This window comes from Juglans microcarpa x Juglans regia, chromosome 4D, assembly GCF_004785595.1.
Source record: "Juglans microcarpa x Juglans regia isolate MS1-56 chromosome 4D, Jm3101_v1.0, whole genome shotgun sequence".
In the NCBI taxonomy this organism is placed as follows: Eukaryota; Viridiplantae; Streptophyta; class Magnoliopsida; order Fagales; family Juglandaceae; genus Juglans; species Juglans microcarpa x Juglans regia.
In genome coordinates this window covers 4,599,821-4,671,909 of record NC_054600.1, presented here as the reverse complement: position 1 = coordinate 4,671,909, position 72,089 = coordinate 4,599,821, and the positions used below count along the sequence as shown (strand labels likewise).

At 33.5% G+C, this 72,089-nt stretch overlaps 3 protein-coding genes across 3 annotated transcripts in view; 2 read left to right on the top strand and 1 right to left on the bottom strand.

The window, feature by feature from the left end:
* LOC121259147 (transcription factor bHLH18-like) overlaps positions 1-1,907 on the top strand; it is a 3,090-nt gene extending 1,183 nt beyond the window's left edge. Inside the window, exons 3-5 of the mRNA XM_041160642.1 lie at positions 1-201; positions 675-1,046; positions 1,283-1,907. The exon at positions 1-201 is cut by the window's left edge and continues 408 nt beyond it. Coding sequence (XP_041016576.1) covers positions 1-201; positions 675-1,046; positions 1,283-1,357 — 648 coding nt within the window. The 3' untranslated portion in view covers positions 1,358-1,907. The remainder of the gene's footprint in view (positions 202-674; positions 1,047-1,282) is intronic.
* Positions 1,908-19,030: 17,123 nt separating this feature from the next.
* LOC121259596 (leucine-rich repeat receptor-like serine/threonine-protein kinase BAM1) lies at positions 19,031-22,934 on the top strand. Its single transcript, XM_041161232.1, has 2 exons — positions 19,031-21,742; positions 22,171-22,934. The coding sequence occupies exons 1-2, from the start codon at positions 19,150-19,152 to the stop codon at positions 22,662-22,664; spliced, it is 3,087 nt and encodes a 1,028-aa protein (XP_041017166.1). The 5' UTR covers positions 19,031-19,149; the 3' UTR covers positions 22,665-22,934.
* Positions 22,935-35,027: 12,093 nt separating this feature from the next.
* On the bottom strand, positions 35,028-40,951 carry LOC121259785 (malate dehydrogenase, glyoxysomal). Its single transcript, XM_041161527.1, has 9 exons — positions 40,671-40,951; positions 40,323-40,538; positions 39,678-39,992; positions 38,953-39,042; positions 38,764-38,847; positions 35,837-35,872; positions 35,621-35,710; positions 35,419-35,513; positions 35,028-35,328 (listed from the first exon to the last, which is right to left on the bottom strand). The coding sequence occupies exons 1-9, from the start codon at positions 40,740-40,742 to the stop codon at positions 35,256-35,258; spliced, it is 1,071 nt and encodes a 356-aa protein (XP_041017461.1). The 5' UTR covers positions 40,743-40,951; the 3' UTR covers positions 35,028-35,255.
* Positions 40,952-72,089: the final 31,138 nt, after the last annotated feature.

Sequence of the window (72,089 nt, the reverse complement as noted above, 5' to 3'; positions counted from 1 at the left end):
TTCCCAAATTTGATTTCTGAGAAGCCCACCTCTAAGATGCAAAATTGTTCACCAAAACAAGAGCAGTTCCCCAAGAGGGTTGGTTCAACGACTAGAACTCCATTACATGCCCAAGATCACGTAATAGCGGAGAGAAAGCGCCGAGAAAAGCTCAGCCAGAGGTTCATAGCACTTTCAGCCATTGTTCCTGGCCTAAAGAAGGTACTTACTACCTGTAAATACATTTCTCTCACTGTTTCTTGGAGTGTTCATTTCTTTTACGTACACATTAGATTTCCAATAAATCATTTTTAAGGTATTTCTTGGAGTGTTCATTTCTTGGAGCGAGCGATGAGAATCAGATGATCGCTCTCCTGGATGTTTCCCTAATGAACAAGATTAAAGTACAAATTCTTTTAAACAAAAAACAGGCAATGAAACTGTCTTAAATCAGAGGGGTTATTAATATGTCAAGCGGAAAACCGTACGTAGTTGGAGATGTCCTCACTCCTCAGCATTCATTACTTCTTGTTATTTGGAAAACACGATCCACTGAGCGTGGAGATAGACACTCGGATCATTACCTGCATGAATATCATATTGGCCGTGGAACCTAGTTTATATTCCTGAGTTCACTATGATTTAGGGAAGCTAAAAGGGAAAAGTGTTTAAGCATCCTAATGTTTTGTTTGCAGATGGACAAGGCTTCTGTCCTGGGAGACGCTATTAAGTACTTGAAACAGCTACAAGAACGAGTGGAGATACTCGAAGAGCAGACTGCAAAGAAAACAATGGAAACGGTGGTTTTTGTGAAGAAGACTCGGATCTCGGCCGATGATGACACCTCTACATCTGATGAGAACTCCGACAGCCACTCCGACGAGCCACTCCCTGAAGTTGAAGCTAGACTTTCGGAGAAGAATGTGCTCATTAGAATCTATTGTGAGAAACGCAAAGGATGTACCGCAAAGATACTAAGTGAAATAGAGAAACTTCACCTAACTATCACAACAAGCAGCATCTTGCCATTTGGAAATTCCACAGTTGATATGACTGTTGTCGCTCAGGTAATTAATATCACTTCATTTTGATACTTCCTGTATACTTATCAATAAGAAACGAGCTTTCAAAAGGTGTAGCTGTTACTCAATCGATCGCTTGCCATTTTGGAGAATATGTAGAGATGTTGAACTCGATTGATTCTACAAAACTGTTTTGCATTTGACATCACTAGAAATTTCTAATTTTTGGAAGCCAGACGTACAGATACGTTACAAAAACTTGTTAATACATATTCTTGCAGATGGACGTTGATTTCTGCATGACAGGGAAAGATCTGGTGAGAAACCTACGACAGGCTTTGCTGAAACTCATGTGAAATTGCAGGTTGCAAAACTCGAAGAACTGTCCATGTTTTTTCTTTTCTGTTTTTAGAGTCTTTCACACATCAGAAGCGTGGGATTATCGATGATGAATAAGCTCTACTTGCAGACATGTCTCCTTTTCTTTTTTTCAGTGTCTTTCTAGAACCTCTTAAGAGAAACGAGGGCCTGTAAACTCTCAGTACTGTAGTTATTGTTCCGAAACTCAAATTCGGGAGCAGGTTTTTTCACCTTTTTCTCGTGGCTTTTTGCGTGGTTGAGCCCATATGACCATGTTCAATTACCCCCGCGTTGTAAACGAGACTCGCAGCTTTTTGAGAGGGTTTTTTTTAGAGGTTTTGACTTTTCAACATCGATCACCTCTTTCAAATTTTCAATATCCCTCTTTACGCGAAAAGCATTGTTTTTCTTCTGCATTGAACGACAAGTTAGAGACTTTCTTCCCATAGAGGTTTTCTTATATATTTGTGATCTTGTTGTTTTCGAAAAATTCCTCTGTATCATGATCGATGTATCTACGACTCAATGATTTTCTGACAATTATTTTTGCTGGAATAATTTTGATTAATATATGTTTCTTCATTGTGACTTTTATATACAGTTGCTTTAATTTTATTATTTTTTATTCATTTATTCTTCTCATCCTGATTCCTGATCATCCAACCTTAATGTGTTTTATTTCTTTTATTAATTGGGATGTGACACACCGACCAGTTTTATTGAGTATATGAACAGTTTATTGAGTATATGAACAGTTGAAAATGTTAATATAATATATTGGAGGCACATCAATGGGTCCACGTGGGTTATTATAACCAGATTATACGTACGTAAGTTAATTTGGACCCACAAGAGATTATGTGATCTTTGACTTTGACTCTATCTCCCTTAATACATAGCCATTTTGTTTTACCCTAATTTTAATATCACCATCTTTGCTTGTTAATTGGAGAAAAAGCAGTGGGAGAAGAAGCTGCAGATACAAATTAACTCACCAGATCTCTCACCCAGCTTAAAAATTCAAATTAATGTTTAGTACTTGTATTAAAATAATAAATTCTTTTAATGAAGAAATGTAATATATTAAGATATAAATTAAATAATAAAATTTACTTACTCTTGTCAATATTTTAAATTTTATGAATAAATTATAATTTCACATAATATGAAATTTTAAAAACATGGGCTTGTTTATTTCAATAGACATCATCATTTGGTGGGTTTGAAATAAGAGCATCGATCGTCCAATAACATGAACTAAACTACGACTATTTTATTACTACGTAATAAAATATTATGTTTTTTAAAATTCAAACTCATAAAAATATACGTTGAAAGTACTTCATAATTTCTGTTTTTCAGATGTACAACAAGGAAAAAAAAAAAATGTAGGTGGTAGCCACTTAACCAGTAGTCTTGGTGTCGATTATATCACGTGTTTTCCTTTTGTCGATTTGACTCCCTGTTAAGACTCCGAGAGTTGTTATAGAAGTAAAATATAAAATAAATTTATAAATTGATATGATTTTATTAAATTTATTAGATTTATTTTATAATAAAAATATTTTTTTATAATATAATGTATTATATAAAATTATATTAATTTATGAGTTTATTTTTATATAATGAATTAGAATATTTTTTTAAGAATACTGTAAAAAAAAAAAACGACATATAGAAGAAAAGAATCTCATCTACTTCCGTTTTTTTTTCTTGGTAATGGCAGACACTGCATATTTTTAAGACGAAATATCATTCTCAATAATAATATTTATTCAAGAGTACGTAAAAAAATAAACATTATATATATATATATATGAAAATTCAATATTGATTAAAGCATATGTCTTAAATTAAACTGAAAGTTTCCATAAATTCTTCTTAAAAGAAATGGACAAGATTAGATTTCGAGATCGATGGTGGTCTTCCTTCAAATTACATTAACAAAAACAAATCATAAAACTATCGTACCGTCCAGCATTTTTTGGGAAAAGAAAAAACAAATATTTCTCTACAAGCTCTAGTCTATCTGTCTTAAAGGTGATCTTGTAATTAATATATAATAAAACCAACCAAAATTGGGCGGCAATTATTAAAGGTAACACAAAAATAACACAATATTATTTTTACTTTAAATTTTGTTGCCATCGACCATATTTCATAATATGTCAAATTCTAACGTCATAAATCTACTATTTAAATAAATAAATTCACAAGGAACAATATAATTTTTCTTAAAAAATATATCTATGGAAAAAAAAATGTTAGATGTAATCCACTAATTATTCCATGAAGAAGTACTACACAACAATAAGGCACGGTTTGAGTATACAAAATTTCTCATTTCATCATTACAATCTTTTTAAACTCTCACATAAAATATAATAAATAATTTAATTTTTTAAAATTTTAAATTAAAAATATTATTAAAAATTTATATTTTAATAATATTTTATTTAATTTTTAACAAAATATTTTATTTCGTTTTATTTAAGCTGCATAACCAGACGTAATCTAAATGATCAGGTCGATGTTCAAATTGAAAAAGGAAAACATGTGTTATAATTGGATCGATGCACGTGTTGGGTAGCAGTTTCCCGGACTTCGGCTGGACTTTTGAGTACCCAAATACTCCAATCCAAACAAATGGTCGGTGATGATCTTACTGTTCATCGCCTGCATATTTTTTTCGTCATCGCTGTCTTTTTCTTAAGTTTTCCACCTAATTATAACTCTCACTACACCCCAAAAAAAAAAAAAAAAAGTACATCATGGGATTAATGTTCTCATCACGTTTCCTTTCTTTGACGAGAGAAAAATTAAAAGGAACATGCACATGATTGACATTTGGTACAATAATCTATATTTATGTTTTAGATTTAGAGTTAATCGAGTTCACGTACGGAAGATTACTACACCCTCTCATAATGAAATTATGATGTCAAATAATGAAATTTGTGTTTATTTATTTACTTTTTTAAAAAAAAAACCCTTACATAACATGCACCTAAACACTCTATATACATGTTTTGAATTTATATATTGATCTAATCTTTATAAAGGAAAATGATATTATGTCGTTTGAGTTTGTTCATATAATTTGACCATTTATGCATTTTATTTATTTTTATTTAATTGTTAAGGAAGTCATAATTATTAGTATATTGGTTCTTTTTTTAATTTTTAAAAAATATTTAAAGATGTTTAAAAAACATTTAAAAAAAAAGTTAAAAAAATATAATTTACATTAGAGGGTACACCTAATGATCAAACTTGGACGACATAGTAACGCTATTCTTTTCTTTACCAAAGAATAGGATAAATTTTAATTAGTTGGTAATAATCTAATTGGATTGTTACAAAAAGTTGGTTACTATTGTGTTTCAACTATAATACGTAATTAATTAAAATCCTGACTGTTAGTTAGATGGGTTTTCATATGTTATTATCATATGTCTCGCGAAAAGAGAGATTCTTACCAGTCAAATCATTTGCTTATTTTCATATCCAATTTTCAAAATTGTATTTCTGCATCATTAATTACGTACAAGCAGCTGGTTATTAGAATCTCCTTGACAAATTTCACAATATTTCAAAGAGATTAAGATGTCTGCTTTTAATTAATTGGTGGAGAATTATTAAAATAACTGTTCATCAATCATCTTAATCCACGTGGATGGATGGATGGATGGATGAAAGTTGCCGTGGTAATTTGGAGAATTGTGGCGGTGGGGGTATTTTTCGGGACAATTAAGAGAATTTCAAATGAGCTTTCTCTTCTCATTTTAGACAAGGGACGAATAATGAAGTGGAAGTGAGAGCCTTGATTGTAGGAGTTGGCATTTGCAATCGAACGTGACTAGTTTGGTGGTTATAAACTGGTTGACTTATCGTAGGTGGACGACTTGGTACTTAAAGGATTATTGGAATGAATTGTTAGGTTTGATTCTTTGCCATGCAAGTTGAAGGGCATGTTTCGTTTTAGACAAGATTCACCTTCTAACTATTAGAGCCTAGAATGTTTAGTTTATTTTTAGTTTTATTTTCTATCGTCGTTTGGTATAGATTTAATTGTGATTCAAGATTTTCCTTTGTCATAAGTGAGAGTTCTTTCTAATAAAGTTTGGAGGTATTATTCTTCAAAAAAAGAAAATTCTATCCAATTATATTTTTATTTTTTTTTTAATTTATTTAATGGTTAAAGAAGTATTTTTTAAAAATTTTAATTTTTAGAAAAATATTTAAAATGATTTAAAAAATATTTAAAACAAAATTTACACAATTCAGTACCTAACTTTCGGTAGAAATAGTACCGCTCATTGCAATAATGACAAACAAGCTCGGTCTAGAAGTGGATGGATTCGCGAGTTTTCATTTCGTAATGGATCTATACGGAGGTTTGAGGATGACTCGATCGGTCCATCCTGTCAAAACACATGGGCTTGGGCTTTCAATTTAATTGGGTTGCAAAAGTAGAGAACATCTTGGGTTGTTATGGACCAATCTTTAATCAGCGGATCGCAGAAAATTAGTAGCCTATTTTATTAAGAAGAGAATTGTTCTATTCATCTTAAACTCTTTACTTTATGATGGGTCTGGATAGAGAGTTCAGATGAGATAAGATGAGATATTTTATTAAAATTTGAATAAAATGTTGTTAAATATAATTTTTAAGTATTATTTTTATTTTGAGATTTGAAAAAGTTGAATTGTTTATTATATTTTTGTATAGAAATTTGAAAAGGTTGTAATGATGAAATAGATGAGATGAGCTAGGTTTGTGTATCCAAACCCACCCGGGCTCGTTTGGATAGTGAGTTGAGTTGAGATGAGATGAGATGGTTTTAGATGAGTTGAATAAAATATTGTAGGAATATTATTTTTTAATATTATTATTGTTTTGAGATTTGAAAACTTTAAATTATTTATTATATTTTATGTGAAATTTTTAAAAAAATTTAATAATAAGATGAGATGGTTTCTATATTCAAACGAGCGATTGTTTGATAGGGTACATTTTAAATGATTGTAGATGTAATCAGAACAAACATTCAAAATGCACAACACCAGTAAATGTGATTGGGATGACAAAATTTAGGATAAAAAAAAGTTAACAGTGTTCTCATTTATATATTTTTTTGGAAAGTTCTATGGACTATATCCTTATCAATCCTGCATATTGTTCTATGGATGATGTATATCGCCGCAATTGACTTTTCTCAATGATTTAGGGGTAAATGAAAAGGCTATTTCCGTTGATCTTTTGGACAGATGCGACGGACAAAAATTGCCAGAAATAGTACTCTTTTGCGACAATTTTTATTTATCGCTAAAATTTATCAGAAATGACACTTTAATTTTGTTGAACATGCATTGAATTAAAAATCGCCGAAAATGATCAATTTGAGTGATTATTAGGAATATTTGCGACGATTTTGAACGCTGGAAAAGACATGATTTCTTGTAGTGATATGGTTTGCAGCATTACCCTAGTTTTTTTTTTTTTTATATTGAGCAATAATGCCACTCTTCATCGTTGATTTTATCATCCCATCAAGTTTGCTGCAACGACACATTTTAAGTTTTTTCATTTCTAAATCTCTTAAATGGACAATTACTTAAAATGTATTCCTCTATATGCATTTATCATATAATTAATTGAATTACATTGACAGATATGACACCTGGATTTATATCGAAATGCACTAAATTTTGAACATGGCAAACAGACTTTTTGCGACACTTAGTAAATGACAAATAAGAAGGCAATGGTACTTAACCGCCAACTTAATTCAATATTATCCCATTGATACAAAGCCATTGACCAAGAAAGATCTTCTCGCAGCTGAGATTAGGGTTTATAGTACTAAAGAACTCATCATTCAGACCGAACTTTTGAATAATGCCAGAGCAAGTATCGCCATCTTCTGCACCGTAGACCGAGTTGCATTCTGTAGTAACACTCTCCTGTCCAATCCCACCTTCACCACATACACACAGTCATTATATAGTCAGTACATATATATATATATATATATTGATGATTGACTGTAAGATCAGGATATGTAACCTTCGAACTTACTGCGGAGTTGTCTGCATTCTGTGATGGAGATCGTGAGAAGGACAGCACAATAACCAAGTTAAGAATAGTGCCAGATTTGTTGTCACAGTTAGCCATTCTTTCTGTCGCTGTTTTTCCTTGTAAGTGAGGAGTCGAGGACTGTTTCTTTGGGTAGTGATAAGTAGAGAAAATCACCATGCATGGAGGGTAATTTATAGATGAAAGCCCATCAAAGAAGCCGAAATATGTGGTAGATCAACTTTGTCGCTACTACTCACTAGCTTTGCTTTTAAGAAAAAGGGCCGGCTTGTCTCGAGTACTGCAGAATATTAATAGCCGAATATTGCCGCCATTAATTATAGCTATATGGAGTGCATTTTTTTTTTTATTAGTTTAAGGCCATTGTGAACATGATGGCGGGTTACACAACTTAAACTAGACAGATCATTAATAAGGTAATATTAATTAGTTGTGCTGCGCAGGCCTAGGTGATGAGAGCTGTAATTGGTTTGCTTGCATAGGGTTCTGCATTTGATTAGATAACACCTCTGCATTACCACAGTACAGTTAATTTTTTACTTGAAAAACTCATCTAATTATAATATACATGAGTAGAGTATGGCTAAATATAAAATTCTCATTTTATTATTATATATATTTTTTTAATTTTTATATAAAATATAATAAATAATTTAATTTTTACAAATTCTAATTTAACTTTTTTAAATTTTAAAATAATAATAATTTTAAAATATAATATTTTAAACTTTTAAACAAAATATAATTTCTATCTCACTCTCTAAACTATAGAGATTTATATGGTTCCGCAACAACCATGACATTTACAAGATAATAATTAAACATATAGTGCCTGCTACGTACAAGAATTTAATACAATATAGAGAAAATCCTAATGAGCGGGTCGTGTCAGATTAACAAACCAAAACGGGTCAAGATTTTTTACCACAGGCTTCATCTCCGACTTGGACCTATCAGCCAACGCTCCATTGAAATATCACTAAAAAAATGGCGAGTCATCAAATCGGACTGCCCACAAACACAATCAAGCTCCGTGCATAGAAAACAAATTATGAGGATACCTATATATGTGCGTTTGTTAAATATCTGTATTATTTTAAGTCCATTCCATCGACAAAAGGTCGGAAATTATGTCGCATATATATGGACCGAGAGAAGTATATATATAAATATATAAGCTATTCTTTGGGAGTGATATCATCGGGGGGATGCTTACATTATCTGTTAATTATCCAATTATCCATGCACGCATGAAGCATAGAGAATGGGGTTTTCACTTTCATTCTTTGCCGTTGATTTTGAGGTTTGTTGAGGATTCATGCAGTAGTACTGTCTCTGAAGATAAGTCACAGTCCAGCTGCAAGATTACTCCTTTTCCTCATGATGACAAGGATGTTTCACATATGAGATCATGAACTACTCTCGAATGAAACATATATAGCGCCTAGAATTATATTCCAGATCGAATACTCTTGTTTTATTTACATAATTTACAGTAAGGAGTAGAAATAGCAGAAAAGGACTCGGAAAACTAGCTTCGCCATGGAAACTCTTCACATATGAAGACAAGTATAAAGACAATGCCTCTCAATGAACCCTGAAATCATAACTGGCACAAAATCAGACTTTTGCTCCTTGAAATGGATCTAGCGCATTAGACCTTTCCTTGTCAAGTGCTTTGCTTAAGCGATTAGACGAATAATAATAATCCATTTTGCTAGCCCACATACGGCGCCCATGGTTAATTCCAAGACGTTGATCGATCGATGTGCAAGTTCCATATTGCAGCATCTTGGTCCCCACCGTGCAGCACCAATAACCAAGCTATATATCCTTCACCAAATGCTCATGCATGGACCACCAAGATGGGTTCTGATCAATGTAATCACACTAGCTAGCTCCCTAAGCAGGGCAGCCTTTGATTTCTCGCAAGTATTCATATAGTTGTCGGGCCATTAGATTGAAAGAATTATTTTCTTGAGTTATCCAAAGTATATTTGCTCTAGGAAAGTGATCGATCGATGGTTTGTGCATGGACCTTCAAAATTAGTCAGGGTTTTGTTGCAAATTAACAACAGGTGCAAATAAAAATTTTACAAAAAAAAAAAAAAATAAAGCAGAACTAGTACTACTTTTGAGTACACAAGCTAGCTAGGGAGGCAATTTCGGGTCAGTCATGAATACATGATAAGCCGTGCTCTCCTGCAATGACATCGGATCTGACTCAGTAGTACTGGGTCTGGCTTACAGAGTTTAGGTCACTTCTCCAAAAACAGCCAAACAACTTCGTATACATGCATAGAGAAGTTAGCAATTGAAATTTTACTAGACATGCAATAAGTTCAATCATTCTAGTACAAAATAATTAGTTTCTCCTTCAGAAGGTTCTTGTGTGCAAGAGAATCAAATGACCTAATCACATCATTTTCAATTGGTTTTCTTACACCCTACTCTTCGTACTATAAGAATATCATAAACTACAACATTAATTGCATGTCATTCTATACCTTGTTTGAAGAGTAATTTATACGTACTGATGACCTGGCAGCATTATAATATTTTAAGCTGAACGGCTCAATGTTCATCGATCTTTCTACTAACATAGCACGTTGCATGGGTTGGGAAAAAAGGGCAGGGAAACTACATGATTTGGACCTCCGAAATAACAATATAATGTTATATTTGTTAATTTGCATACTAATTAATTACTAAAACTGTGGATTTTTTTAATCTTAAATGACCAAATTTAATTTTGTAATATTGGGTACTTAATTAAGATTTGATGACTGTTAATATTATTAGAGAAAGATTATATGTATGACACATGCAATCGTAATGGTAAGATCTCTAACATATATATATATATAGGGCGCAAAGCTTCAAATTTGGAAGTTTAAAGTGCAAATTGAAAAAATAGTGACAAAATGGGGGCAGGATGCAAAATGTAATCTTTTAAAAATTACAAAGATCGAGAACTCATAATTAATTAATTCATTATTTTGAGAAAAGGATAAACATAGACTGATCTCATGTTTCGTTATAATTAGGGTTTGATCTCAAGTCAGCAGATCAAGGTGGTCTTTTCTATATGACATTTCCCTTCGGTTATGTTTTTAATTAATTAAGCATCTCATCACTTTTGAAAACACTTTACAGTAAGCATGGAGGAGAAAACCCATGAAAAGAAGAGAAAGAAAATGAATCACTCATTCCGCAAAGCAACCATAACAACAACCGATGTATGTGACAGTAGCAGTAGGATAGAGAGAGAGAGATCAATATCAAGAAGAAGATTAATAATTTAAAAGGGAGAAGGGAAATATATACAAAAATGATCATCCCGTCAGAGGTCTGACATGAAGTAGATTACGCTCCCTTTAATCAAAACAATCTTTGGAAGTTTCAAAAGATATATAAATATATATATATATAAATCAAGGAGACCAAAATGACAAATATTTAAGGTCCTTGGACCTGGATCATGAATATATTACAGCCAAAATTTCTGATGATTATGGTAATATTAAGGACGTTTGAGCACTTCATAGGTTTAAACCTCCATACTTTTCTATACAGTTCTCTCCAGCTGTGGGATAAGCAATATTCTCTTCTGAGAAATGGAATGCATGCAGTAGTATATCTGAGAGAACAGAACGAATCTGCTGGTCCTGCTGATCGTGTAGGAGTAGTAGTAAAAGATACCAAATTATAACCTTTTTACCAAAAAAGAAAGGGAAAAAAAACCATTAAGGATTGTGAACTAATGCCAATCACTTTCAATCACATTAATTACCGTGTGGCCGGGAAAAGTAATTACTCTTTGAGATTTATATTTGTTCGAAATGATAACTACTTTGTAAGTGGGCATTGATGGATGGATACATTTGTGTCCGTTGAAAGACATTTTTGCTATCAAAAAATGCTTTTGTGCCGGTTTACAAATGCATGCATGAGTACGTACTACTAATATTTTACTTTCATATATACTCATGATAGACAAAAGTAAAGGATCATGAGACAGACAAAGGAAATTGGGTTTTTGCAGGCTGTGATTCCTTAGTGCTTGTGCTCATCCTTTCACGTAATTATATATATTCTCTCCACACCCTCATGCAGGCAAGGCAGGCCAGCCAGCCTCATCCCTTTCATGAATTCCGCTTCTCACTAGTGACAGTACATGGTCGATCTTCATGTATTAATGCTGCAATTCCCATTTCAAAAGCCTAGGTGTTGACCCTACTAATAATTATAAATGAAGCATCCGAGACCGCATTTATTTTTATGATTATCAAGATTGTTGGCGTGCTCTAAATAATATTCTGACTGAATATCTATCCTATGTAAATATATTTATACCTCCTTTTTTTAATTTTTTTTGATAATAATATATACCTCCATTTTCATTTGAAAGAAAAAGCATTTTCATTTTTATTTTCTTGTTCACTTATCCTTATTAGAATGTGGTATTACAATTCTCTTCTTATATTTCCGATATCTTTGTGGAGCCAATATGTCGTAAGTGACACGACTCAAGTCTTGTATTTTTTGTTAAAATAAGTTTTGATATCATTCGTAACGTTTCAATAAAAGTTCAAGTTACATGACTTATATCATAAAAGAAATAGTCAATAATACAATTAAAGTCACATTGAAACATTATATAATTAAGAACAAAAAATTTTTATTCTCAAACGTGTGAGATTTCATACACTATCTTACGAGATATCACACGTGGAGAAGGCTAATTCACTGCTTTACAACAGGAGAAGGATCAAAGTGATCCGAATCAGAAAGAGAGGGGACAAAAGGAACACCACCCAAGACAGAAAAATTGTAATACATACAAGTTACAACGTGTTTTCTGGGTTAGGGATAGCTTTGGGCTTGAGGTTCTTCTTAACAGAGCCCGAAGCAAGCCTTTTCTTTTCATTTATTTTTTCCTAGTTTTAAGAGAAATTAATTGGTTTGAAAAATAATTGAGTAGATACAACCAGCGAATCTGTCTCCACCCACTCCTTTCTTCCAAGTTCCAACCCCACTCCCCAACAAAAACAAAACAACAAGAAAATTAAGTGACCCTCCTTCCTCCATCAACCTTCAACCCTCGCTAAAGCTAACCATATCTATTTCCTTCCATCCCAAGAAAGTTATGTCATGCTATTTTTAATAGAAACCCCCCATTATCATGCAATTTTTGGTGCTATCTGCCTAACAACCACAAAAAAATTTGGACCCACGATGCTAAATATAAATAAGGTGAAATTCCACACACACATACGTACATATATATATATATATAGGTTGATGTTGATCCTTGCATTAGGATTTACGGAAGCATGTTGGACACTTCTTTTTAACAAAAAATGGGCACTTCTTTTATCAAAAGAAAAAAAAAATTAATTGTGCCATATAATCCGAGAGCCAACATAAAAACTCATTATTGTGGAGGTTGGACCATGGAGGGACTATTTTATGACTGTTATTAATGAAAATAGTAATGCTACATATAGTCGTGGAGTGCGCAAGTATCGTACAGTCGTTTGAAAAAGAGTGAGATTCACTATTAAAAAATTATTATTTTTTCATATAGGTCTCATATTTATTTAATTTTTTTTCAAAATGATTGTACGGCGCTTATGCACTCACGATTGCAACTATCATTCTTTTTTTTTAATATGAAGGTTTAAATAAAACCAAATACACTTCAAAATTAATAATAAAATTACCCTCTATACTCTCAAACTATAGCCATAGATATTTCAAGAAAAATGTACGTACATTTTATAGTTTATCATCTCCGATCATACTTATTATATTTACTGATGTAGCAAGTTTTTTAAGTATTTTATTTATCAATTATGAGAAATTCTACGTGGAAACCTTACACCATACACCTTCATCTAACCAATATGTCATTTATCATTTTTGTCATTCTATCTCAATATTTAAATAAAACGACAAAAATAACAAATGATATATTGGTTAAGTGGAGGTACATGATGGTATAAGGTTTTCTTGTAGTATTGTCATATTCATATAAAAATCATTTAAAATATATCACAACAATGAATATAATTAACAACAGAACAGTTTAGGATAAATAAAAACATTTCTCATATATCATTCAATCGAATGTAATGGTCACAACAACCGCAATAAAAAACCCGACCGTACCGTTGAAAACATATTCGAGTGAAAGGTTATAATTTTGAGATTGATTTTGATATTTGGTCTGCAATTAAACCTGTTTTTTTAAGAATGGATTGCATATCCACTATTTTAACTTTTTTTTTTTTTTTTTACCATATCCAATAAGATCAAAAGTATCCTTAATTGGGAACAGGCTAAGGTTATTTTGAGTTAACAACAGGGAGTGCCATAAATCAGAGGCTTTTGAGTGATCTTCAACAGGGGCACGTACATACCAAAAGTGGTGCTGATAAAGACCTTTGCTTAGCTGGCTCTGGATTCCTTCTTCTTTCAAAACGACAATAAGATCCCTAGCTTTGTACCACATGACATGAATTGAGGATTGAGGACGAGATGCTCCCGTTACCTCGGGGCTCGGAGGAAAAGACAGTTGCATTATAGCCATGATTAATTTAATTTGCCTATAAATTGAGTTAAAGGGCGTTATAGTCTTTTCACATCGAACGACAACTCCTCCTACGGCTACGACATCGTGTCTTGTCGTGTCGCCTTCTTTAGGCGTCGTAAGCGATCCAACTGTTTGTTTGGTCCATTTTAAATCATAGAGCGTGCCACTGCCTCTCGGCGAGGGGATGTCATCTCATACGGCTCACTGTCACCTGTTGTGACCTGTGCGAGCCGGTACGTTGATGGGACCAAGAGGAGTGTAATTCGAACCACTTTTTGAGGCTAAGATAGTAATTCCGACAACGGGCCTCGTTGTAATAATGCAAAATCACAGCGTCTTGTGTCTCTCCATTGTCAGTCAACGTGGTTTGACCAGCTTTATCCAACCCAACAAAATTATTACTGTTTCATTATTACGCATTTATCTTTTTGTTTGTTCTTTTTCCTCCGCTCCAAGATTCTGTTGACTGCTCTCGTCGAGGGGATTATTACCCACGCACAATATCTAACATCAGTCGTTGGGAGTACCTCATTTGATTGTATACGTACGTACGTACCTATATTATATATATATAAATACTACTTCTCCCACTCAATTTACTCAACATCTCATGTATTTTAATTTTTTTTTTTAATTTTTTCTTTACTTAATCGTTAAATAATTGATTATTAGTATATTAATATTTTTTTATATTTTTTTAAAAATATTAAAAAAATTTAAAAAAAGAAAAGAAAATATCAATTTAATTTAGCGGTCAAATGAAACAGTGCTTCTCATACAGCATAATAACACCGCTCATATATATATATATATATATTACGACTAGGTTGAGATCGTGAGTTATCATATTTAATTGAATTGATAAATGTTTTATCTATAAATTTTTTTTAATAAAAATAAATTTATAAATTAACGTAATTTAATATTTATATTTCGGTATGATTTGATGTTCATAAGACTTTTTGAAATATACAATCTCAACTTGACAAAGTGCATGTTTGGGTTCAAATTAGAACATACCCTTATGATGGCTTTCGCGCACCTTAATTTATAATTGCAAAACGATCAAAACTCGTCTTTCTCGTTTAGATGATGATAGCTCTTCGAAATTGTAAACGAGCCTCCTTGAGGCTCGTGGCCTAGAGAACAACCCTTTAGGGAGTTTTCAAAAATGGAAAAATCTTTGTCGCTTGCTACGACACTGAGAAAATAGATATAGGAAACAAACATGGAGGAGAGTAAAGTGATAAAATACGAGGTGGAGGAACAAACAAATAAAGCTTGGGAAGAGCAAAATCTTGCCAATCTCAAATCTTTTGAAATTCAGTACTTTCAATGTTCTAACTTGATCAGGGAATTATTTGGTTATTAACCGATAATGAATCAATCAGCGTTTATATTATAATATATAATTTGTTATTTTTATTTAAACACACACATATTTAAATATGAAGATAGAATGACAAATGACATATTGATTAAATGAAAGTGTGCTATAAAGTTTGCACGTAAAATTTTTCTTAGAATATTTTCATAATAAATAACTAAATATCTATTTATTGTGTGCGGTGAGCCTTAAATAAAAATAAAAAGAGCAGAAACTCGTTTGTTTTTAAAAAACATCTCATTTCATCTTATTTTATATAATCATTACAACTTTCTCAACTTCAAATATAAAATAAAATAAATAATTCAACTTTTTCAAATCTCAAAATGAAAATAATATTAAAAAATATATTCTAACAATACTTTATTTAATTTTTTAACTTTAATTCCAATTCATCTTATATTATTTGTGAAAACAAACTAACACTAACTTGCCCAAAGTGTGTCAATACAACTCAGGGTGGTTTTGTTTGTTTTATTTGGTGGTTTGGTCACAGTGAGTGAATGAGTGAGTGGATGGTGCTAATTGGGACCCCTTCATGTTATAAATATGGTGTGCGTACCAGACTTGGTTGTGGCCCCAAACATAAGTCATCCGGCCTTGATCGTTCATTTTAAAGAATTAAATCTTTATAATAAGACCTAATTATTTTGCAATCTCTGTATGAGAATTTTCGTTTATTATTTCAAATTTTTTTCATTCACGTCTACAAGTATAATAAAAGATGATAGAATCATTTTAAGTGATTTAGGAATATACGGGTTGAATATGCAAAATTGTCACATTTTATGTTGATAGTACTTGACTATTTGGAAAAGACATGAGCGTAAATCAAGGAATGTTTAGATTCTCAATTCCTCTCAATTCATCTCAACTCATCATTATAATTTTTTTAAATTTCAACACAAAATATAATAAATAATTCAATTTTTTCAAATCTCAAAATAATAATAATATTAAAAAATAATATTCTAACAATATTTTATCATCTCATCTCAACTTAACTCAACTCAACATCTAAAATTAGCCGAAATTTTTTTATTTGAAATAATATTAAGCATGCGACGGTATTGTGTCCATAATATAAACGAGCATCAAAATCACACAGAAAATCAAAATTTGGAAGAGTGGTACAACTCTGTGGCCTGGACATGCCTACTTTGTATGCCGCCTAGTGTAATTTACACTTGTCTTTTTTCTTGATTTTTATTTTAAATGTTTTTTAAACATATTTAAAAAATTTTAAAAAATAAAAAAATATCAATACGTTAATAATTACGTCTTTAACCATTAAAAAAAAATTAAATATATTAGAGGTCAAAATGAAAAAGCATACGAACATTATTCTATTAAGCTAATTTTAGCATACACGTTCACGATCTGTCTAGTGATCCAGGTGTCAATCCCAAAATCAGTTGTGTTCGCCCACAAATTGGCAATGTCAATTTATATTACTTTTTGCATTTAAACAAATATTTTGTTTCAACTTTGGGGTAATTTTAATTTCAAATTCATGACATAATTCTTGTTTAGTTACGTATTTAAATTTTATGTAATAATTAGAGTATTGTTGTTTTGAGCAAAATTTACATAATTTCAAGATTTTCATAGCTGCTTGAGCTTGGCTTGTGGGTTTTATTGGATAATTTGAATTTTATAAATAAATAAAAACTTTTAGAGTTTCCTTTCAATCTCAATATTTAGTTTTTTATTGATTCACTAGTCATTAGAATAATTATAATATAATGGAAAGTGATAAAATTATTATTGTTTTTTTTAAAAAAAAGAGGGTTATTCAACACGTATTGTCTCAATGGTGGGTCGATGAACCCCAAATTTAGATGGATAAATGGTCCATTTGACCGTGTCAAAACTCAAACGACCCTACAAGGCCAAGAGTAGAAACGGGATCCAAGGCTTGCTTTATACTTTGTTTCATACGAAGGATTCGGCATAATTTATTTAAATATTTTTTTTTCTTGATCAGCTATTATTCATCCTTCCATACTCTACATCTTTTAAAAAATATTTTCATACTTTATAAAAAGTATCTTCACATTCTATAAAAAATTATAAGTATAGAGTATAAAAATAAATAGTGACTGATGTATAGTATTTCTCGTTTATTTATTTACTATTTTTAACCCAATTTTACACAGGAGTTTGGTAGTATTCTCTTAACTCATCCATCCATCCAACATGATTATGACAGTCAAAATTTGTAGACCCGATTCTCCCCCCAAAGGCACATGACACTTCAAACCTTGGTTCAGCTTCCTTTATACAGCTTATTTAACTTTAAGTTTAATCATCTTTATCTTGCTCCACTTAACATATGAAAAACAACTACCATCTTCTTTTATGGAAGTGAAAGTATCTAGTCTTCAAACAAAAGGAAATGTTTTCCTTGATAGTTGACACCGTGTCGAGAGAGGAGAGCAACACTAAGCCATAAAGTGCCAAAAGAATCATTGCTTCGAAACCTATTTATCTTAGAGAAAAAAACAAATTATATAAATTTTTACAATTCTTTATATAATTATATTTTAAAGTGAGAGTATTTATGAGAAGTGATACTATTTTTATAAAAATACTTCTAATTTAAAAACATAATTGTATAAAATAATGTAAAAAGGGTTATGCGGTTATCATTTGTTTTCACAACTCTTCACGACTCATCTCTGTCCATACAAAATAAAATAAACAATTCAACTTTTTTAAAATCTAAAAACAAAAATAATATTAAAAAAATATATTCTAACAATATTTGATTCAACTTTTAAATTTAATCTCAACTTATCTCATCTTATTTACGAAAACAAATGAGTGAAATAAAACTATATATCATATAACATCTTGTCATTTTTAATCATATTTGCCAATGCTATAATTTTAAGTGGTTTGATGTGTTAATCATTTATATGATCATCGCTTAAAATATGCTGTGCATGATAGGTTGGTTCGGGAATGAAAAAAGATTACGATGAACAACAATATTTCTTATTATGAGTGGTTATTTCAAATAAAAATTAAAAAAAAAAAAACCATAGTACATATGTTTCATTATAAACTGAAAATTGAAAAATGGAGATTTAATGTGTTTAAATTTTATGGGTGGTGAATTTAAATTACTAAAGTTGAAGCATCTAAGTTTGGTTGGTTAAGGCAGTTGTCCATGTAATGACTATAGTATATAAATCACACCACTTATTTATTGGTATTGGAGAGTATGGATGCATTGAACATAATATCAAATAAGCAACACTTTGTTCCTACTATTGTTGTTTTTTGTTTTTTCCTCTTTTAATACTTTCAAAGGTGATAAATGTTGGGGTTTTAGGAGGCATATTTGAGGAGATTGGACCAAAAGGAAATTATCTTTTTAGCCTCAATCCTTTTCCATGTTAAGAGGGCAAAAAGAAAATAAAAGCAATAAGCAACAAAAAGAAAAAGGAAAGATAAGTAAAAAAGCATACATACAAAATTACAATAAAAAAGTTGTAAAAAAGGTAACCCATCTTACTGACCAAAAGCTAATTTATATTTCCGTCTCTGTCAATACCAAAGAATAAAAATCACACCCTCACTGCCTCATTTCACTCAAAACTCTCGCACTCCCACTCTCCATCTAACCCCCCCGTCCTCGTCTTCTTTCTCTTCTCCTGCTTCAGATTTCTTCAGAAATTGCAGAGACAAAAATAAAATGCAACTCTTCCTTTTGCTTCTCCTTCTGCTGTACCTCCATATCCAGTACCCAACCGTGTCTGCAGCGCGCCTCCCGGAGTACAGAGCCCTTCTCTCCGTCAAGTCCTCAATCACTGATGACCCACAGTCGGCGCTCTCTACGTGGAGCGCCACCACCAGCCACTGCACCTGGTCTGGCGTCACGTGTGACTTCTACCGTCGTCGCGTGACTGCCCTTGACCTCTCGTCCCTGAACCTCTCGGGTACCCTCTCCCCGGACCTTGCTCACCTTCGTTTCCTCTCGAACCTTTCCGTCGCGGCAAACCAGTTCTCCGGGCCCATCCCTCCCGAGCTATCCTCCCTCTCCGCCCTCCGCTTCCTTAACCTCTCCAACAACGTCTTCAATGCCACCTTCCCCTCCCAGCTCTCCAACCTCAAGAATCTTCAGGTTCTGGATCTCTACAACAACAACATGACCGGTGAGTTGCCCCTGGCCGTAACCGAAATGCCCATCTTGCGCCATTTGCATCTCGGCGGGAACTTCTTCGCGGGTAGGATCCCGGCCCAGTACGGGCAATGGCAGTTCCTGGAATACTTGGCGGTTTCCGGTAACGAACTCGAGGGCGCTATACCCCGCGAGATCGGGAACTTGACGAAGCTCAGGGAGCTCTACATTGGGTACTTCAATACCTACGAAGGTGGCTTACCCCCGGAGATCGGGAACCTTTCAGAACTGGTTCGTTTCGACGCTGCCAGCTGTAGCTTATCTGGTGAGATACCGCCAGAGATTGGAAGGCTCCAGAAGCTCGACACTCTGTTTTTGCAAGTAAATACGCTCTCGGGGCCTTTGACGGTCGAGCTTGGCAACTTGATGAGCCTGAAATCCATGGACTTGTCGAATAACGTGTTTACGGGTGAGATTCCAGCGTCATTTGCCGAGCTAAAGAACTTGACACTGCTGAACCTGTTTAGAAACAGGCTTCACGGCGCGATTCCTGAGTTTATTGAAGACTTACCAGAGCTGGAGGTGTTGCAGTTGTGGGAGAACAACTTTACTGAGCACATTCCTCAGGGGCTGGGAAAGAATGGGAAGCTTCAGCTTCTCGATCTTTCATCTAATAAACTCACTGGTTATTTGCCTCCTAATATGTGTTCTGGGAATCGGCTCCAAACTGTGATTACTTTGGGAAACTTCTTGTTCGGTCCAATCCCGGAACAACTCGGGAAGTGCGAATCTCTGAGTCGGATCCGAATGGGGGAGAACTTTCTCAACGGTTCAATACCAAGGGGTCTTTTCGGGTTGCCCAAGCTCACCCAAGTGGAGCTGCAGAATAACTATCTTACCGGGCAGTTTCCGGATACAGATTCCGTCCCGGAGAGTCTTGGCCAAATCAGTCTCTCCAACAACCAGCTTTCCGGGCCGTTACCTCCGAGTATCGGTAACTTCTCCGGTATTCAGAAGCTTTCCCTTGATGGTAACCAGTTCACAGGTCGAATCCCACCACAGATTGGAAGTCTACAGCAGCTTTCCAAGATGGACTTCAGCCACAACAAATTCTCGGGCCCCATTGCGCCAGAAATCAGCCAATGCAAACTGTTGACCTTCGTTGATGTCAGTCGAAACGAACTCTCCGGTGACATTCCGAACGAGATCACCGGTATGAGGATTCTGAATTACCTGAACCTTTCGAGAAACCATCTAGTTGGAAGCATTCCTTCTTCCATAGCGAGTATGCAAAGCTTGACCTCTGTTGATTTTTCCTACAACAACCTCTCTGGTTTGGTTCCGGGCACCGGCCAATTCAGCTACTTTAACTCCACGTCGTTTGTGGGCAACCCTGATCTCTGCGGTCCTTATCTAGGGCCTTGCAAGGAAGGGGTTGCCAATTTTTCACGCCAAGCGCACGAGAAAGGCCCACTGTCTGGCTCTTTGAAACTATTGCTTGTGACTGGATTGCTTGTTTGCTCGATTGTGTTCGCAATTGCTGCAATCTTCAAAGCCCGGTCGTTGAAGAAGGCCAGCGAGGCTCGCTCGTGGAAATTAACAGCGTTCCAACGCTTGGACTTCACGGCCGATGATGTTCTGGATTGCTTGAAGGAGGATAACATCATAGGCAAAGGCGGTGCCGGTATTGTGTACAAAGGATCGATGCCTAATGGTGAGCAGGTCGCCGTCAAAAGGCTACCGGTAATGAGCAGGGGTTCTTCCCACGACCATGGATTCAATGCGGAGATACAGACTCTGGGGAAGATCAGACACCGTCACATTGTGAGATTATTGGGTTTCTGCTCAAACCACGAGACCAATCTTCTGGTTTATGAGTACATGCCAAATGGGAGCTTGGGCGAGGTTCTTCACGGCAAGAAAGGGGGCCATTTGCACTGGGATACTAGGTACAAGATTGCCGTGGAGGCTGCAAAGGGTCTTTGCTATCTTCATCACGACTGCTCGCCCCTGATCGTCCATCGTGACGTGAAATCAAACAACATTCTTCTCGACTCCAGTTTTGAAGCTCATGTTGCAGATTTTGGCCTTGCCAAGTTTCTGCAAGATTCGGGCACTTCGGAGTGCATGTCTGCAATTGCTGGCTCATATGGATACATAGCCCCAGGTTAGTACACTTTCCCATCTTGAAGTAATTATTATCTTTATTTAATTTTTGGTCAATTGTGTCTCCTTGGAGACGTACTAATTTAGGTTTCAAAGTCTCAATTATGTCAACAGCTCTTGAAACCCAAAACCAAATTTTGTCTCATACTGTGTGGTTGGGTTGAGTTCTGGTATTGTTGTGATTGTGGTTGTCTCTTTCATGTGAGTTTTGACTATAACCCACTGTAATAATTCTCTTATCTTAAATTGGATGAGAGATTCTTTATTCGAAGACAATTACACAAAGCAATGTTTTTATGTTGATAAATGTTGATGATCTGTCCTGCTTTGAGTAACAGTGGCACTACTGTTACTCCCACTAGAATGTTGCCTCAGATTGAAAATCTTTTCAGATTTTTTTTTGACACAAATCAATTTATGTTTTTGTAGAATATGCCTACACGCTCAGGGTTGATGAAAAGAGCGATGTGTACAGCTTTGGTGTAGTTCTCTTAGAACTCGTTACCGGCAGGAAGCCAGTTGGGGAATTCGGGGATGGCGTGGACATTGTCCAATGGGTTCGAAAAATTACAGACTCGAAGAAGGAAGGAGTCTTCAAAATCGTCGACCCGAGGCTCCCCTCAGTTCCTCTGCACGAAGTGATGCACGTATTCTACGTTGCAATGCTGTGCGTCGAAGAACAGGCAGTGGAGCGCCCGACAATGCGCGAAGTTGTTCAAATCCTAACGGAGCTTCCAAAACCACCTAGTTCAAAACAGGGAGACTCAATCTGTAACAACACAATTACAGAGTTATCCCCACCACCACCACCACCACCACCAGGCACTGCCCTAGACTCTCCAACAGCAACAACAACCATAGACTCAAAAGACAGCCAACAGGCATCACCTCAATCACCACCACCCGATCTTCTAAGCATATGAAGTGGGGTTTTTAGTTTGTGGGAAATTGGGAGTTTGTTCTGAATTCTGGATTGTGCTAGTTCTTATTTTTATTTTTGTTATCTGGGGGGTTGGGTTTGCTCTAACTTTAAGGAGTTTTCACTACATGTTTTTAAAAGTTTTTGTGTACAGTAGCAATTGGGAGGGGGTGTTTATTTTTCTTATAAGCTTTTGTCTTTATCACGTAGTAGTAGTACTAGCTTTACTGCTTCATCCTCTGGTAATCTGTTTATGGCACAGCTGTTACAGTTCTGGGTCTGCATTCTGCATCACTGTAAACATCAAGTGGAGGGGAGTCAGTGTTTTAAGTTGTTTGTGACGTGTGTGAGTGGGGAAATTGAAAACGTACAAAATGGGGTTGGGTATCGGGTATATAGGAAAGTGTGTTTGTGGTTTACATTATTATAATATAAAGGAAAGGAAAATGCGAATGATGAACTGAAAACCCTAAAGTGGGTGGGTGCAGTAAAAAGCAGAGCCTTTCAATTACCGAGACTGTTGGATTTACCTCATAAGAGTGTGAAACTGAAAGGTGAAAACTCCATGCTCCTGACCAATTGGCCCCCTTTTCTGAAGTGATGGTGAATCGCAGCACAGGTCAATGGCTTTTATATTTCTCCATATTTTGTACCTAAAAAGCAGTACTCCCTAATCTATATTTCTTAATTGTCGTTAAAATTTCAAAAGGAGTTAAAAGATAGATCGTAAATAATAGGAAGATTTATGAGTTAAAATTAAAGAATAGTATAAATAATAATTAGATGAGTTGAGATGGATTGTGAATATAAATCCAATATAAATGGCAGAACTATCTCACCTAGCACATTTTATATTATCTCATCGTTACAACAGTCTTGCACTCCCAAAAACAATCCTGTTTGTATATCAAAATAATTTTAACTCATCTGATAGTTATAATTTTTTTAAATTTTTATATAAAATATAATAAAAAATTTAATTTTTTTAAATTTTAAAATAATAATAATATTAAAAAAATAATATTTTAATAATATTTTATTCAACTTTTATCTCAACTTACTATTCAAATTACATTTAAATAAATTCAACATTATTTCTCTCCAATTTTCTTTTATGAATAATTTTTATTTTTTAACGCATAGATAATATATACCGAAATATTAAACACTCATAGATTATTCGAAATTTTAGCTTAGTATTATTAAAGTTTTATAAAATTCACGTATCTATTTTTTTTTTTTTTGTTTCACTCTACAATCCTTTTAGGACCCTCTTTTTAAGGCAGACCCCTCAAATTAGACTTGGCAATTGCCTGGCACATGACTCACATGCAATGCGAAACTGTGTCCAAACTTTTGAATCCTAGAGGGGACATTCCTCTCATACAATGTCCAAAATACCTAGCTATTTGAACATATAGGTCACGTAACCATGTATTTATACGAGGGCATGTTGGTAATGTGGAAGAACTTGTGTTATACATATGATATTGAGTCGGTCAATATTAAGTTGTGGAAAAGGACGTATAAGAAGAAATTTCATAATTTGGAAGCAACTTGATCTATGCCATGTAATAATTCTATTTATGAGGACCCGGCCGACATAGTCGACATCCTGTTTGACGGTGGTCGATATTTCTATGGATAAAAAATTCTCTAGAATTTTTTAACATTGATCATTTACACGAATTTTGTTGGGGAGTTTCGATATTTGTCTTCAAAGTTACGATTATATAATAAAAACATATTAATTTATATTATTTCTTTTCATATATATATTATACGTACGATGTTGTCGACTTCAAGGATGTGAACAAAATATATTTGATAAAAGTTATAAATTATTACAAAAAAGATTTCCATGTCCACAGCAATCAATCAAACCAAGCATAAGAATTTTGTTTTAATTAATTAGTGTATGGTTGTGCCTGTCTCTGAAGAACTACGTGAATGTATGATTCTGATATGATATGACAGGGCGAGAAGAGTGTTGGAGTAGATTTTTTAAACGAAACATCATTTCAACGACGTGGCAATGTCCCATCTTTTAGCACTACTTCGAGAGGAAGAAGAATTCCGGGGTGGTGTTGAAGAAGGGATTCAACATTTATATATATATATTGGCTAGCTCAGTCACGGTGTCTCTGACTGACTGATGATGGAATTCGAAGATTCTTCTTCATCTTTCAACATTATAAATGAATAAATGCTGTCTTTGAGTTCGAATCGAATCTTGAATATGTTGGCCCCCGCTGATTTTTGACATTCATTCATTTATTTATCAAATTTTACTTCGATTTTCTTTTCGAATTATTGATTTTTTTAATCCTTTAGCAGTTTAGCTTAAAAGGATGAGGAGATAGATAGAAATCAAGGTAATATGACTTTTTTAATTAAATTAAAATTAGTATAGAAAACTTAGGCTCATTTGTTTTTACAATACATTTCATCTCATCATTATAATTTTTTTAAATTTTTATATAAAATAAATAAATAATTTAATTTTATCAAATTTTAAAATAATATTAATATTAAAATATATATATTTTAATAATATTTTATTTTATTTTATTTATAAATATAAACGAGGCATTATAGTCAAAATTGCATTACCTTTTTATTAATTGTTATATTTTTGAAATGTATATCCTATATTTTAAGAGTTTTGCTAGGTACAAGCAAGTTTGCGTATCAATTTGCGTACTAATATTGTTACCTTCATATTTTAAATTTAAATTAGCACTGTTTTTAATAAAATTTACTTTTTGACCAATCATATTGAATGGATGCACGTATTAGTGCGCAAAATTGCTTACAATTAAATTTTTTCATATTTTAAAAGGTGACATTACTCACTATCACATCAAATAAATGAAAAATAAATACAAGTATAAAACTGTCATCCCCATTCAATTTCTGTATTTGGGTTGGTCAATAAATTCAACACATTCATTCATTCATATATATATATATATAATTTACTTCATGTATTTTATTTATTTTTAAATATTTTTTACTTAATAATTAAGAAAGTAATTTTTAGTATATTAATTTTTTTTATTTTTTAAAAATATTTAAATATATTAAAAAAATGAAAAGAAAAAAAAAGAAAAAAAAAAGGGACAAATTTATTCTAGGCAACATATCATTTGTTGCTGAGCGGCAGCCTAGCACTACTCATATACACACACTAGGTATAATTCGAGTTTGATGCTATAAATGCAATGAAATAAACACGATACATACCTACTTTACGATAACAAAACAACCCTTTCATAAATCTTAGAGATCTTTGTAAGATAATAAGAAATAAGAAAAAACCCTTTCATGCAAGAGTATTTTCATAATAAGTCTAAATAATAATAATGGTAGTAGTAGTAATAGTAATAATAATCAACAATCCTCTTGAAATAATCATAGACTTGCCTTTTTATAGGCTTATAATTGAAATTCAACCTCTATAAAAAGTTTCTATGGTCATAGTCAAACTTTAGATAAAACCTACTTCATAAAAAAAAAAAAAAAAAAACTCCTAATAGCATTATCTCATCTATAAAAGCCCTAATTGTATCAAACACTCGTTACAATTGAAGTTGAAATAAAACTCTACTGAATATCCAACAAAGTCTTGTTTTTAATTTGCTGGAGCGAACTCTTGGATTGTGCTATTCTTTTGTAAATCTCTCATGGTTTCAAGTTGTTATTCTTTTCTAAGCTCTTTTATACTCTTGATAGCCTGCATATTGCACCATGCACCGATATTGATCAAGGCCTCATTTATAAGGACATGTAGACGCGCGTGAATAGACGATTCATCTCCTCAATTTGAATTTGCTTGATTTGTCTCTACGTTTTACATCCTCTTTTGTCTCTATTATACTTATCCGAATTAGCAAGTCTCTATCTTTCATACACACAAAATATTTTATTTTCTCTCCATTTTTCTCGATCTGTTGCATGTGAATTGCATTTAACAACATGCATCCATGTCTTAAGAGTACTCTCAATGGCTTTTGCATTATACAAAAAATGTAAATAATTTAAAAAATTGTTCTAAAAAGAAGCTCCATCCGGTTATATAAAATGAATTGTAAAATACAATTAGCTACAGTGCCCCGCTACATATAGCGGATACTGTTCATCCTGTAAAATTTTTTTTTATTGTTGATATTTCATTTACTCCCTCATTTTTATTTACTTTGATTTTTATCATGTAAACAAATTTTTTTTATTGTTCAACATTTAAAACACATAAATTTCATTTTCTTCTAAAAAATATCTTGGAATTATTTTTAAACTAATTTTTTCATATTTGATTTGATTTTTAATTTTTATTGGCTTATATATTTTTGTTTTACGTGTATAGAACTGAATTATTTTACATTGTATATAAAAATAAATTACAAATATAAAAAATATATGGATATTGTAAATTTATTGGTAGAAATAAAATATTTAAAAAGAATAAAAAAAATATTTAAATAATATAGAAAAAAAATAGATAAGTTGATGGATGATATATTATAAAAATTAGTATGTAAAATAAAAAAAAAAAATTTAATGATATATTTTAAAAGATAAGATAAAAAAATCTATTGGAAATGATCTTATGAGAACGAACGAATTTTATATCTTCCTGACTTATAAGAGAGAGAACTAAAATCGATGAAATTAAGGTTAAAGATACTAGCTAGCTAGTCATGCACTAGAGGACAGAAAGCTTCTTAAGTTTTATTCTTATTAGCCTTATCCTAATTAGATCTGTCTGGACTCTGAATTAATTTCAGGGTTAGGTTTAGGTCTTGTCTCTTAAACGCGTAGGCCTATGATCATCAGTAAATGTTAATTAAGTTGGTAATAATTAACTAGCTAGTGGAATGATCATGAATTATGTAAACCTAACCCAACCTACTCTCACTCACAAAGAAGAAAAAGTCCAAACCTATTAATATTAACTTATTAATTAATTAGAATATTGATCAGAAAATAGAAGCTACTTCCATTGCGCGCATATATATATGGATAAACGCTCCACGATTGATAAACCAGGACATTATAAAATTCAACAAGGAAAGATGCATTTGATCTTCCTTTCAGATCAGTGTGTCTTGATTCTGCCTGTTTTATGTGGAAAACTGATAACACTAAGCAGAAGAATGCAAAAACATTGGTAAAAGCTAAAGTTAGGGGGATAGAGAAATACAAAATCGTTCTCAATATGACAAACAACTTTTAAAAAAAATCTATCAACCATGGGATTCCAACGTGGGACTACTTTTCTTGTCTGAAAGAAAGGTAACATCTTTTTGCTAGGAACTATATCAGATATCTATCAACTAGTCTCATTTTTCGACTCATATTCACTTGTCTTTTGCTATCTTTTATAGAGATGACAGAGCAAATTAAGATGTGTGGAACGAAAGCATATATAGAAAACACACGGAATTATAAGCAGTTTTATTTTATCATGCATGTTCTATATATATATATATATATATATATATATAGTTCTGATGGCCGAAATTAAAGCTTTCATATTAACTTAAAGGTAGATTCTCACAATAAAATGAATCTAACTCATGAACAAAACAGGCCGACATTAGAGGACAAAGAGGAGCATGCATGCATGTGTGGAATGTCTGGAGTGCATGTAACGAAAGTACAGAAGTAATTTTCTGGAACAGGTTTGGACGGAGATCGAATTTGGTCTGAGCAATAAATTAAGGCGGATGATGATAATAATAGGAGAGATGGTTGGAGTCCAGGATGTAGGTATGCCACAATTGATGTCGCACCTACAAAGGAGACCTAATTTAATGTTGCCATGATCATGCTCTCTTGCATTCTTTGACTTCATTCAATGTTTTGGACCAGTAAATATATGTCAGCTAGCTGCATTTATAGATTCTACAAACTGCATGCATGCCTTGTAAAACATGCAACTGAAAAAACGATACCCACAATTTCAGAAAAACACATGACCAATAATGTTGGAACATGCATGCACACGATAAACAACGATATGATCCTCAAAATCTCGATCAGCAAGTTAGTGTATGTTTGGCATATATTGGTTAGCCAACTTGTGGATGTTTCAAACATTGGAATTACTTATTGGTAGCTTATGTAATACCAGAATCTGATTAATTAGATAATTTAATAATTAAGAGAAGTGTTTCATGCATGTACAAAAAGATTTTATAAAAATAAACGTATAAATTAATATTATTTTATATCGTTAAATCTATTTTATATTAAAAATAATTTTAATATATAATCTAACGTACTATACAATATCTATTAGTTTACAGATTTATTTTTATAAAATATCGATATTTGAATAAACGATTTTTCATTTTATCATCGCTGATCATGAAAAGTAATCAACATTTAATATTACGGAGGTGGACGTAGCCACGTAGGAATATATGTCGTTATTTCTTTTTAGTCATTTTATTACAATTTTCTCACAGCTTCAAGCAAATTAGGTATCCATGAAGAGATAGACCACGAGGATAAGTGCCATGCCTTTTTCTTGAAAGTGCCCTCATATTATATTATATATTGCCAACCAAAAAGTGGAAAGATAAAAGATGAGTGACGAGTCACGACAGAATATATAGTCCAAAATCATGTCCACTCTAAACTGTGGAAGATAATGTAATTAGCTAGACATGGTAGGAAACACAGCTGTGGATTCCAAACTTGTATCTGCCATGTACCCACGGAAAAAATGTACATTCATACGTTTACGTGTGTACATACATTATATATAAATAATTCTTTTCTAAGGGACAAATTATATTAAAATATTTTTTTTTTTATAAATTTTGTATAAAGTATATTGTATTATATATTTTTGAAAATATTATAAACATAATTTTTTTTAAAGAAGAGGGATAGTACTTCTAATTTTATTAATAGTCATCATTTATGTAGCGGGAGATTAATACTTTTTACAAATGGGAAAAGTGCTTTGAAAGCTTTATAAATCCTAAGATTAAGGCTGCATTTAGATGTTAAACCGAATTAAGATGAGTTTAGATGTATTTAAATTTCAAAATGACTTTAGATATATTTATGGAAATTTGAAAAAGATTGTTGGTCCCTCTTGTAAAGTGATGTTGATTTGAAAAAAGTTGTGGATACTACGTGTAAGGAGATTTTAAATTGAGATATATTTAATAATTTGAGAGTTGAATGTTTAGATGTTAGACTCAACTTAAAATTAGACTGAATTGAGTTGATTTCAATACAGTCTAACAATCAAACTGAGTTTATCTCAGTATAGTAAAACTCTTACAAAAATCATATATTCTAAAAAATTAATCCATACAATAATTATAAACATAATTCAAGACATAAAAATCTTATAGATTAATTCTCGATATTTTTTCTTTTATATTCTATATATCATGTGTGTGTGTATATATATATATATATATATATATATATATGCAAATACAATACATGATATAATTATGTGTATGCAGAAATTAAGGAATACATGATGAGTGTGAGTACCTCCCTTAAAAACAGGATACATGCATGCACATATATTGCATTCCACTAATCGACAGTACTGCATTTAATTTCAGGGAAAAAGGAATGCACTACGGAAGAAAAATAATGAAAGCTTTATCAATTAATTACCCAACTTTTTGTTTGATTGAAACACATTTAATGCATATTATGCAACGGGCGGGAGTGAAAGGTAGACATTTGAGGCGATGTTGGAAAAAGCAAAAAAGGAAGACGTGACTCTCCCTTTCATGTACATAACTTTTTTTAAAAAAAAAATCCAATAATATAAGAAACAAAAGTGTTAGCTGGAACGAAAGCTGTAAAGGGAATCAAAAACTTTTGCCCTAGCTCGGTCTAATTGGTACGTAGTAATTAAATTATTTATTAATGTTAGCACCAAGCTGTCATGTACATGTGTAACCAATATTTAAGTGACACTAACATATGTGATGTGCAAGATATTAATTTCGAACATGGGGACCCACATCTTATGCATGCACTAGATAAAGTGTCTTTCAACTCAAGTCCACTCTCCACTACTACTTATATTTATATTTAAACCCCACCATTTTTAACTTTTATCCTTTTTAACGAGATCATAATGACTAGATTAGAGTTATCTTTAACGTCTAGCTAAGTCCACTCCCACTTCTAATAATTAATTTAATATTAAATCCCATCATTATTGTACTTCTTTTCAATATATATATATATATAAAACATAATGGTGAGAGACTCTCAATTCATCTTAACTTATCTTCAAATCTAAATGATAACAAAAAAAAATAACAATAAATAAAAAAATAAAAATAAAAATAAAAATAACGAGGAGATTAGTACGTAGTCATGTGTCATAGCTAGCTAACTAGAAATTATCTTGTTTGTTTTTATAGATAAGATGAAAGAAGATTAAAGTTAAAAATTAAATAAAATATTGTTAAAATATATTTTTTTAATATTATTTTTATTTTAAGATTTAAAAAAATTGAATTATTTATTTTATTTTATGTAGAAATTTAAAAAAATTATGATGATTATATGATATGAGATAAATTATGAAAACAAATAGGTAAAGATTGATCTTCAAACTAAACTTCTAGAACTACAATTACAGTGAGACACTGTACGTGCATGCGAGAATAAAAACATGCGAGTCCATATATATATATTTATATGCATGCATGCATGGTTAAGTCGATATCCAAGATTAATCATGGAATCAAGTGGTCAATACAAAATCAAACCCAGAAATCCAGAAAGGGTTTGTGCTTTAATTTAAGTTGAGTAACGTTCTAACATATCCCATCAATGCTTAATTTAATTGATGAAGATTCTATTAGCTAGCTAGCAGAAAACTGAACTAGAACAACCTAGTGATCCTCCCACAGATCCAGCTTCTAGTAGTGCTGTCGTTGTTGAGAGACTCCTGAGGTTACTTTAGATCAGGTACCAGCTCTGTTTATGGAGTTCGTTGAGCCCATCATGGAGAAGCTTAAGGATCTAGAATGATCTATTAAAATGTTGCAAGAGGATGTTAATATACTAAGGAATCAATAATTATGATCGTTTTAGTTATTATTTTACTTTTTTATGTTGTATTGAACATTATCTATTTGAGATGTAATTAATGTATAGTTTTTATTTCTCGTGTTTATTACTTTGTTTATTTTTTTAATTTTACTTGCCGTTCATGATAATATAAAAAATGATACTATCTTTAAAGTTATATTTATATAAATTTAACATAAAAGAAATCATTATAAACTTTTGAAGTTAATTACATAAAAGTAATTTATGAATTTATAAATATTTTAACTCACCGCAAATTATAATATATAATATATATACATTTTTATATTTTGAAAATGATAACAAATTAATGGAAAAAATATTTATTACTTTAATGGAAAAATAAATGCACAAATCCATACTAATAAAAAAAATTAATTGAATCTTTATCCGTTCGAACAAAGAAATTTAAGTTCGAACGGTTATTAACTTACCCCGGAGAAAATAAATTAATTTCCTGCCAATATTATTATTCGAACAGATTATATACTGTTCGAACAGACATTAATTCCATGTTCGAATATATTTTGTTCCGTTCGAACGGTTTTCCTTTTTTGAAATGATATTGTTCGTCACAAAATATCTTGTTCGAATGGATATTTTTCTGTTCGAACGAATTTAATAGCTAAGGTATTTTTGGAGACGAAATAAATTTTATTTTAAAAAATGACTTTTAAGAACGAAATTTATTTCGCCTCTAATAAATTTCATCCTTAAAAATCAAATTTCTTGTAGTGTAATACAAACTAGTAAGCTGGAAAATAATAGGCTGCTGGGTCCCTTTGATTTGTTAGGCCTCTATTGTGTTGAACTTGATTGTTTTTATGGCGATATATAATTAATCCGATTCAATAAGGATTCGTATTATTTTCAATAAAGATTGTTCTAATTCAATCCACTGATCAATTAGAATTTACTATATATTATATTATTCTCTTATATGACCGTTGTACTGTATAATTCATTTGCTTATCATCTGAAATATAATCATCTGCAGTTGATCTGTAGATATAAATACATTATATATTAAACTACAAATTATCTTATATTGTGTGTCACAGATTTTACTTTTACTTTTTTATATATTTTTTCTCCGATCGTTCTTTAACACACTTTCACGAATGAAAAGAGGTATTCGTGAATAATATAAAGTCTATAAAGCAAGATTTAAAGCTAAATCGCATGTCTGATCTCTAATTATATAAAAACTACCTTCACTCAAAGTCTTCCTAAATGTTTATGATCTTCCCAATTAATTAAACGTATTTGTCACGCATAATCATGCATCGATCACATTCTAAGTTGATCTGGACTGTATAAGCTAGGAAAGATTCAGTACATCCTTAGCACATTGTGTCTGATCTGTTTAAGCAAAGGAAAAAAAATAAAAATAAATAAATAAAAGACGTTAAATTAATATCATCGAGAGAGAGAGAGAGAGAGAGGATCAGAGCGATGGGTCCCATATATACATGAATATAGGATGAATGTTTTGTACAAGCAAAGACAGAAACAGGTAGTAGATCTCACTCGCAAGAAGGACAAGACAATGAGGCAAGATTGAGGATGAGGCCAGGAATCGAGAAGAGGGGCAGATCCTTTAATAATGTAATGTTTCAGTGGCAATTCTTCTTAATCATTGTTCACCCAATTCTGCATGTATCATAGCACTAGGTCGTGGTCAGTGGTTATCTTATCAATTACGCGCGCGCAGGGTCAATAAAGTTTAATAAATCAAGTACATTCTTCTCCATCATATAATGTTCCTTTATTTATTCATTTACCAACCAACCAAAAAGGAGACGCCCACTGCAGTACTACTACTAGCCTCATGTTCTGTTGCACGCATACATTTTGTTTGTGCATGCATGCGCACGTGTATGCACACTTATTACGTGGCCCATGATGACTATGAGATAAGTCTTCATTTGAGACTTAACAAAAGACTTGAATATGGCCTTGTTTGGTTGGAAGGAAAGTGAAAGCGAGAGAAAAGAAAAGATTAAAGGTAGAAAAGATGAGGAAAAATGGAAGAGATAATCATTTTTCATTATGCGTGTCTGTAAAAGAGATGGAAGAATAAAAAATAAAGGGAGTAGGGTTTTCCTTTCCCAGCTTGTTTTGATGGGAATGAAAGGGCCTCAGTACCAAATTAATAGGGTTAAAGTCAAATATCATGTGTGACCTCCAAATACTAAAGAAAAAATGATATGAAATCATGCCTGAATTTAAATGAATATGTTTGCTCATGAACAGGACTTGAATGGAACAATAAATAAATAAATAAATAAACTATTATTATTTGCATTTTGACACATAATTGAAGGTCAACGTCGGTGACACTGCATGTGAGTTGTACCTTTTTATTTTTAAGGCTTAAGTTTCTAATTTTGGGCATTTAAGGTGAAGAAGCATCTCTTTTATTTTATTTATATAACTTTAATTAAAAATAATAATATTTATTTCACTTTAATTTAATCACATCATCTCACAATTAATAATTAAAAACTACTGAAGGAATTACTTTTTAATTATGATTGTGTTAAAATTGTCCAAAAGTTGTAACCCTATCAACTTTCTTTTTCGTACAAATATATATAATTGTAAACCAAATAACAATGTCGTTTAAATGTTTTGTCATGTAATTTCAGGCCCGGCCCGACATGTCATTCCAACCCAACCCAATCAGTTCCGGTCAAAAGATTTTAATCTAAAGAGTAACTCGGATTGGGCTGGGATTGAAAATTGTCTACAATACAGGCCTTTGTTGTGTGGAGGTAGTGGATCTCGTAGCCCACCCCCCAACTGCCCATTCATCACCAATCGTTTGAGCAGTAGTAGTTGGGCACCAGTTTTTTAGAATAATTCTACATAATCGTAAAGTGCATAAACGTCGTGTAATCACTTAAAAAAAATAAAATCTATTATTAAAAAATTAATTTTTTTTTTCATATGAATCCTATATTTTATTCACTTTTTTCAAAATGATTACTTAGTGATTGCACAATTCACGGTTGCAAATGTCTTCTCTCTTTTTCCTAAATGATGTTGGGCAGTCTTTTGTGAACTTACATGTATGATCAATGACATTAACTAATCTGGCTTGAGTCTCTGGCACAGGCTTTGAGAACTTGTTTTGTTAGAAGAATAAACTGTTAAAAGTCCACTTTCCGATGTAAGGAAATTGTAATCTTGGAACATCATGCCAGATAGATACAATTTCCTGTGCCAAGAAGAAAGCCAGAGGTGGTATGAGATATCGGACAACCAGTTCTGTGTATAGATAGATAGATAGATTACCCAATTGATCTTTTTCATTACGTGAATTTCAGCTGTGCCTCTAAATGATCAAAACCTTTTTGTGGCTTGAAAGTAGCAACAGTTAAGGACGCCTACTTCCATCTGATATTGTTGAAAGAAAGACAACCACTTATTTTGAGGAACCATGGATCTCGAATAAACAGGTTAAGATCCATTAGACAAGGAATATATTGTCGCCTTCTCATTTTCTGATAAACGAAACTCCCTTCTGGATGCTCGCTGCCAACTCTTTCTTTGCCTTCTCCAAGCCAGCCCTGTTGATGATCATTGAGAATGTTCAGACTTACCGTATAAGATGAAGATGGAATTGAATTAAAGACTTCAAAGCAGTAACAACTACAGACCTCTCGTACTCATTCAGAGGGCCAAGAGGATATATTTCCTCGGCTCCAGTACGGCCAAGCCGTACCTTAGATGCAAAGAAAGGAAGTTCAGTCACCTAAAACAGGCAATGCATGATTAGTCGTTTGAAACTGCAACACAAATAAAAGAAGAAGAAGAAGAATTCTTAAAGATTCTTAAGTAAATGGCACTCCTAAAACATACCGGAGACGCTACAAATGCACATTCAACAACGCCTGAATCACCTCTCAAGCCCCTAAGGCATGCATCTGCAAATTTAACAGCAGCATATGCCTGCAATGTTTTGTTTTTTAATTTTGTTATATGGAAGCAAGTCCAATCATTAAAGCATGCAATTCATGTGGAAGTGATTGATAAAGATAAAAAACAAGTCTCGAGCAAAATTACAAAATAACTGACCATAGACAGTGTTGCAGAACCAGTTCCAGCTTTTGCCTGCAAACAACGTCAACAGTCCGAGTCAAACAACAATCCACTGTCATAAAACACAACGGCAACAGGCAGGACTAGAATAAGAGTTCAGTTAAGATGTACCAATCAAAACTCGAGCAAAACTGGGTATCAAGCTACTTTTTTTAAGCCATAATGTCATGAATCTAGTAGCAAATACTTTGCAATAAGAAATATAATCATCTAGAAGATGAGTGTATTGAATCAATCAACTGGTTATAGATTCTTAGAAGCAGGCAGATTTATGGTATCATGCACACATGGGTGTCTACTGTGTTTCTGGGTGCTAGAAAATAGTTTGCTACATATATGGCAATATGGATTCCCAAAACTACTTAATCCTCACATTGTATTAGATGATACACTGAAGAAAACCATGCCTACAAAACATGCCATAGCACTGTATCAAAGAAACTGTAGAGAGTCATGCTTACAGAATCCTATTGCGAGGCCATATTGCTAGTCATGGCAATCAATATGACTCTCATTCAATACCCTTCATTACTCACACTAGATTCGACAATAATAGGTCACTAAATACTTCATCAGGCCACATAACCAAAAAGAATTTGCACCTTCGCTAACCCACTCTTCCAATATTTAAATTATGGAATAGCCATTCAAAAATCACGTGTCTTAAGGTTTTGTAACTCTTGTGCAGGTCACTTCTTCAGGGAAAAGAAACAAGTCTCTTCTTCAGGTTTTATATATTCATCTCAACATAGATTCTAAATCCAGCCCAAACAAAAGCTAGCCCTGATAAGACACTCCAACAAGAGCCAGTCAGTGATGTCTCAGTATCTGTCTAGAGTCTAGACCCCAACTCGCAACTTTTCCCACAATTAAAAATCAAGGTAGCCATTTCTACACAACCAAGTCTGAAGAAAGAGGAAGCACCCTCTGAGCAAAAGTGGATGTTAGATGCTTTCTCACTGCATCAGAAAGCCATATGTAACATCAACCGTAATAGTCATTCTTGAACAAGAACTTTTTGTTTGCCTTCCTGACTCATAATTTCAGCCTTAAGCAATCTAGCAGACCTCAAACCATTAACCCTTTCTGGTTTAGCAAAGTGTGTTGCAGTTGCAAGTTTGGTTCTTTTTATTGTATTTTCCCCCATAGAGTGGTGTAATTGTTAATCTCTCTCTCTCTCTCTCTCTCTCTCTCTCTCTCTCTCTCTCTATTTCAATTCCCCTTCAATGTCTCATATAGGTAGTTATTACACATAAATGCAAAATGGGTTAGTTCGCCCCATACTGATGAATGGGTTGTATATCACGTTTTTAGCCACAAAAGCAAGGCCTATGAGACTGAGATCCATTAGACCAAGAATGTTGCCACATACAAGCCATGTCAGTTACGAGATCAGATGGATATCTTCTATAAAATAGCATAATCATCTTTGAGATGCCACATTATGGAACATACTGGAAGAAACAATTCCTTAGGGTGGCGAACAGAATGGAGAAACTCTTTAGGGCATTCTTATGGGGAGGTATGGAGGAGGAGAAGAAATTCCATTTGGTTATATGGAAGACTGTATGTGTCTCAGTTGTGAATGTGGGTTTGAGTGTGTAACCTGAGAACTTTTAATAAAGCGTTATTGAGAAAATGACTTTGGAGATATCATTTGGAGGGGGGATCTTTGTGGAAGAATATCATTGATGCTAGATATGGTGTCGCTTGGGGTGGTTGATGCTCTAAGGAAGTGAGAGGGGGGGTATGGTGTGAGTTTATGGAAGTATATAAGGAAGGGATGACCATGTTTTGCAAATCACATTCGCTTTGTAGTTGGTGAGGGCATTCGAATTAGATTTTGGAGGGACGTGTGGTGTGGAGACCACGCTTTGGAAAGGGTTTTTCCGGCCTTATATTGTATTGTAGTGAATAGGGAGGCTTCAGTGGCGAACGTGCATTTATTTACTCATGGTACACATCAGTAGAATATTCTTTTCAACAGGGATTTACATGATTGGGGATTACCTATTGTTTCAGAATTTTTCAGTTTACTATATTCCATGGAAATTCCTTTGGCACAACGAGATAACTTGAAGTGGAGGTCTAATAACCGTAAGTTATGCACAGTTAAGGCGTATTATAGCATCCAAACAACACAACTTGATATTACGCCGTTCTCTTGAAAGAATATTTGGAGGTCTGGTGTGCTTTCTAAAGTAGTTTTTTTTATTTGGAGTGCTACTCTTGGGAAGATATTGACCACAGACAACCTGAGGAAGAGATGGTGTGTAGTATTGGATTGGTGCTACATGTGTAAGAAGAATGAAGAATCTGTGGACCATCTCTTATTGCACTGTGAGGTAGCAAGGGTGTTGTGGGATGAGATCTTTTTAAGGGTAGATGTTGCTTGGGTTATGCCTATGAGGGTGGTGGATTTGTTGGGTTGTTGGTCAAAGATACAAGGCAGCCATTAAGTGACAGTAGGGTGGAAGATGATTCTGTTGTGTATTATGTGGTGCATTTGGACAGAAAGGAATGCCCAGTGCTCTGAAGATAAGGAACGCACTACAACCAAGCTGAAGAATTTTTTTCTACACACTCTAATGTGTTGGCTTTCCACTATTGTATTACATGGGGATAATGTCCAGAATTTCTTGTCTTTAATTTATCGTTCTTAGAATGTAATTAGGAGTTCTTATGTATACTTCCTGTATACAAGGGCTATGCCTATTTCATTCATATATATAATATCTATCGTTTACAGATAAAAAAAAAAAAAAAAAAATCCATACATGTGCTAAACAATCCAAGTGAGATGTTATCATCAAGTCCACATATGTAGTGGCATAAAAGAGAGGAAGAGGCATGGCCCCCCGCAGGGGGGGGGGGGGGGGGGGGGGGGTTATATATTTCTATACCTCAACAACTTCTGTTCCACCATTTTGAATGCGATCTGTCAGGTAGTCAATTTCTTTCGGGGTGAAAGAGCTAGGAGGTTTAACCTGTATATGATCCGAAGAGCAATCAAATAAGTAAAAATAAGGATCTGCACTAGAGCACAGTACTGGAACGACCTAAACTCAAGCATTTAAGTACTACTCTTGAACCTGAGATAGAAGGGGTAAAATTGTAACCCCTGCATGACCCCCAACAACTGGAACATCAACTTCTCTAGGGTCAAGACCTAAAACTTCCGCCTGCAGTGAATCCAAAAGAGGACAAAAGTAAGATTTGAGTTACGTCGAGAGAAAAAGAAAAAACAATAATTCCCCCCCCCCCCCCCCCCCCCCCCAAAAAAAAAAAAAAAAAAACCCCAACAGCCTTTCCCTAAGTAAGGGGTGTCACCAATAGGCTACAACAAGTAGTGTCATGGAATACCTGTTTTAGTTCTTTGAACATATACTTACAGTCGCTGACTTAGTAAGTCATAAATATATCTGAAGATCTTCCTTTCAAGTTATAAATCAACCAAAATACATCTATCACATGAGAACACTATGATGGAATAACATACTACCAATATCGTGTATGCTAATACACACATTGTTCTCTTAACATTGGCCAAACATAGAAGGAAAGCAACTTCTACCCCATGGTGAACTCGAACAAAGCCTTAAGTCCCAGCAAAAATATTTTATGACTTCCTCATAAGTGCTTATAAAATAGAACATGACCAGTTGGAAGAGTGCAAAATAAAAAGGAGGGACAGGGACTATTCAGAGAACTCAGCTATAACATAGCATATCTATGAAGAATTCTTCCCTAGCTAATTTCAAATTTGATGGTCAACAATACCGCTTAACAGAACCCACATAAAGAAACATACGCATACCACAAAAGTATTAGCTCTAACAACGTCAAGCATTGTGACACCCAAAAGTCGTTTTGGGTCATAGGTGCCTGCTTTCTTGAAAACTTCTGCCGCAATTGGAACTGTGGAGTTAACAGGATTACTGATCAAGTTGACAATAGCATTTGGGCAGCACCTAGTAATTCCTTCACAAAGTGTCTTCACGATTCCAGCATTGATGTTGAACAGATCATCTCTTGTCATTCCTGGTTTACGGGGCACTCCAGCAGGGATGATCACAAGGTCCATGCCAGAAAGAGCATTATCCAGCTGCTGCGGCCCCAAAAACCCACGCACCTATACATATAAAGGTGTCAATTCTAAGTGCCACATTAAAAAACTTCACCCGATAAATTTGAGAGCTTCTAATAAAAAGCTATGGTGAACGACTGTTCTACTGAAAATTGCTGACCCTTGATCATCACCTAAAGAAGTTTCGAGCTCAAACAAAAACTCTGGATGCATGGCTTTTCTTTTGGTCTCTCATTAAATTGATAACTCCCACGCAAACTAAAAATAATCCAATGGGTACACGAAAATTGGACAAAATAGTTCAAAGATCATTGTCAAAATCACCCATTAAGTTCAAACGCTAAATGCACAATGAGAAAGAGGAATGAACTTTACCACAGCACCGGTGTCCATGTGACTGATATCAGCCGTAACACCAGGAGTGTTGACGACATCATAAAGATGAAGAACGGAAACCAGAGGATTTATCTTCATCAACAGGGCTAGAGGCTGCCCAATGCCCCCTGCAGCACCTAAAATCGCCACCTTAAATCCCGGTGCCCCACCTTTTGCCCGGCAGTTAGCTGCTCTCAAACCCGAATTCTCCCCCATCTTTTGATCCGCAATTCAACATACGTTTTCGAATTTTAACACCACCAAAACCATTATAACAAAAAAATATAAACTTATATTCAATAAATCGATGTAGTTAATAAACAACCTTGGGAAGAGAGAGGTAAAAACCTGGAAACCAGGAGGGTGGAGATGCGCAGAAATTCTTGCAAGGCGTTGGTTGACCTCTGAAGTGGGCTGCATCTTTCTGTTTAGTTTTTCGAGTTATCGAAGCAAAGGACCATGAGATCTCTCATTCAGAGATTATATATGTATAAATAGAAAGGATTTGAGGATGACATATTAGGTTTTCTGGAAAAAAATTGGGAAGTGTGGAAAGCTTATCTTATCCTCCGCCCCAAAATTTGGATCTTCCAAAAAAGTTCAATTATGAGGAAAAAAAAATTAAAAAAAAAAATTATTCTGGTCTACAACATTAACATGGCGGATCACCTCTTCTCCGTATCTGGTGGCCCCATACATAGGGAGGTGCCTGAAGATTACATTTTGCAGCCCATTTTCCATTATAATGGGCTTCCTAATATGAATGAGGCTGAGGCCGGTGAATCTAAGACAATTGAACATATCTATGTGGGCTTTAAAATAAGCAGAGGCCCGTTGGGTTGGGTTTGAAAGGAAAGTGTTGGGCCTCTATGTGTGGAGCCTGATTGTGTTTGTGGCGGCTTAGTTTGATGGCTCGACTCGACAAGGATTTTGTCATAACTTTTGGTGGATTTTCAAGGAGGCTAGAACCATGGAGCATAGGCTTGACTCGATAGGCCTAAGTCGGAGCAATTATGGACAAACCTTGTGAGGGCCCGGGGCGAAGCTCTCCAAAAAAAACTTTTGACTCTTGATCTGACTTAACCTGCTGACTACAACTTACTTATATTGTATTATTCTCTTATATGGCCGCCACATTGTATTTGTTTATCATCTAAAATAAAATTATTTGTTGCTCTGTAAACATAGACATGTTATTGAGCACGTAAAATTTATGTCGTGTGTGATTGATTTCACTTTTTCTTCTTGTCATGGTTCATAACAAAAGGAGTACAAAATTGTCTAAATAAAAAAGAAATAAATAAGGAGAAGGAGCAAAGAACAAGGTTTAAAATTCAGAAGTAGCTACTGACAAATAGATCTCCTTATGATTTGGGTGCAGGTTGTTTTAGAAAAAGTATAATTATTATTTTTTAATTAAAGTTGTTTAGAAAATTCATTTTTGAGATACATTCTAAAAAATGTATGGTACGGTTGTCAATTGCAACGTCCTAAGATTTTTTTTTTTTTTTACTCCATGATTAAGAAAGTATTTTTTAATGATATTGTATTTTTTTTTTAAATATTTAAAAGTGCTAAAAAAAGATACGTACAAAAGAGCAAAAATAATATATATATATATATATATATATATATATATATAAAATACACTAGCGAAAGCTCCCAACGGTGACTGTAGTGTTACTCGTACATATAATATGAGAGCGCCTAGGAGCAGGATGTGATGACAATATTGGATTTACACTACCCAATCAATGTTTGACACATGAATTTTAACAAATGTAAAATAGAATTGCTTGTAGAGAAAATCTTCCCACCGATCCATCTACTATCCCTCAAATAATAGCCCTCCAATAAGTGTTTGCCATGTAGCTCTTCCATTACACATTTCATATGCCTGCCTATAGCTGATAATACTATGAAAAAAACTCCTCCCTCATGAAAACCCTCTCTCTCTTCCACCAAAGCCCCCTACCCTCCACTTCTCCACCAAAGCCTTCTGAGAAATGCCTCAATACAACATTTTTAATATTCCTAAAATGGTGGGGGTGACAAAAGTCAAAGATTTTCATCCTAGTAATCTTGTAAATGGTGTTTACAAGATTATTTTGAAGGTAATTGCTAATCGTTTTTGTACAACTATGGATAAGATCATCTCAAAACCTTAAAATGCTTATGTTGAGGGGTGATAGATTCTTGATTAGGTTCATATTGCAAACGAATATTTAGAGAGTAGATTGAGATGAGAGTGCCAGATATTTTATATAAGTTGGATATGGAAAATGCCTATGACCATGTGAATTGAGATTTTATTTTTTTATTTACTTGAGAGATGTGGTTTTAGGGGAGAGATAGCGTCAGTCGATCAAACATTGTGTTACCACTGTTCGATTTGCTGTTTTAGTTGATGGTATCCTTGCTGGTTTCTTCAACAACACATATGGATTGAGACAAGGGGATCCGATGTGCCTTTTTCTTTTTGTAATTTTTATGAATGCACTTAGTTAGATGTTAAAGGCGGTGGTTGATGTGGGATTTCTATCTGGCTTTTCAGTAGGAAGCACTAATAAAATTTTATTAATGTCTCTCATTTCCTCTTTGCTAATGACACATTTATGCTTTGTGATACATATCCTAATCATAATCAGGCGTTAAAGGCTCTCTTGATTTGTTTTGAAGCTATTTATAGACTTAAGGTGAACCTCGAGAAGTTTGAGATGGTGGCGGTGGGCAAAGTTAGGGACATTAGAAAGATGGCAAGTATTTTTGGTTGTAAGGTTGCTTCGTTGCCAATTAATACCTGTGTCTTCCTCTTGGGGCTTCCTTCAAGGCGGCTATTTGGGATGGGATTGTGGAGAAAATTGAAAGGAGATTGGCTAGTTGGAAAATGTTGTATCTGTCAAGAGGGGGAAGAACCACTCTTATTAAGAGTGCACTCTCTAATCTCCTCACTTTTTATTCCTTTTTTCTTTGCCAGCAAGTGTGGCTAATCGAATTAAGCAAATTTTTTGAGCTTTTTTATGGGGTGGAATTGGAGAGGAGACTAAGTTCTACCAGGTTAAGTGGAATAAGGTATGTACACCAATATCTAGTGGATGGTTGGGAATCCAAAAAACGAGGGTTTTTAATAATGCACTCATTGGGAAATGCTTATAGGGGTACCATTCGGAATGGGAGTTTTTATGAAAAAATATTATTAATTTGAAGTATGAGAATTTGCGAGGGGGTTGGTGTTTAAATGAAGTGAGAAGTGCGTATGATGTAGGTTTGTGGAACAATATTAGAAATGGATGGGAGGCCTTTGGTAGATTTTACAATTGGTAATGGATCCAAGATCAGATTTTGGCTTGATTGTTGGTGTGGAGATTCCACTCTTAAGACCATGTTTCCTTCTCTCTTTCGATTGGCTCTTGACAAGAAGGTTTCAGTGTTTTGAGTTATTGGATTGTTTAAATGGTTCCCCGCTATGGAATATTCGTTTTATTAAAGTCGTAAATGATTGGAAAATTGAAGCTACTTCTAATATTTTTCATTTTATTGCATACTATGTATATTGACAATAATGTGGTGGACATGATGCTTTGGATGAATACTAATAGTATGAAGTTTACTATGCAATCTTTGTATAAGGTTTTGTCTAGTCATAATTATACTCCATTCTCTTAGAAGTGTATTTGAAAAACTAAGGTGTAGACTAAGATTGCTTTCTTTGGTTGGGTTGCATCTCTAGGGAAAATGTTGACTATGGATAACTTGAGAAATATGGGTCTCGTTGTAATGGATTGATGTTATAAGTGTAAGAGAAGTGAGGAGTTGGTCAATCATCTTTTAATTCACAGTAAAGTGGCAAGGATTTTTTCTTTTTTTTTTTTTTTTGGGGGGGGGGGGGGGGGATCATTAATAGAATGGGTATTGCTTGGGTAATGCCCAAGAAGGTGGTTGACTTGTTTGCTTATTGGCAACGATGTAAAGCTAACTCACTAAATGCGGATGTTAGAAAATTATTCTTCTATGTATCATGTGGTGCCTATTGCTTGAAATGAATGGTTGAAGTTTTGAAGATAATGAGCGTTCTCCAGATGAGCTTAGAAGTTTCCTTTTTCCATACTTTATTTCTTTGGGTTTCATCTTGTGTTTTTAATGGTGTTTGCTTTTATAATTTTCTTGTATCACTTTCTATCTTCTCATTTCTATAAGAGTAAAACTCTCAAGCGGTTGGGTGAAAATCCCATTTTAACACCGGCCAATAAAAATCTGACACATAGGACTTCCAGCAAACTAAAGTTTACACCCATACGCAATAACTAGAAACATTTGGAAAAGAAATCCATGTTAACCATTTATATTTTTACTAGGATATAGACTCAAAATCCAAGTTTTTTCAACTATGTTGGACAAAAATAATATTAGTTGGTTCAGATATATGGTGACCCTTGAAGAACAATCGGGGTTGAGAATTAGACCTCGGAAGAAGGAGAGAGAGAGAGAGAGAGAGAGAGAGAGAGAGAGAGAGAGGAAAGAGGATTTTGGGAGAGGAGAAAGACACAAATCTTGGGAGAGGGGAAGGAGGGTGATTTGTCCCTTACAAGCAACAATTCCTCTTTGGAACAGTCCGCCTGATATTGGGCGTTTAACAATCCCCAATCAAAATAAGCCACGTATGAAGTTTTACACTAGATACAATAAATCTGATTTCATCTGATTAAACCAACGGAAGTCTAAACTCAGAAGAGAAACGTGTCCCAAATCAATACTACAAAATCTACACGGCCATAGTCTGCACAAGAACCAAACCGCTGTCTTTATTTTTTTCTTGAATACGAACTCTTGATTTTGTTTTCTCTTTTTCCTTATTATTCCCATTGTTCTGGGCTTTTCAAGCCTCGAACTTGAAGCGACTCCATGAATCGACCATGACCTCAGCTGGACGCCACCATTAATGCTTGGTGTAAATGTTTCTGTATATTAATTTCCATCATTCCTCATAATCTATGAATATTCCATAACTCAAAATTATTGAAGATACTCTCAATCATTTCACAACAACTTCGTTGAAAACCCTTCTCTAAGAGTTTGGGGCTTAACTGCTCTACACCAAAGTTCCATAGATATGGTTGCCACTGAATCTCCAGAACAAATAATACCATCTATTCTCAAATGGGTTTCTTCAAATATCGTTGAAAGCCTCCTTGGATCATCAAAAACCCCATTTTGGCCAACGAGGGCTTTCCTCATTGCCCAAAACCCTAGATATTATAGAACAAAAAGACCTCTTCAAATTAAAATCTGTGAAGAGTTGGGTGAAGCTTCTTCTGCTAATAGCAAAAATGTTGGTAAATTTCATCGTGCCATGAGAAAAGAAGCCCAAGCTGCATTGTTGGATTATTTGCATTATACTGGAAGCATACAATTCGTGGATGCTAAGAACATGAGTAAAAACTCGTCTCATTTTCTCTCGGAAAGCTTTTGGAAAGGATCGAGAATGAGGATAACATTGGGCGGTCTATAACCCGATGGTTGCGTTACCATCCTATCAATGAATTTGAGCATTTTTTTTAGCGGAGTGTCGAGCGCTATTCGAGCGAACAGCTAAATGAACATTGGCTCGAGCGGAGTGTCGAGCAAACACTAGGGTTTCTGTTTTGCTCGAGCTAAGTGTCGAGCGTTATCGAGCGAACTCTCGGGCTTGAGATTTGCTCGAGCGGTATATCGAGCGACGTCGAGCCAACTGTCGAGCCAACTTTCAGCAAATATTTTTTCAGCTCTAAAACCAGTCTCCACATATACCCCAACACAATGCAGCAGAAACAGAAATACGGCAAACACCTAAGTGTGCAGAGAGATGGTTAGATGGAAAGCTCTAGTGGAAGGAGTTGTGAAGGTAAATTGAGATGTAGCCTTTGACAAAAAAAAACTTTGAAAATTGGAGCAAGTGTGGTTATATATGATACAAAAGGGGAAGTACTTGTTTCACTATGCTTGTAAAAAGCACACATTAGTTCTCCAGCTTTAGCAGAAACTATAGCTTTGTGGAGAGCTTTAAACCTACGTACATAACTTAATAGTGCTGAGACTATAATTGAAGGGGATGCTTTGGGGATTATGAAGGCAGTCAACTGTGTGGAGGAACATTGAGAATGGAATGGCCAGTTGATAGAAGACATTAGAGGGATGTTAGTAAATAGACCTTTGTAGACAATTCAACATACATATAGAATATAGATAAGGTAATAAGGTAACAAATTTCTTAGTAAAATTTACTTACAATGTAAATGAGGGGAAGTGTGAGCAGAAGATGGCCCAGCAGGCTATTATAGATTTATTCCAAGCAAAAATCATGTACTGATAATGCTTGATGAATAGAAGAATTTATATATTTTATTCAAAAAAATATATGATGGGTTCTCGACGTGTTGCAATTGTAATGAAAAAAGTGTCTTTTCACAAGAAAGATGAGAATGGAGCTAAAATGTAAGTGTGGCATAGCCCGTAATGTAGGTGTCATAATTCACCCCCCCATCTTTTTTAATTTTATTTATTTATTTATCTATTTATAGAAATGTGTAAAAGTTATCATCAACATGACATAAAGTGTCGATTGATAAACATCTTCTCTAATTTCTTTATTTAAATATTTTTTTATTATTTTAAATATATGTAAACACATGAATACATATAGATAAAAAATTATACTCATAATTTTCATATAACACAATACATAATTTTTTATTTATTTTATTTTTTTCATACTAAATGTGTGATGTATGGATGGTTGATAGAAAAAATCACTTAATTTTTGAAGAATAAAATCAAGAAAAATTTAAAAAATAAATTTAAAAAATAAAAATAAGTGTAATGTATAATGTGTGAGGATAATCAATAATAAAACTCCATGAAAATATGGTATATTAAAGTTGTATTTTAAAAATATTGTACCGTTTGATGCTTTGTAATGAAATCTTAAATTTCAGCATCTTTTTGTTGGATTCAAAACTTAAATAGATTTAAATACTTGTTAAATCTCATTAATTTTGTTTATGGGGATGCTTTCTAATTGGAATGTGATTAAAACTTATTTGCATGTTCATAGATGTGAGTCATGTGACAACTTTAATGTGCGTCTGCGAGAAAGAAAGAAAGAAAGAGAAACTTATCACGTGGCTTATTTTTTATTCATTTTTTTTTATTCTCATCAAACTTTTCATTATTATAATTATATAACTAGATAAAATACTAAAATAATGTATACCATTAGTTGATAAAACTGTTAGTTAAATTTCTATAATTTATTTATCTATCAAACTTGTATGATCTGTGACTTCTCTTAATTTTGTATTAATTTTACTTTAATTTATATAAATATATTATTTGCTTGAACTTTGTATAGATTTAAACTTTCATTTTATGGTTTATTGTGAAGGGATAGGAAGTCAAGTAAAATTTAATTTACTATCATATCAATAAATTTATCCAATAATAACACTTATTATATATCATAATTATATTTATTAATAATAATTCTCATATATATATATATATATATATTTAAAGAAGAAGAAGAAGAATTTTACATAGATTGTTGGTGACCGTGACAGAGGGCATTTTCTGACGAGGACCCGGCCTCCACTTTTCATTCTCCAAGCAACTCGCTCTCGTACTCACCTTGAAGAACACCTGTGCATGACACGCGTCCCCCGCCACCTCTCGAGCTCGAGATGTACTTTAATTTAAGCGCTCGTTTGATAATAGAGGAGCTGATATGACGTTAGATGAAAATTTAAAATTAAATAAAATATTATTAAAATATTATTATTTTAATATTTAAAAAAATAAATTATTTATTATATTTTATATAAAAATTTAAAAACTTGTGATAACGAGATTAGAAGAAATAAAACTATTTCTATTCAAACTCTAATAAAAAGTAATAAATAGCCACAATAAAAAAACACGTAACATTAAAATCAAGTTGACGCTGCTGTTGATGTAATCTGGCGATAAGTAGGAGTAGGTCTACTTTCATTTCTGTAAATTTAAGATTTTTTAAATTTATTTCAATTTTTTATACATTCGAGTAAGATGATGATAAGTTATCAGATTATACGTTAATGACACTGAAATACCTTGAGGTAACAGATTAGTACAAATATAGCAGCGTGATCTTTCTCCGATTGGGATAATTTTGAGTACGTTTCAATATTTTGATCATAATTTTATTACGGGTATCAGAATCGCACATATGACCATAATTTAGAAAGTTCTTTTCGGCACGCATGTCGTGGCCACCCAGCTATATTCGGTATGCATCTTTCTTGAGGCCAAAATCCATTATTTTCCCTCCAAATCCTCAATTGTAGTTATTTTTTGTCTTTTATAGTAATATTTCATTTATCGTTTAGGAAGTGATTCTGAATTCAATTTATGGCAGGTTTTTTACAGATTACTTTTTTAATTATGTATTTTTTTAGTGTGATTATTGAAATTTTACTATTTTTTCTAAAATTCTGATATTGTTGATTTATAGCTATTACAACCCGGCTTGTGGGTTGATTTCGACATTCTTAAATTTTGATAATTTTGAATTGAACATTAGACTCATTTTCTCTTTGTTTTGGTAGATTTTCTTGTCTTCCTTCCTTGTGAGTTATTTGTTAAAACTAGCCTGCAGAATAATCTCTAATCTGCCCGGCGTTAATTTTTCTACTAACCTTTTCATTTGTCATTTATTACTAATTAAACATATGCTTTTTTTTTTTTTTTCCTTCTAACAGGATCTATATGCAAGGGGCATATGTGCCTTGCACGTAGCACCTTCACTAGTATGTATGTATGTGTATATATACATATATATATATGTATGTCGATTATATAATATGAATATTGTTTTAGGAATCAGTTTTTTAATCAAGTTTCCATAACTTGAAGGTCTTAATTAAAATGATCAAAGGCTGAGATGTATACAGCCACATTAATCAAGAAGGTTGAATATATATCACGACTAATAATTTGTCAAGCCACATATTTGATACACATGCATGATCTTGATATGATTATAAACACAAGTTCGTAGACAACATGCATGTTGATCATCTGATCACTTAACTCATGATGATTCGGGATCGTATCGCCTTCTTCCACATGATCATCAGTACCTCAAGTACTAATACTGCTGCTCTCTATAGGGTTTATAAGTTCTTGACAAAGACTGAGAATAATATATATATATATATAAACATATAATATATGCGAACATCTTTGAGGTTTTCAGTCCAAGAAACACTTATGGTGGGCTGAGTGCGCAGTGAGAATCGGGTGTATATTGAGAATTATTCTGTCGGCCTTCTCATTCTACACTTATGAGCATTCGAGTATATTCAGATTCTAGAAGAGGAATGTCGCTTTTGGGGTGAAATAATTTGGAGAGGCTTTGATGGGTTTCGTTGAATTTTGTGCAGAAACATTGACGTACAAGGCAAAACACAGCGTTATTCCTTCATTGTCAAAAAAGCTGTAGGGCTGTCTCATTGTGAGGCAGTATTTGACATACCAGACACACGGATTCAATAAATAAATAATGTCGGATTTATACCACCTTATCCACATATATTAATATCTCTGCAGTCCACACGTCCATATTTAGATCCTAAATATCATCTTAATGATCATATTAGCCCATTCATGATTAATATTAGTATCCACCAAAACGTGAGAAAATAAAGGTGATATATATGGGATTCCCTCTCACCAAACTACAAATTATCGCCTGTGATTTAAACTAAGTATAAGAAGGTGCATGGATTTCGATCGGGTGAGACTTCTTAATATGGGATTATATATGGGATTCCCTCTCAAAACAATTTAAGATCGATCGTTGATCATTAATAATGTTGTTAAGTTGGGGGAAAATAATGTCATAACCTAGGACAAACATTGGCTGCAGGTTGCAACTGCTGGCCTGCTGGTTTTCTTTTCTTTTTTCAGCTGTGAGAGAAATTGTTTCAGGCGAATTTTTTCACCGCAATAAGAGTTAAAATCGCTGCAATAAGACATTTGAAAAAGTTGATATTAGAACAGCACGGCGAATCAAAATTCGCTGCACTTAAAAGCTTTTTGCGGCGATTTTATTTCCAAGAGACCAAAAATCACCACAATAAGTCTTATAATTTCTTGTTGTATAAATACATGAAGGGTTTCATTCTTGGTGTGATTCAGTACTTTTTTTTTTTTTTTTTTCTCAGCTGGTGTGATTCAGTACTTACTTTCAAAAGAAATATATATATATATATATATAGTTACTGAATTGCTTGGAAAGACTTTAAACTATTTCCTGATATTTTTAATGGAGAAAGAGAACCCTCTTTCTTGGTTCCTTCGAGGAAAGTGCAGACAAGATAATTAAATAGAAATCCTAAGTAAACCCCAGGGTTACTCTCAATATATATATATATATATATATATATATATATATATATATATATATATATTCATGACACATAAAATATTCTGGACTTGTCTTGTACGATCTTTTTTGGCTGATTTATTGTTTGTTAGTGAATTAATCCATTATTGGCTGTGACTTGTAAATAATTTCTAATCATATATAAAAAAGGGGGATGAAGATCAAATAATATTGCTGTACTGACTTGTTTCTTTTTTCAATTTTTACCTCTCCCCAAAAGATGTCCACTTCGAAAAACTTTCATGAAACATTTTTGGAAGTAGCATTATGCCTTTTATTTCTCTTATTATTCATTACTTTTGACATTTTTCTTATAAACCATGGTCCAAAGGATGACTGTTACAAATTATTTCCTTGTTTATTTGACAAGATTCTTAATTCTATATAACCTCAGCTAGCCCACGCATCCTCATACACACCTGATCAGGATCAAGGTCAAGGGAACATAACATGCAGAATGAATTATATTTGCAGTCTTTGAGGTCGATCATGAACAAGCCATTGGAGCTGGCTCAACAAAAGGGGAAAGATTAAGATGGAAATGAAAATTAATAAGAAAGGAAGTTTTAGTACTTAGTACCATGCGTACTGCTAGTCCATCCATTCATATGATATGAATCAATAATATCTCACACGGGCTTGAGTACCTTAGATTGCATGGGAAGTTCATGAGTTGCTGGGTTAATGTAGTGTGACCCTTTAATTATATCAATAGGGTAAATAGGGACCAGGAAAGGGAGACTTTGTGTCTTACCAGAAAACAGACCAAAGGGTAAATTGAAAAGGGCATTTCACCGGCCACTCAGCCGAAAGCACAAAATGCTTGGCCGAATCAAACAACATAATACAAGGCCTCTTCGAATCCCACCAGCTGGGCCCTCTCTCCTTATATACCCATCTCTCTCTCTCACTCTTCTCTCTGTCCTCTCTCTCTCTCTCTCTCTGTGCAGACAGAGAGAGAGAAGGAAATTAGTACTACTGGTGGTGTTGGGGCATATAGCGCCAAAGTCAGAAATGGCTCTAGGTAGACAAGCACTTCTCCTCTTTCCCAACCACCCATTGCTTCTTATACGCAATGACCCAATTGTTCTTGCAAAAGAAAGATGCACCTTTCTGACCTTACCTTGTAAACCATCAAAAGTCATTTTCGTGCTGTTTCGAGGTGAAAGGAGTCCAATGTGAGTCTCTAGCTGTGTGTAGAGCTACAACAATCCTTAATAGTGATGAGGCAGACAGGATGGAGCCAGGCAATTCTAGTTATAATTCCGTTCCTTCCATTCGGTAAATGTTACAGTTATGTAGTTAAGATTTTTCATATACTACTCTCTAGTACTACAGCTCCTTGTCTTGTTATCCTGACAACTTTGTTGAGATTCAGTACAAGGAAGAACAAGTTGTTTCTTGAAGAGTCTGTATAGTACATGAAGGATCTGAAGTTTTAGGATGTTTTTAAATAGGTTGTTGTTAGTGCATGTTCTTCCTAAATTCCATTCATGGAATTGGTTTCTGAATAGACCATCCTCGATATATATGTTGTCTGGCTTTTTTTTTTATTTCGCTTTGCCATGTTTTCCTGCACCATAACAAGCGCTGTAATGCCATGGATGGGCTTTCTTTCTCTACCTTCTATTTAAATACTCTAGACATGGAAAAAAAGTATTCTTGTTGATCGGATCGCCAGATCGGAGGCTATTCATGCGTTCTGAAATGCAAAGAGTAGTATCCAATCAACTATTTTATTACTATATGTTTCATTCACGAGACTGTATTCTACTTGCTTGTCAGTTTGATCTTATGCGGATTCAATTTGATCATAAATTTGGTTTATCTTTATGGGTTTGAATGATCAGCAATGGTTATTAACCTAATTCCCGACCGTTAATTGAAGGACAGACTCGATCCTTCAAACAACAAGCTTTCTATTGAGGGCAAAAACATGAGTACCGAAAATCCTAGTTTTAGGATTGACAAACGTGTCACTGTTTACCGGTCCCTTAAAGTTAGTTGCTTCATTGATATTCTGGCAATCATCTGGCTGGATGGAATTGGATACACGGCCGGTATGCTTTTTCATGTTTTCTAGGCTGCCAATATATAATTACCTTTCTTGTGAGGATGATGACTTGCATGTATGGCCTGTCATCCTTAATTTATTTATTCAAATACATGATGAGACTTGGATCGAGAAACCCTTTTTCTGATTTGGAAGGGTACTGATCAAGTACTTGATCTTAAATTCAAATGCAATTTATAAGTTCAGTGACACAACTAGATGATAAAACTTACAAATTGTACTAGTGCAAACTAAGGTTTGTGGGTCAAGCAGTACTACGTACTAAACTTATGAAGTTATGATGATCATGAGTAAGACATGATTGCTTTGATTGAGAGTCTCTCAAATTATTTTATCTCATCTAATCATTACAATATTCTCATACTTCTACACAAAATACAATAAACAATTTAATTTTTTCAAATTTCGATATAAAATTATATTAAAAAATTATATTCTAACAATATTTTATATCATATCATCTCATTCCAACTCAATATCTAAACTATATATATATATATATATATATATATATATATATTTATACATAGCGAGAATGCTTGGTTTCTATATATATATATATATATATATATATATATATATTGGGCGACGTTTGTGGATTTCCAAGAAGCATATATAAATATTAGAGTAGTGTCGCCTTATCATTCTGCTCAATCAGAATGCATACATTGCAGCTAGCTAGCTAGTTATCGAATATTGATGCCGCAATAACTTCAATAACCTTTCCTATATGAACAAAGCATGCACGTATAATTAACGCATCACTTTATCAAATATATATATATATATATATATATATATATATATATATGTTGAAACTATGAGGCCGACCCGCCGAAGGAGGGATCCCCAGCTAGTTAAAGGCGTGCTGATTTAATTACTTCAAGTGGCGGCCAGGCTCTGGACAAGTTCAATAGATCATTACAGGCACAATTGGTACGTATGAGCCTGGATGTATTTCTAAATGTCGTACCTATATAGATCGAGGAACTATATACGGCCAGCCGCTATATATATAGGAAAGTTTTACAAACTAAACTCTTATTCCATTGTAATGAGATTATGATATTACTCCTCAACTTTTGAATTTCTTCTTTAATAAATTAAAAGATAATCAAAATGTGATAGAAGTGCCAAAATTTACATAGTAGGATGAAAGTGGAATGAGAGCGTGATTTGTAGCATTGTCCACATGGAAAGTTCTATTCATAATCCAGTCTCAAACCACACACTAGGAGTGATACCCGCATAATGCAAGGCGGGAGTTGGGGTTTTTCCCCACCCCGGTGCCGGGAGGCGGGGGAAAAAGCCTCATCCGTCCCGCCCCCCCACCTAGGCCAACACATTATATTTTAAAAAAAAATAGTCTAAAAATATTATTTTAGACCTAAATCATAATATAATTTAAACAATAAATTAAAATTTATAAATATGAAAAGAACTAAAACTCATTAGAGTTAGATTTTGGATTGTTTTGTAAGTCTCACGTTGCTTAAAGATGACTATTGTATTGCCTTGGACTCCTATATATAAAGGTTGGCCTAGGAGGCCAAGGCAATCTAATGACTTGAATATAATTTTAAGTCTTTAATAAATTGTATATATCTATATACAATATATTTATTTACATATATAAAAATAAAAAAATTATATATGAAGAGCGGAGCGGGGGGCGGGGCAGGGCAGGGCCCCGCTGGGGTCATCTCGTCCCCGCCCCCCCTAGGCCCTCTCCATGCGGGGCGGGGCGGAAGCAGGGTGGGACAGGGCCCCGCTACCCACCCCTACCATAGACCACACGTCCTCTGACGTGGCAAATCCAATCTAAAGAGAAGTTCAGTCCATCAACTAATTAATTTTGTTTTCCCCCTTTGGTCTGGTTGCTTCCCTACCCCATGCAATTTTTGAGAAGAGAGAGAGAGAGAGAGAGAGAACTCGTTAAGGAGTGGAAATCTTGAGGGAAGAAAGAGAGAGAAACGTGAACAGGACAATGGAAAGCCTAAGAGCACTAGTAGTAGTGGACTCAACAAAATTATATTGAAAAACTCATTGTAGTGGACTCAAAAATGCTACAATACTTTTAACTTTGATAATTTTTACTAGTCAAATCTGTTGAGTCAAGTTGCTGGCCAAATATTATTTTGGCATAACAAATTCCTTCTCCTGCGTGCTATTCGTTTCGTGCAAGCTCACAACTCCATAAAATTCAGCTTTGTCTCAAAAGCACAAAGCGCCCACAACTCTAGAAAATTCATCTTCGTCTCAAAAGCATCATCTTGATGGAATATTTCAAGTTCTAATTCTGCAATATTATGATTAGTTGATGCCAATTTTTTTAAAAATTAATGTATATTTTTTAATAACGAATAAATATTCAAATTACAATTAGAATTAAAATAAATGAAAATGTCAAAATCAATATTTTAATAGAATAGTGATAGATTTGGAGAGTCTGTTATTTGATATTATTGAAAAGTGGCTAGTTAAATTTTGTAAATTCTCTGATTAAACTTTGTTGAGTCTTAATGCTCTAAGGTGAGAGAGAGAGATTCACAAATGGAGAAATGGGAGAGCTAACTGAATCAAACTGAAGCAATAGTCTAATAATTCTTCTAATTAATCACAACCTGCATCGTATGTAGTAGTCTACGATACTGAACCCAACAACTACAGTATTAATATATCCTAAACTTACAAGCAGGCTGGCTTCGTTTATAATATCCAAATGATCGGCAAGATTAATAATTATACTAAACTACTCTCACTACAAGAAAAATAAGTTTTTATTACCAGTTAATTTCAATAAAATGACTCTAATTTAATCTTTTGGTTGTAATAAATTAATTTTAAAATCTCGTTTTTCTTGTAGTGTTTCCAAACTGAGGATATATATAAATATATATATATATATATATTATATTATATGTAGTTGGGCATGGTGCATATATATATCCTTGCTAGTTATACGCTGTCGTTTGGTTGAGTAATTAATGACGAGATGGATCAGGGATTTCGTGGTTTGCGTTTAGACTATACAATACAACACTACTAATTAACATCTATACAATAATATATAAATTCTCTTTCTTTGAAAGAATATATATAGTAAACTACGGATTAAAAATTCTCCACATTATTTTCTGGGTTTTAACAATTTGAAATATACATATGAAATGGAATCATATATATTGTATTAAATATCATTCAAAAAAAACAATTTTTCATGATTTCTCTCACTTAAATCTTAAATTCTTAAATATTTTTTCCAATACAAATTCAACTCGGCGAAGCTAATTAGCTAGGTGGGATTTTTATGGTATCTTCGTGGGCCCGGATAAGCTAATTTGTCTTGCATGCCCATAAGTACTTTGCGTGCAATTGGACAGTTTTGGCCTTGGGGGACGTTGGGATGGTAAAAACCGATAAAGTTATGGTAGGTCATTTTATATTATTTCAATTAATCTTCTAGAATCACCACTTACAACTTAGGAGAAGATAAAGTTGCAAGTATTCATTTCCTAACTTCTAGATTAAAGAATAAGATAAAAAGTGCTTTGGAAAAACAAAAATGATGGAACAAATAAATTAACTACTTCTATACAAGTGTAATGCTTTGAAAATCATTGCAGCAAAGTGAAACATTGATTTGTATTTATTAGGATAGGGTAGCCTCCCTCGCTACCTTGCCTTGACCCTATCTAGATAGGATAGTGGCCCCCGATGCAGGTAGCGGGGCAATCTGTCCGCATCTGGGCACCACTACTAATACGGGGGACGGATCGAGCTTGCATTTACTCCACCCTGCACATTATATATATATATATATATATATATATAATTATACATTAAACAAAACGGCATTGTAGGTATCCCAATATGACGTTGTTTTGTTTAATGAGTAAATTTCCCCCTTCTCGACTCCCATTTCTTAGACTCCCTTAGCTCTCTCTCTCTCTCTCTCTCTCTCTCTCTCACACACACACCCCTGACCTCTGACCTCTCTCTCTCTCTTGCCTCATGACCAACACACAAACCTCTCTCTCTCACTTGTCACCCTCTCCGAGTCCGTGTGTCTCTCTCTCCTACGTCTTCATCTTGTAAGTATCTTGAGGACCGCAAATTAATTTTTAATTTTCAGATTGGACTATAGAGGATGGGATTCATGAATGGATTTGGAAGATGTGATTGTGATTCATGTGTTGTAGAGATATTTGTGTGAATTTGTGATAATGTTTGGTGGAATTTGTGATGTAAAATTGTAGGATTGAAACCCTAGTCAAATTAGGGGTTTCAAAATTAAAATCCCTAATTTAATTTAACAATCTATTTTGGGCTTTTCAATTTCAATATTGAAACCCTCAAATTTAATTTAAGGGTTTTAAAATTGATCTTGAAACCCCAAATCTATTTTGGGGTTAGATTGGGGTTTCAAATTTTCAATATTGAAACCCCTTAATGTTCATGACTGTATGTATGATTTTATGAAATTATGTTATATTTTTGCTTCATTCTATCATATATGTCAAGTTTTTGTTAGTCAACGGGAATGGATAATTAGGCAAGTCCAACCACTAGCCTTAGTGCTAGATCTCCTGACCTTACCGACCCCTACCCCTGACCCTACATCCATGGGCCCACCAAGTAAGAAACCAGTTTTCATTGTGTGGTCTGACTTTACTAAAATACAAGATAGTGACACTAATAACCCCCAAGTTAAGTGTAACCATTATGATAAAATGTATGGATGTTACTATAGGAGATATGGTACATCTCAATTGAAGGTCCATTTAGAAGAAGAATACAAAAAGAGTCCACTTAGACGTTCTTTACAAGAAAAGAGTTAATCTAGGCTTGAGATTGGAATTAACAAAATGACAAATGACAGTAGTGGGGGACAACGTTGAAATTGTATACTAAGTATGATCCGAATGAGTGTAGGGTGAAGGGTTCCAAGCATACTCTTAGTAGACGAGTTGCCCTTTTGGTTTGTGGAGGTGGAGGGTTCCAAGCATACTCTAAATACTTGAAACCTAAATTTGGCATTCCTTCTCATCATACGGTGGGGAATGATATTATGAAACTATATGGTGTACATAGAAAACTGTTGAGAAACCAAATGAGGGGTCAAAAAATTTGCCTCACGACCAATACATGGACATCAGACCAAAATTTTAATTATATATATTTGACGGCATATTTTGTAGATTCTAATTGGCAATTAAACAAAAAAATTTTCAAGTTGTCTCAAGTTTTCAATCACGAGGGTGAGACCATTGAGAAGGCCTTGGAGGCCGCAATAGACGAGTAGGGGTTGGAGAAGGTTGAGACAGTGACAGTTGATAATGTCTCTTCTAACGATACTATTTTGGGGTATCTTAAGAATAGGTAATGGTTGATAATGCCTTTTATATTGTTTGTAATTCGAATTTGTTATTCTACTAATGTATCAGGTTTTATATTCTCACAGTCTCGACTCTCACTTACCGACCGCCTCAAAATTCCAATTTCAGGACTCAAAGTCATCTTGCTAAGTTGCTAGTATGCCAAATACAATTTCTAATATTGTAATATTATTCATTTTTATTTATTTGACAATTTGTAATATTTTTAGATTAATTTGTATTATTGTAATATGTTAGAATACTTAGATTTTTTTGTTTTATGATTTAAACAACTTTTGGGGCCGGATCCCGAGGTGTGGGGCCCTGCATGGGCGGGGGCAGGGGTATAGGGAAGAATTTCATACCCCTGCCCATGCGGGGGAGAGGTGGCCTCGCCCCATAGGGGGCGGGTAGCACCACTACTTTTATTCATGTATTGTTATTATCTAAATTCATGTATTCGTTTAATATTATTTATCATCTCATGCCTATAAAAGAGTGTCTTGAGGAACATTTGTTGTAGACACACAATAAGAAAGTTAAGAGAAATAATATTTAGTTTCTGAAGAACTAATTTTAGATATTATAGTCTTTCAATTCTCTTGCTACTTTTCTTTAGTTTTACAACATGTTATCAGCACGAAATACTAGCCAATTGTCGTGTTCTTTGACATTGAAAGCTATTTATGACATTTCTCTAATCACTGTAAGTTTTTCCACAATTTTATAATGTCATTTTATAATCATCATATCAACATAATGTGTTTATAAATATTGATATTATTATAAATTATGTAAAAACATATACTCTATGCAATACTCTTCGAAGTAAAATATTATAATATCAATACAATTCATATGACTTCATAAAGTTTATAATTCTAGTATATTTTTAATCTTATAATATCTACTTATTCGATTTTTAGTATATTTATTATAGATAATATCAAATCTTACAAAATTAGAATTTGTTGCTCTCGACATTTCTGGCAACAATTGCTTATCTTGAATTTTGGATTCTGAAATCCATCTTGATGCAATGAATCTTGAAAATACTATCTAAGAAAAGAATGAAACATCCATGCAGGATTGTGCCAAAAAAATAATTTTTCTTCGCTATCATTTAAATGAAAAATTGAAAACTGAGTACCTCACTATAAAAAATCTATTAATTCTATGGAATAGTCTGAGAGAGAGATACGAGCACCAAAATACCATAATCCTTCTAAAGGTTCGCTATGATTGGATGCACCGGAGATTACAAGATTTTAAAACAATATCTGAATAAAGTTCTATACTTTTCAAAATAAGCTTATAGTTGAGATTATGTGAGGAGAAAATTACTAATGAGGATATGTTAGAAAAAAAGATATACCACATTTCATGCCTCGAATGTGCTCCTTAAACAGTATCAAGAGCGCAAATTCACAAAATATTCTGAACAAATATCTTTGTATGTTAGTAGTTGAACAAAACAATGAGATTTTAATGAAAAATCACAAATCTCATCCAACTGGTTCTCCTCCATTCCCAAAAGCTAATGGAACCTCATTTTATAATCATAAAGGAAATCGTGGACGTGGCCGAATACGTGGATGTGGTAGGAGAATTTATAAAAATCAAGAAGATCGTACTCAAAATTAATCAAAGAGGAACTCAGTATACCACTAGAAGTGAAACAACACTGAAACAAAAAAGGATGAAAATAAAAGCTTACTAAATAAGTCTGTAAATAACTATAAGGATAAATGTTATAAATGTGGTATGAATAGATATTGGTCACATACCTGTCGTACACCAAAATATTTGATAAACCGATATCAGACCTCCATTAAAGAAAAGTAAAAAAGGGTCAAAATGAATTTTGTTGATCATAAGAATCTAGGAGATCTAACTTATACCACAAATGGAATGGATCTCACCCATCTCGATGTTTCTGATTTCTATGTGAACCCCAACGAAAATACAGGTTTTTTTATTAGTGATGATTATGGTTACATCAATTAATTTTCGTTCTTTACCGTGTAATCACAATATATTTTAGTTATTATCTTCAAATACATTCTAATTTTCCTTTACATTAATAAAGTCTTATATGCGTTTTGCTTTTATAAGGAATTATGGATTTTATTGATTAATTTGAGTAAAATTAGTAGAGATGTATGTCTCACAGACAGTTGTGCCACACATACAGTTCTTAAATATAAGAAATATTTTCAACGTTTAACATTGAATAGAGCTAATGTTAATACCATATTCGATTCTTCGAACCTAATTGAAGGCTCCGGAATAGCAAATATAATGTACTAGAATGAACAGAATTTTGTATTGACGATATTTTGTGTTTTACTATATTTTAAAGATATTCATTGTAATGGTTATCATATTGAAATCATCAATAAAGGTAGTAATGAATATCTTTATATACTTATATGATTTCAGGCCGAAAACTCATATTGAAAAAACTGTCAACTTTCTCTTCAATCTTATATTATAAAACTATGAATAGAATGAAATCAAATATTGTAATGCACTGGAAGTGTTCTAATTCAAAAATCTTTATGTTTTGGCATGATTGTCTTAGACATCCGGGATCAATTATGATGCGACAAATAATTGAGAACTCATATGGACATCCTCTAAAAAATCAGAAGATTCTTTTACCAAATGATTATCTATGTGCATCATGTTCTCCAAGAAAACTAATTATCACACAATCCCTTCTAAGGTAATAATTGAATCTCCATCATTTTTAGAAAGAGTTCATAGAGACATATGTTGGATGATACATAAGCCATGTGGGCAATTTAGCCATGTGGACAATTTAGATATTTTATGATCTTAATAGATGCATAAACTAGGTGGTGATATGTTTGTCTACTCTCTACTCGTAATATTGCATTTGTTAGACTTCTTGCATAAATAATTAGATTACGAGTTCAATTTCTTGATTATCCAATCAAGTCAATCATATTGGATAATGCAGGAGAATTTACATCTCAAACATTTGATGATTATTGCATGTCAATAGGAATTCATGTTGAACATTCAGTTGCTCATGTACATACTCAAAATGATTTGGCCGAATCATTTATTAAACGATTACAATTAATTGCTAGGCATTTGCTTACAAGAACAAAACTATATGTTTCTGTTTGGGGACATGTAATTTTACATACTGCATCATTAGTTCGGATTAGACCAACTGCCCATAATAGATACTTTCCATTGCAACTTACTAATGGTCATCCATCAAATATTTTTCATTTTTATATTTTTGGTTGTGTTGTCAATGTTCCAATTGTACTTTCCAAATGCACTAAGATGGGCCCTAAACAAATACTTAGAATTTATATTAGTTTTGATTCTCTTTTTATTATTATATACATTTAACTTTTAACTTGTGATATTTTTAAAGTACGATTTGAAAATTGTCATCTCAATGAAACAATTTTTTCACTATTAGGAGAAGAAAATGTGTCTGGAGCACAGAGAGAAATAACATGGAATGCTTCGACATTATCTCATATTGATCCTTCATACAAATCAATGTAAACTGAAAGTTCAAAGGATTATTCATTTACAAGGCATTGCAAATCAATTACCGGATGCATTTTACTGATAGTTAGAAAATAATAAAATCTCATATTTCAGCTGCTAATATTCTTGCGAGAATTGAAGTCCCAGTAGGACAATCACGAAATCAAGCAGCAAATGAATTTAAGATATGCTTAAATCTTGGAAAATCTATTAGAGCAAATGATAAGATTCTCCAAAAGAGAAAAACAAAAGAAAAGAAATTGGTGTTCCTAAAGAAACCATACCCATAAAACAAGCAACAAACAATTGATCCATCCAAACTTCTAATACCAAATTCTCCTAAAAAGAATCCTCTGAAGAGGAATCTACTGAAGAAGAGCAGGTACTTGAAAATAACGATATCTCGATAAATTATGTAAGTAAATGAGAATTGTGGGATAGAAATAAAATTATTATCGATAATTTATTTTTATTTAAAGTTATCATTGAAATTACAAGAAATAATGATGAAATTGAACCACAAACTGTCACAAAATGCCAACGTACAAGTGATTGGCCAAAATGAAAAAATTCAATTAATGCAGAATCAAATTTACTTGCAAAACGTAAAATATTTGAACCTGCAGTCCAAACACTTAAAGGTGTTACACATGTTGGATATAAGTGGGTAGTTGTATGTAAACGTAATAAGAAAAATGAAATCGTGAGATATAAAGCACAACTTATTGCATAAGGTTTCTCGCAGAAACCTGGTATTGATTATCAAGAAGCATATTCTCCTATAATGGATTCAATTACATTCAGATTTTTTATTAACTTGGTAGTCATAGAAAGTTTGGATATGCGTTTAATGGGTATGGTTACGTATATTTATATGGATCATAAGATAATGATATATATATATATATGAAAATCTCTTAAGGATATAAACTGTCTAAAGCAGATAATTCAAAATCTAGAAGTATTTATTCTATTAAGTTACAAAAATCATTATATAGTCTAAAACAATCCGGACGCATGTGGTACAATTGTCTTAGTGAATATCTATTGAAAAAATGATTTGAGAATAATCTAATTTGTCCATATGTTTTCATTAAGAAGTCAGAGTCTGGATTCACAATTATTCCAATATATGTAGATGACTTAAATCTCGTTGGGACTTCAGAAGAGCTCACAAAAACTACAACTTATTTGAAAAATGAATTTGAAATTAAAGATCTTAGAAAAACTAAATTTTGTCTTGATTTACAAATTGAATATTTTTCAAATGAAATTTTAGTTCATCAGTCTATATATACAGAAAAAGTTTTGAAGCACTTTTATATAGATAAAACTTACACTTTGAGCACTCCAATGGTTGTTTGACCACTTGATGTAAAGAAAGACCATTTTCAACCTCGATGAGAAGATAAAGAAATTCTTGATCCTGAAATACTATACCACAGTACAATTGGTACTTTAATGTATCTTGCAAATTATACAAGACCTGATATTATATTTTCAATCAACTTACTAGCAAGATATAGGTATGCACCAACTCGGAGGCATTGGAATGATAAATATGTTCTACGTTACCTTCGTGGTACGATCTACATGGGATTATTTTATCTAAAAGTATTAAGCACACAATTAATTGGAAATGGAGATGCAAGTTATCTATCTAATCTGCATAAAGAACATTCTCAAACAAGATACCTATTTACATATGGAGGTACAGCTATTTCATGGAAGTTTGTCAAACAAATAATAGTTACTACTTCTTTCAATCAATCAAAAATTATTACAATTCATAAAGCAAGCCGTGAATGCATTTGGTTAAGATCAATAATTCAATATATTCAAGAAAAGTGTGGTTTACCCATAATCAAAGGTAGCTCAACAATTTTATATGAGAATAATGCGGCATGTATTATACAAATAAGAGGAGACTACATTAAAGGTGATAAGACCAAGCATATCTCACCAAAATTCTTTTATACACATGAGTTTCAAAAGGGCGGTGACATTGGCATAGAAAATATAGTCAAGTGATAATTTGACAGACTTATTCACTAAAAATTTATCAACTGCAATATTCAAAAAATTGATATACAATATTGGAATGCGACGGCTTAAAGATCTTTCATGAACAATTGAAACTTGACATACTTATAAAGGGGAGTCAATTATTATCTAGATTGTACTTTTTTTCCTTCGCTAAGGTTTTTTCCATAAGGTTTTTCATTTGCAAGATTTTAATGAGACAATCCTAAAGCATTCAAAGACACATTAGAATGTTATACTCTTTTTTCTTCACCACAAGTTTTTCCCACTAGATTTTCTTTGACAAGATTTTAACGAGACATATTCTTTGTGTATAGTCATCCAATGGAGAGTGTTGTAAATACAAGAATATAGTAAAATATATTCCATGTATTTGATGGATGACCATTAGAATTCTTGAATATTCATATATTCATATTTCCTATATCCATGTATCCCTTTTATTCATGTATTGTCATTCCCTAAGTTCATGTATTCATTTAATATTATGTATCCTCTTATGCCTATGAAAGGGTGTCTTGATGAACATTTGTTGTAGACACACAACAAGTTGAGAGAAATAAGATTTAGTTTCTAAAAAACTAATTTTAGATATTGTGGTTTATCAATTCTCTTGATATTTTTCTTTAGTTTTACAACATTTGTAAGATGTTTTATTTTTTAAGAACATGTATGAGGAGCACGCAATAGACTTTATTAGATCCTACATTGGCATTAATGTCATTGTCGATATATATTGTTAAGAAATCTAATGAAACTGATGGTGATGTTTAATTATAAAAAATCTATGAAATTAAGGAGGGTGAAAAATAAAAAACTCAACAACCTTTTTATAAATATACAAAATGTATCATTCCAAAAATAATTTAAAAATATATGTTTCTCATCTATTTTTTCCATCGTTCTTTCAATATTTTTTTATGTAACATTAAATAATTGGTTCACAAGTAAAACATAACACATAAATTCTAATCATTAACTATCACATCATAAAATGATGGAAGGATGGTGACAAAATTGATTACGGGTAGCATTACTCAAAAATCATTTTTGGTTTAGAACATAACCTCACAGTCTACCGTTGAGCTTTGGGAAAAGAGACTCATGAGTACTAACTTGGATTGGAGGTTTTTCAAACATTTTTAAAAATTTTAAAATACTTTCAAAATATATTTTTGATCAAATTTAATAAAAATAATTGATTGTCACAAATTTTATACATTGGGAAAGTTCTTACCATATATTGTGTTTTTTTTTTAAAAAAAAAAAGAAGAATATCAATTCTTATTCATCTTAAATCAACAAAGCTTAGATACAAGGAGGAATACCCTCCAATGCTCTCCTCAGAGAATTTAAGTGCATCCTTGGCTAATAAATAAGCCACATTATTGCAATTCCTTGTGATGTGCTTAACCGACCATTGTTGCATCATGCCAATTTTATTTCTAATATCATGAATGATCATCCCTATTGAAGTCCATTTGCCTGAGTCACTGTTGATATCATCTATCACTTTCTTGGCAACTTCAACCATGATTCTGGACAATTGTAACTGTTGACAAAATGTTACTGCTTTAAGTGCCCCTACTACCTCTACCATAGTTGGATCTAGGAGAAATTTCCTTTGGACCTGAGAGTGGCAACCACATGACCAAACCAATCTCGAATGATGACCCCAATACCAATTCTACAATTTACTCGATCCACTGAAGCATCCCAATTGGCCTTATACACCTGTGAATGAAGAGCAGTCCACTGAGGAAGATTTTGATTTGCTGTCACCCCTTTTCCCACTAATTTCTGGTTTGCAGTCTAGAAGTTATTCACTTTTTGTGTAGCAGAGTGCACAATTGAGTTTGGATCCATGAACTTACCCTAAAAAACATAACTATATCTTCTTTTCCACAACTAGTACGTAGTTTCTACAAAGGCTGCCATATCATATGCACATAGAACTAAAGTTAGGTCCATAACCAATTCCTTGACAGGGATCTCCACTACCTTGATTTTCTGCAAACACTTTAAACTTGCTCCCCACACATCTTGAGCATAAATAGATGACTAGAGAGCATGTGTCACTGATTATGGTTCAAGTTTACATATTGGACACATAGGAGACTCAATGATTCTCATTTTAGCTAAATTCTAGTTTGTAGGTAGAGATTCATGGCAAGCTCTCCGTATTAACATGTGTGTGGCCTTTGGCACCATTAGCTTCCATAATTCTTTCCAGAAAGCACTCTTCTGCACACTTTAAGATGATTGTCCCTTCTGATTTGCTGTCATCTCCCCTGCTAAATAGTAAGCACTTTTGATAGTGAATCTTCCTTCAGTAGTGCACCTCCAGATTAGTTTGTCTTGGGTATTACTCACACTAACTGGGATCCTACTAATCAAGTTCACTTCCTCTTCAACAAAAGCCTCTCTCAAAATAGCCATGTCCCATGCTCTTGCTTGCTTGTCAATGAGGGCAGACACTTTCTTCTTAACATAGAACTCATGTCGAGGAGATTGTACCTTATATGTAAAGGGTCAAGGAAGCTCCTTGTCTGTCCATATGTTCACTGACTCACCATTGCCAATTCTCCAAATTAGACCCTCTTGCAAAACTAACCTTGCCTCCATAAAACTCTAGCACAAAAATGAAGCATTACTGCCAACCTTTGCATTTGGAAAATTTGTTTTGTAAAAGTATTTGGCTTTAAGAACTCGAGCTGCTAAGGATGATGGTTGTTGACTGACTCTCCACCCTTGCTTTGCAAGAAGGGCCAGATTAAACTCTTCAAAATCTCTATAGCCCAGACCACATTCCCCTTTAGGTTTTCCCATTTGCTTCCAAGGAATCAATTGAGTTTTAGTCATCTCATCTCTACTTCCCCACCAAAACTTTTTTATGAGCTTATTAATTGCAGATAAAACTGCCTTAGGAAGTTTAAAAATACTCATACAGTAGATTGGAATTACCTGTACTATGGACTTCAACATTACCTCCTTTCCTGCCTGAGATAGAAAGTTAACCTTCCAATTGCTTATTCTATTTCTTATGGAATCCAAGATAGGTCTGAAAGCTGCCAATTTTAGTCTACCCACATAGGAAGGATGACCTAGGTATTGCTCATAAGATCTTGCCTCCCTTAGTCTTACTCCTAACAGAATTGCATTTTTAGCATCTTGTCTTGTGTTCTTGCTAAAATAAATAGCTATTTTTTCCAGATTTAGCCTTTGTCCAGATGCATGTTCATACAAGCTCAGCAATCTATACAATCTGCTCCACTCCAGTGCATTAGCTTTGCAAAAAAGTAAACTATCATCTGCAAAAAAAGAGATGGTTAACTAATAAGGTGCCTCGAGCAAAAGGAAACCCAGAGATGAGTCCCTTCTTCTCAGCTTTATCCAGCAACTTGCCAAACACCTATGAGCAAAGTATGAATAGGTAAGGGGATAGAGGATCCCCTTGTCTTAACCCTCCTGAAGGATGAAAAGATTTCTATGGAACACGATTAATCAACAAGGAGTATCTCACTGTTTCTACACACTTCATGATCAGACCAATCCATTTCTCTCCAAATCCCATTTTCTTTAAAACTCTCACTCGATTATATTGTATGCCTTGCTCATATCCAATTTTAGTGTCATATACCCTTCCTTTTTACCCCTCATTCTATGATGGATGGAATGCATGGCTTTATAGGCAACAATGATATTGTTTGAGATTAAACGACTTGGAACAAATGCACTCTGGGAAGGTGAGATCAAAAGTGGAAGAAACTTTTTTAGCCTGTTTGCCAAGACTTTGGAGACAATTTTATAGAGGACATTGCACAGGCTTATAGGCCTATACTTAGAGACCAATTGTGGTTTTTTCTTCTTTGGGATTAGTGTTATGAAGGTCTCATTAATAGCATCCAAGCCTCTACTAGAAGACAAGAACTCTTTGACTGCCAAAAACACCTCAACCCCACAACAGACCAATTGTCTTGATAAAACCTTGCTGAGAACCCATCAAGACCTGGTGAATTCATAGGGTCCATCTCAAATACAACCTTCTTCACTTCCTCAAAGTTGCACTCCCTTTCAGCTGCCTATTCATCTCAGAGGTAACCATTAGTTCAATGTCACACAGAGTTGTATCAATGTCTCGAGGATTGGTTGACTTAAACAAAGTCTGGTAATATTCTGGGAATAGTTGGCTAATTTCCTCTTGATTTCTAGCACTCTTGCCTCTTTCATTCTCAATCTTCTTTATCTCATTCGACTATCTCCTTTGTGTAGCACATCTATGAAAATATTTAGAGTTTTGGTCCCCTTCTTTTAACCATAACTACTTAGATCTTTGTCTCCATTTTGTTTCCTCTTCCTCCATTAAAACATCCATTTCTTCCTACAAGTCTTTAATTGTAACATTGAAATCACCCTTGTTTATCCTCTGAAGCTCTTGTATTATGCCTCTCTTGGTATTCAATAATCTCTTCTTCTCCCCCCCTTAGTTTTAGACCAGACTTTTAATTGGATCTGCACCTCAATAGATCTTCCTTTAAGCTAAACATTGAATTATCTCTTCTCATGCTAGACCCCCAAGCCCTTTGTATTATGTCCTTGCAATCCTGTTGTTTAAACCAACTAGCCTCATAACGAAAAAACTTATCTAATCTTCTGTTCATTCCTTCATCATTCTCACAGGATATTAGAAAAAGGGAGTGGTCAGATTGTAGAACTGGAAGCACTTGTACCCTTATGTTACTAAAGAGCAAATGCCAAGGATAATTACCAAAAGCACGATCCAACCACTCTTTGATAAATGCAGCCCCTTCCCTTTTGTTGCACCAAGTGAATTTAGACCCTTCATAGCTTAAATCACAGAGTTCACATGCATCAAAAGCCTCTCTAAATTTTTTCATGTGAGAAAAAGATTTATTAGTTGCACCATACTGCTCATCATCAGTAAGCAACTCGTTAAAATCCTCACAGCATAGCCATGCTACTTGTCCCTCAGTTTTTAATCTTCTAAGCGACTGCTAACTTTTCTTTCTTTTTTCCACCATTGGATTTTCATAGAAACCTGTCACCATCACTTTTTGTTCACTATCATCAAGGCTAATAGAGATTGAAATATGGCTTTGGGAGTAAGAGAATAAGTCAGCTTGTATCTCAGATTTCCAAATCATAGTTAGTCCTCCACTTTTCCCTATACAGTCCACCACAAAACTACCTCCAAAACCCAATATGTTTCTAATGCTCTCCACCCTTTCTCTCCTGCATTTAATTTTCGAGAGAAATATGATTTTTAGCCCTTCTCCTTCACCAAAAGTTGAAGCTCAAGAACTGTCCGAAGGTTCCTAAGCCCTCGGCAGTTTCAACTAAAAAGAATCATGGGGATTGGCAGGACTGCTCAGTAGCCTCAGCTATTAATAAATTGTTACACTCCTCATCTCTTAGTGTCAATTTAGTTCTCTTTTTCATACCGCCTTCTGAATCACCTGAGCCTTTCTTTTAAAAGATTGGTCATGCATCTCAGGTGCCATTCTTTTCCAACTAGTGTCTTTACAAGGCCCCTTCTTTCCAGCTTTGGAAATATTATCCTTTAGGATAGCTGAGCATATATGGTCAGAGGAAACCTCTAACTGATCTGTTGACAAAGCTCCCCCATTAATGATATTGATGCCTTGATGATCCTGATTAGATGCACTAGTTGCCTTGTGAGTGACTGCTGCAATTTCGTGCATAACTGCTGCCTCTGAGCCATGGTCAACTTTCCTTGTATTGAAAGAGAATATATTGTTACCAAAATTAGACCCTGAAATTTGGTCAATCCCACCATTAGCGTGATTTAATTGAATGCCTTCCTGATTTTCAGCTTCTTCCAAATCCTTTCCATCTTGTCCACCATCGAGCTTAGACTTGCCTGAAACCACCCTCCGGCCACTCTCTGATGACCCTCCAGCACCCTGCTCCTTCCCTTCAGTGACATGAGTTTGAACTATATTTTTACTACTCAACCTCAACCATGCACCATAATGCTGACTGAAACTGTCCACAACATGCTTGCCCATCTCCACCTTTTCACATCTTCCTGCACCATGCTTGATCGTGCCACAATGATAACAAAAGTTGGGCATTCTTTCATATTTGAAGTGTATCCAATACTTTATTCCCTTCAGAGATATGAATCTACCTCTAGCAAGAGGTTTGGTGATATCCATCATAACTTTAACAAGTAAAAATTTTCCCCAACAAGTATCACTACCATTTGTCCACCATGAGAGCTTCTCCGATAGAACTTCCAAGTTTTTCTCCCATACTCGCAGACATACTAGTAAATGGCATATCATGACATTGAATCAAAAAGGGTTCATATTGAAAATGCGTTTCCATGACAGACTTTGCACCTTCACAATCTTATATGCACAACACGCTTTTATCAAAGGACCACGGACACCCATTCAAGACCCTTATTTTATCTGTTTTCCTTTTAAACTTGACTAGAAACTTGTTTCTCCCCACTTCTTTGAAGACTGCTTTTCCCTCTACATGTCATACTTTAGTCAAAGTATTCATGAGGGCCCCTCTGTTTGTCTCCTTATCAGCTATCAAACATATCATAATACAAAGTTTACTTTTCAATGCAGACAAAGAAACTTCTTCAGTACTAACCTCTATCTCTTGTTGTTCATCTTCTGTCAACTTCAGTCCCTCACAGAGTAATGGCAAATCACCATCCATCCTCCCAATCTTCACAGACCAGAGTCCAAGAGAAGAAAAAAAAGGGAAAACTTAGAGAGAAAATCTCACTTTCACGTGGTGAAAGAAGGACCGACAGAAGAGATCAAAGTTGTAGCTTAAAAAAATAGTAGTGTTAATTGAAATGATGTTTGGACAAAAATATCTTTGTGAGTTTTTTTAAGGTTTTTATGAAATTTATTTGGATATATTTTATAAAATATGAAAACGGATGTAAACTTAGACTAAAATTATTTTTGAGATGAAAAATTGTCTTGAAGTTTAAAAGATGCTTAATTTGAAGTGAATTAAAGAAAAGAAAAACACCAACCATTGGCCCGTTTGACTACACAGTCCATCCTCATGCAGCGAGAGTAAAAAATTAATTCGAGAAAGAAAGTGCATGATTCTTCCTTGATTGAAATTTCAGTTATTCTGAAATGAAATTAGAAATTCTATTGATCATTTTTGTAATCGTTATTTCAATATTTTTTATGTGATATTAAAAAATTAATCTATAAATAAAATATAACAAATAATTAATAATTATTAAATATCACATCATTTTATGATTGACATTGCTCGAAATGAAATTAATTCTTATTGTCGTGGCTGAAAATAATTTGTCGGCATTATGCTTTAGTTCTCGTTTGGATTTAGATATGAGATGATATGATTTGTAAATAATAATGAGATTGTTGAGTTGAGATGAGATAAGATGATTTTTGAAAATTTTCTGTATTTAGATTAGGAAGTGAGATGAGATGAGATAGTTTTAATTTTTTGGAGATTTGATAGATGTGGGTCCCACCAATTATTGCATAGTATTTGAAATGATTTTGTTTTATTTATAAATAATAATAGTAATTTATAAATTACCTACTCAAATATAATTTTTTATAAGATGTTTCATGATAATATTATAAGATGACAATATTTTTATTAAAATATATTAATTTAATAAAATTGAAAATTTGTTTATTTTTTGCCAAGAAAATAATTAAATAATTATTTATATATTTATAAAATAATTTTTATCAAAATATTGTGTTTAAAATCATTTTCAAGTATTGATGGTCATTTTGCCCAGCTTTTCCACTTATTTTATGCAAACACTGTATGTATGCACATTTTTAATTGAAAATTACTCAGATTTATTTTGGAAAAATTATATCCTATAATGTTCTCAACAACTTGGCATAGAGCAAAGAAAATGTAGAATCTATGTATCTATTTTATAACTTTGTTTTATAATTTTATTATTATAAAAATTATTTATAAATATATTTGATAATTAATCAATTACCAACCCAAAAGAAAATATATTTATTTATAATTTCTATAACAAATTATGGATGCCATAAGCATCATAAATGGGTGAAAAAATTTGCTGAAATCAAATCACAATTTCCTCTGGACATCGAAGGCGTGATTCACGTGGGAGGAGGAGATTTGAGAAACTGCACCTTTGTGGAGGGATGCGAGATGAGGTGTGTAGAAGGAAGGGCACGCCTGAGGGGAAGGGGTCCTGTTGATTTCCCCACGTTGGAGATTTG

What these genes read in the sequence shown, in the direction of transcription:
- LOC121259785 (XM_041161527.1), bottom strand. Translation starts at nt 40,742, where the DNA reads ATGCAGCCCACTTCAGAGGTCAACCAACGCCTTGCAAGAATTTCTGCG. An exon ending in GTTCTGCAACACTGTCTATG is followed by an intron (nt 35,711 to 35,836) that starts GTCAGTTATTTT and finishes AAAACATTGCAG; the next exon opens with GCATATGCTGCTGTTAAATT. An exon ending in CCTCTGAATGAGTACGAGAG is followed by an intron (nt 35,329 to 35,418) that starts GTCTGTAGTTGT and finishes GATCATCAACAG; the next exon opens with GGCTGGCTTGGAGAAGGCAA.
- LOC121259596 (XM_041161232.1), top strand. Translation starts at nt 19,150, where the DNA reads ATGCAACTCTTCCTTTTGCTTCTCCTTCTGCTGTACCTCCATATCCAG. An exon ending in ATATGGATACATAGCCCCAG is followed by an intron (nt 21,743 to 22,170) that starts GTTAGTACACTT and finishes ATGTTTTTGTAG; the next exon opens with AATATGCCTACACGCTCAGG.